Source organism: Nicotiana tabacum, chromosome 20, assembly GCF_000715075.1.
Source record: "Nicotiana tabacum cultivar K326 chromosome 20, ASM71507v2, whole genome shotgun sequence".
In the NCBI taxonomy this organism is placed as follows: Eukaryota; Viridiplantae; Streptophyta; class Magnoliopsida; order Solanales; family Solanaceae; genus Nicotiana; species Nicotiana tabacum.
Genome location: NC_134099.1, coordinates 6194468 through 6266556, shown reverse-complemented (window position 1 = coordinate 6266556; position 72089 = coordinate 6194468). Strand labels below are relative to the sequence as shown.

The 72089-nt window shown below is 37.3% G+C and overlaps 2 protein-coding genes across 7 annotated transcripts; both read left to right on the top strand.

Annotated features, from left to right (window-relative positions):
- The first annotated feature begins 33416 nt into the window (after window positions 1–33416).
- On the top strand, window positions 33417–56850 carry LOC107786082 (mediator of RNA polymerase II transcription subunit 25). 6 transcript variants are annotated; one of them, XM_075241343.1, is made up of 18 exons: window positions 33465–33616; window positions 35081–35180; window positions 35434–36061; window positions 36181–36297; window positions 39172–39202; window positions 39400–39463; window positions 40409–40539; window positions 41090–41296; window positions 41382–41447; window positions 42375–42585; window positions 43556–43611; window positions 43721–44470; window positions 46951–47004; window positions 47205–47233; window positions 53975–54043; window positions 54167–54257; window positions 55867–55953; window positions 56057–56850. In XM_075241343.1, the coding sequence occupies exons 4-18, from the start codon at window positions 36200–36202 to the stop codon at window positions 56465–56467; spliced, it is 2355 nt and encodes a 784-aa protein (XP_075097444.1). In that variant the 5' UTR covers window positions 33465–33616; window positions 35081–35180; window positions 35434–36061; window positions 36181–36199; the 3' UTR covers window positions 56468–56850. The 6 variants fall into 6 exon arrangements, with proteins under 6 accessions (XP_016463001.1, XP_075097442.1, XP_075097445.1 ...); XM_075241342.1 differs by having other exon boundaries at window positions 42375–42591; XM_016607515.2 differs by having other exon boundaries at window positions 33417–36061.
- Window positions 56851–64563: 7713 nt separating this feature from the next.
- LOC107786081 (lysine histidine transporter-like 6) lies at window positions 64564–68999 on the top strand. The gene is made up of 8 exons (XM_016607513.2): window positions 64564–64717; window positions 64821–64960; window positions 65469–65852; window positions 66495–66888; window positions 67008–67113; window positions 67735–67826; window positions 67918–67986; window positions 68611–68999. Exons 1-8 carry the CDS (start codon window positions 64685–64687, stop codon window positions 68707–68709), a joined length of 1317 nt encoding a protein of 438 aa, XP_016462999.1. The 5' UTR covers window positions 64564–64684; the 3' UTR covers window positions 68710–68999.
- The last annotated feature ends 3090 nt before the right edge of the window (window positions 69000–72089 follow it).

Genomic DNA, 72089 nt, shown 5'->3' with positions numbered 1-72089 from the left:
TAAAGTTTTTTCAAAAACTTCCGCAGAAGATGCTGAAGTTATTTAGTTCATTTGTAAAAACTTCAGCACTAAATAAACTGAAGTTTTTTTTGTCCTGGATAAGCTTTTTAAAAAATTTCAGCAGAAGATACTGAAGTTATTTAGTTCATTTGTAAAAATTTCAGCAATATATAAGCTGAAGTTTTTGAAAAAGATTATATAGTTTTTGCCCATACAATCACTATATTGGATCTTCATTTTTTCTTCTTCTTTTTGAAGTTTTTATGGAGCAGATCAGTAATTACATTAGAAAAAGGTGCCTTCAGTGAAAATAAATCAAATAATCATAAAGTTTAAGTGATATAAAGTGAAACTATTACTTTAACCTCACAGATCAATTCATTTGATTCAAAGAAAAAAAAATTACATCAAAAATGCAAAAAAAATAAAATGAAATCGTGCAGCTTATGTTAGTTGATTCATTGTTATTGATAAGTCGTAACAATGAAGACCAGATGCTAACCTGTGTTATCGTACTGAAAATATCTTAAGAAGATGAAGGAGGAGAAGGAGGAGGAGGAGAAATGAGGCTGAAGTTGTTTAAAAAATGAGTACAAATTAAAACTTTTTTAAAAAAATGGGTATATGTTAAATGGATCGACCAAATAGGGCGCCCGATGCGATTTTTACCAATTTCTCATAGGGAAAGGTTAAAGAGTTTAGCTTTTATATACTGATAATGTGTAAATATATATATGTTGGAAACAACATCTCTATCCCGAGGTAGGGGTAAGGTCTGCGTACACACTACCCTCTCTAGACCCCACTAGTGAAATTTCTCGTAATGAAAGGTTTATAAGAAAGAGTTTAGCCTTTATATACTGATAATGTTTAAAAAAATATATACAAAATATGTGACATTTATCTGTTGGTTTACGTAGGTAATCTATTTTATTTTACTATTATAACTTCTGCTTTTTATTAAGGGGTCGTTTGTTTTGAACAAGTTATCATAAAATTGATTGATATTTGAAAGTATTTTTCTGTTGATTGTCCTTAAATAAAAGAATCACGTGAATCAAGCGGGGGTTTTCACTTTTAACCCGCGTCAGAAATTATTTATATTTGGTAGACGAAAAAGCGTACTCCCTCTATTTCAATTTAGATGACATATTTTTACAATTGAAAATAATTTAAATTTAAACTCTATATATATATTCGGCTATTCTATTTAGAGCAACTATATACAGTGTCACTTTCCCAAAAAATAACATTACAATTCGGGGATAACTAATCCCGGGATAAGTCGGGATTAGTTATGCCGCGATTTTATCCCAACCAAACATAAATAAACTCATCTCAAATTTAATCTCAAAATTAATTATTCCTTATCGCTCGTGCCAAACGAGCCCAAAGAGTTACGTTGTAGATATCTTCTCATGACAAGATATTAGTGCAAAAAGTTATATTTCTTGCAAATAATGACTGTTGAAAAGAAAGTTTAGATTCATGTAGCATGATAATAGTAAATGAAGATAATGTAGTTAGGTAAGAATCACAGTCATTGCCTAGAGATTAAAATTATTCCAGATTTTGGAATCCACTTTTTTGCCTCACAATATATGTTTCTTATTAATTACTCTAGCTGTAGTGCAACTGTACCAGCTTAATTGACTAAAAAAGAACGAAACCCTCAACCCTTTCCAACCAAAGAAATACAAAGATAAAATTAATTTAAGAGCCTTGACTTTTGAGCAAATCTTCTACTATTAATTCATATTATAATATAATGTGTCACATAGGTAGAAGATCTCATATTGAAAATTTTGGGAAATTTTATTTGGCGTAGAAGTTACTCTTCTTCTTTGTCTGACTCATCTCTTATCACATGCTTTTCCTCGCGTTTCTTATCATATTGTCGCAAAGCTACATCTCGCAAAATAAATGAACTTTTGATTTATTTATTTTTAGTTTTAGGAGAGGCCAACCGAGGGTCTATCGGAAACAGTTTTTCTATTCTTCTAGGGTAGGCGTAAAGGTGCGTATATCCTACTCTCCCCAAATTCTACTTGTGAAATTACACTGAGTTGTTATTGTTATTGTTGTTGTTGTTGGCTTAAGAAGAGATGGTTTCATTAAAAATAAAGAATTTTCATATGATTATATCTTCAGCGACGAATTCAAAATCTTTGCTAAGGGCGTACAAGATTTAATATGTATGAATAAAAAATAATATTTGACTTATATATGCAATAATAATTTTCGATGAAGAATAATCAACCGACCATCTTTAGTGGTTCTTTTTATAAAAAAGTAATGTTGTTGTTAATCTTTTTATAGAGAAGGTTCAAACAAGGAGGTAAATTAGGATAGCTGATCCACCTCTCTATTGTAACTGTTTTTTTTTTGGATGAATAAAAGGAATGCGCCTCCTATGACGTAGCTTTATTTAAAAAAAAATATGTCATTCCGATAGTAAAAATGATATCATCTGGATCGGAAGAGAGGGTTTGAACCAAATCTTGTAGTGATTTTCTTGAAAAGAATATTTTCCATTTTATTCATTAATTCTTTGATGAATACAATGGTTATATACTAAGGGGTCGTTTGGTATGAGATATAAGGTGTAAGGGTGGTATAAAAATTTAATATCACCTTAATACTATGTTTGGTTAGCAAACCAGGTATAAGTTATCCCGGTGTTAATTTTAACACCGGGATAACTTATACCTTATAGAGGGTGGGGTAATTAGCACAAGTATAACTTATACCTTCTTCTTAATTAGAAATTATGCAATTGTCATTCTTAATACAACATACCAAACAGTGAATAAACAACAATCCCAGCATAACTAATCCAGTATAACTTATACCGGCATACTCTGTATTCCAACCAAACGACCCCTAAGATTGTCCTCATTACTGCCGGCTCTTGCATAAAAGTTCGGAATTCTATCACGATTGATATAATTTACTTGGTTCAAAATTTATTATTTATACTTATTTATTAATTTTTAAACACATATCGAGAATCAAGTCAAAAGTTATTGAGTTCAAATAAATTCGCAGGATCAACTCTCATTCGTCTCTGCTTTCAAATACTCTTTTTTAACTTCAACTTTAAATACTGTTATGCAACATCAACCATATATTATTCAATCACCTACAAAGAAGCCAATTAGCCAAGATAATAATGATGATAAAACCAATTGAAAAACAAAAACCTCCCACCAATTGGTTAGATCCATTTGTTAAAAAGAAAAAGAAAAAGAAATAGATATATAATGAGTGTATAGTGGTGTACGATAACGACGGTTCCTAGCTATTCGAATATTCCTAGGCTTTGGAAGAATATGCATCTAATGGATATTATTATTCTATTTACTGCTAAGTTGGATTTATATTAATTATTTAATTAGGTCTATTATAATTATGTTAATTAATAAGGTCTTGTCCCTCATGCATGTTAGGTATCATTTCTATTTCATTGGTCAAGTATATTCCCTTATTTGTTTAACTTATCTTTAATGTCCAAGAAAAAAGATATTCTGATCCTTGAGAATCTTACCTTGTCCAAGATTCTATTGGCTTTTTTCTCTCTAGCTAGGAGTATTATTTTGGCTATTCATATTTCATACAGTCCAAACATGAGTTTATTGGCTTTTTCTGTCAATCACCACCATTTGCAATTTTGATTAAAATATTTTTTAAATTAATTTGAGTTATATGTATTGATGGTATATATAACTTAAATATTAACTCGACTTCAATAACACAGTCACCTATTTTGATAATTAAAATTTTAAAGTATCGTGACGAGAATTTATATAGCCGACTCTAACTTATTTGAGACTGAGGTATAATACTATTGCTCCCTCCCCCCCCCCCCCCACACACAAATATAATTAATAAGAAGAATTAACCCAAATAGCCGTTCACCCAACTGTTTACACTAACAATGGTCGGTGGATGTATAATACATGTATAATTAGTGTATAGTATATATATAATCGTGTGTAATCAGTGTCTCTTATATGTATGCCAGCTAGGAAAAGTAAACAGTGAATCTAACTAGCTAGTCGTGTAAAGGTCCCATATAATAACGAGAATCTAAAAGACTTTGTACAAAATAATATATATATCTCTAGGTTTAATTTGGCCAAAAATAAGGATTTGATCATATTTTTTGATATTCTCTTTTTATGCTCAACTAACTCTATGTCAAGTTGTCAACATGGTCTTAATCAAATTTTACATATATTGGAGTTCAACAATAAGATTTTAAATGTCAAAGTTATAAGTTAATATTTATGGATCCGACTTTTCATCCACTTCTATTTATAAAAATATAAAATCCTTTTTTCAAATATGAAAATCCTTTTTTTCAAAATGAATAGACAGTCTAGAGTTTCGCTTTTTCTTACCAGTGGTAGTAGCACTAGTCGTATATCTTCCGATTCCTAGTCTCTTGTTTTTATACGGTATGTCATTATTATCAGCATAATCTGCACTACCTGGCTCTCTGTTATTACTCATTGTATTACTTGCTTCATCGTCTTATTACCTTGTTGTTGCTATTGTTTCTCTATTGTGTCATTTTTACTGTTCTTGAGCTGATGGTATTTCAAAAACAATCTTTCTACCTTCATAAGGTAGGGGTAGGGTCTACATACACATTATCCTTCCCAGATCCCACTTGTGAGATTTCACTGAGTTTGTTGTTGTGGAATCGATCCCCTGTTTGCTACTTGATCTTTATTAAACCCTACATTTCTTGTTTTCTAATACAATAAAAGGGTCAACATGGGCAAACAAGGTCGAGCCATATCGGCATGTGATGTTTCCAAATTTTCTAAGACGACCTAGGACTTATAGAACCACAACATATTAAAGTATTTTAATAACCCTAACTATAAATGGACGCAATTCTTTATTCTATGTATGTACACAAAATACTTAGAACTTTGGACAAACCACGACTATCGTGTCATTTATTACCTAGACTAGATTGCACAAAAGATAGACTAAGGAAAATGAGAAAGGTGGGGGCTGCTAAATTATAAATATGGCCTTTCGATAAATGCAAAAGCCAAATGTCCTTTGCCATTCTCTTAGAACAACATATACAATATAATTGTCCTTTTCTAGTATGTTGTGAGAATTCAATTGGCAATATTAGGACATTTCTCGTACTAGGGAACGATAAGACTTTGAGACTGAACACGTGGATTGGTGCGTTGTTTAATTGATCTCGTAAAATATATTATCCTTTCCTTCTTTTTTTTTATTTGTTGTCTCTTTTACTTTTTAATACGATTTTTTATTATCACACGTCTTCTAATCTTAACTTCATATGTGTTGACATAACGTAAAAAAAAGCGAAAGATTAACGAACATTCAATGTAAAAAAGAGATTTGGTGCACAAAGTATCCCGCATTCATGCAAGTTCCGTGGAAGAATCGCTTCTCAAGGGATATGATATAGATAGCTTACCCTAATATAAGTATTAGTGACCGTTTTTACGGTTCAAACTCATGACCTATAAGTCACGTAGAGATAACTAATATCTAAAATATAAAAATTCTTATTACACATTTTAACCAAATATGTCTCGTCTAAGGCACTCTATAAATCTATCTTTACGATTTGTTTCCCTTCAAATTTCTACGGGATGTACATAGGGGCAGTTTGCTACTGCTTAGCATGTCATCACTTGTGATAGGATTTTAGATGCCTTTGATTTGCTTAGCTACACCAGCTGGAGCCTTAAAATTGCTACTACTAATTAAAACTCTAAATAAATGCATAAACCAAATTTCGAATATTTCTTCCTCCCTTTAAGGAAATAGTACAACAAATAGCTAATTCTAAGTTGTGATAATCAACCTGCAGAAATCAGAAATTAATAACTTGTTGGACATCACAGATATTATTTTAGTTTAGGCCCAATTGTTAATACTAGAGTTCTGGATAGTTAGCCTATTTTTACATTTCATTTTAATTGTGGACCCGGCCCAATTGTATATAAGTAGGCAATATAGATATTTTGTATTTGAAACTCATTATTGAATATACAGAATAAAAACTTTCTCTCTTCGTTTATCTTCTCTCATGGTAAACTAGGGTTTTCTCTTGCATTTTGTCTCTTCATTGTTGATCTTCTTCAGTCTAACATGGTATCAGAGCGGCGTAATCGATCCATCTCGTTGTCCGCTATCTTCCGATGATAACCGTTACTGGTGTTTTTCTTGCCGTCCATGCTAGGGTTTCTCATGTGAAGAGAAATTGGGGGATTTCTATCTGATTCTTTCAATTTCGTGGTAAAAAGCCTTACTTCTTCATATCGCAAAGAAGATCGGTACAAATTCTCTGTTCTCAGTACATGATTTCACATGCTAGGGTTTTTATTTGCTCGTTTCATGCTAGTTGAAGTGTTATTTTGAATCCTTTATGTCAGATTCTACTTTAGTATCTATATTTGATATCTTATATTACTCTTATTGTCCTTTACTATAATCATGGGTAGCACTGTAGAAAATCCGATTTTGCATGCAAGTGATTCGACGAGTTCTGATGGTTTTAGTGAATTCACCCTAGATCCATCTCATCCTCTCTATATACATCCTTCCGATAGTCCTGGTATCCAGCTAGTTACAGTTCCTTTCAATGGAACTGGATTTGTCATATGGAGAAGTAGTATGTTAACTTCTCTTTCAGCTAAGAATAAATTAGGCTTAATTACTGAAAAAATAGCTTAACCCTCATCTGATTCTCCATATTTCCCTTTCTGGGAAAGATGCAACGATATGGTAAAGGCTTGGATCACCAACTCATTAACCAGGGAAATTGCCACAAGTGTCATGTGTTTCCATACTGCTAGAAGGGTATAGTTAGACATAAATGACAGATTTGGACTGTCTAATGGGTCCAAATATATTCAACTTCAGAGAGAACTTAGTTCTATCTTTTAAGGGTCCTCTGATATAGCCACAAACTTCACCAAGATGAGAAGTTTGTGGGACGAATTGAACTCTGCATATGTTGGACCATCATGTTCATGTGGTGCTCTACCAAAGTTCATTAAAGACCAGCATCTTTTTCAGTTCCTCAGTGGACTAAATGAGTCAAATACAACTGCTAAAAGTAGTATTATCATGATGTTACCATATCCTTCAATTAGCAAGGCATATTCACTCCTTCAACAAGATGAAAGTCAAAAAAGACCCATCATGTGCCTCCTGGATTCTCGTTGGATTCAGCATCATTTTCTGCACCATCAACTCAATTCCAACCAAATAAACAATTTTCTCAGAGGGTTAATTTTGATTCAAAGAAACCTCAATCCTCTTCATCTGTATCTTGCAAGTACTGTAAGAAGAGTGGTCACACCATAGAGAAATGTTACAGGCTCCATAGATTTCCCCCTAATTTTAAGTTCAGCAAGAACAAGAAATCTGTCTCATGTGTCCAGATGGAGGAACCGTCTCATGTGCCTCATGTGAATTATCCTCCTGCTGCTTTCAGGTCCTATGATCCTCCAGTCCATGGGTTTAGAAAAGAACAATATGGTCTATCAGAGAAACTGAGGCCAACAAAATAATTTTCTGTTTTTATTCCTTTTCTTGTTCAAATGAGTGGACAAAGCAAACAGATTCCCTATAGACTTCCATCAGTATCAGCACGAAAGAAGAAGAAGTGTGTTTCAATGGAAATGCAAAAGAAGCTCGAGTTCTAGTTATACATACTATGGTGGCAGTTCATTTAACGAGGTTATTAAGGAGGACAGTGGTTGTAAGTCTTCTTATCCAGTGAATGATGAAGCTCGTGGTGTGACCATTAAGTATGAGACTAATGCAACCAGATGCTAAGATATGCATCCACGAACTATGTGATTCACATTTTAAACAGCATTCCCAATTTTCTAGCTGCCAATGCAAGCCTTTCGTTTCAGTAGGTTATGCACACAGTGGACAGAAGAATGAAGTGCAACAGCCCTATTCGCAATCTGAAATATGGAAGGAACAAATGATGCACAACTGCTATACAGCTTCTACACAGCAACTGGTCTGCTGAATCCAACTGCGACTGGAGTTTTGCACGTAAGGCATCATAAGAATGCCAACAGGGGTCTTCTGAACTCTCAGACAGAAGGCAGCTCAGGATTTGTGATAAGAAACTCTCAATTCAAGGGAACCAATTTAGTTCATACATTTTCAGAATAGCAACTTGAATTTGAGTCGCTGCTGCCACCATCGACTAAAATGCATTCAGTAACAGTCCCCCAAACATTCGATCACAAGTAAAATCATATCCCCAACAAGCAGTTTATGTTCGAACTCACATTTCAGCTACAATGCATCAGAAAAATCGACACAACTTGAACAGACTTTACCCTAAAATCTCAACTAGTCGCAATTCAATAAGAAGCTAAATTGAACTTACTAATTTAAGAATGAACTAAGCATACAAGTTACTTGGTGCTTAAACTATGGCCAGACCAACAAAATGATCGAACAAGCAGGTTCCAACCCTTAAAACCTCATGACTCTGTTTCAGTGCTCAAATTTTAAAAAAACGAGTAAGACGATGTTACACAACCACAGCCATTACATCATTGTGTGCAATCACTCGTCCGATGTAGAATAACCAAGAATACGAAAAACCTAAACCAAGGCCAAAGGAACTCAACATTCAAAATCAAACAACGAGCACTGACTTTCAAGTAGTCTTAAACAAAATCATAACAAACATGAACACATGAAACAGAACCATGAGTAATGGAAAGACGGAGAAGAGATGGAACTGAAATTGCAAATCTCCTTTATAACAATTACAGACTCGACAATACACCTCTCGACTCCAAATCTTAGCGAGGTTCAGCAGCAAATCAACAAGATGACAGTAGAAAACCAAACGCGAACTTCAATTTTATCTCCTTGGAACTCAAATCCGGATACAGAAAAAAAAAAGATTTGTATGCGTCTTTCTATGAAACTTTGAAAGGATTCTTCAAAGGAGAAAACAAACCGAAAACCATCAGTTTTAGAGCCTTTTTCAACCCTTTTTCAGAAAATTCTTTTTCTTTTTTTTTTGAGTCCCCCTTCATAAAATCGGATAAGGCTTCTTTTGAAGACCAATCCTTGATGAATGTGGGGCTCGGATTGAGTGAAATCAATCCAACGCCTCACACTCATCCAACATCTCGTCTCCAGAGCCTTCCAATCGTGCGATAAAACTCGAATTCGAGCGAGTGAGAGGAGAGGGGAATCTTTGGTATCAGAAACCATTAGAAATGGTGATGAGGAGAGAGGGGGAACGCGTGAGGCGAGATTTGGGATTCACTTGCCCGAATCTGGACTGAATTTGGGGCCTGGTTCGAGCGATTTGGACAAGAAGAACAGTAGGCATCGGTTTGAGACTTTAGGGCTCATCCGCTTGTTTCATTTGGGTTTAACCCATTATTTGGGGAGCGGGTCGGGTTGCAGACGGGTTGGCCGGGCGGGTTTGGCATAATTGGGTTGGGGTGGGGGATTTCAATTTGGGCTTGGACAAGAAAATTGGGGATGAGTCCAATTGGTATTGCTCTTCCTTTTATTTTCATCTATTTCAATTTTTCCAAAAGTTCTCTTTGTTTTTTTTTCAAGATTAAATAAAATTCTAAATTAATTCCTAGAACTTAATTCACCTAACAAACACTAATTAAACCCAAATGATAATTGTCACAATTAAAAAAAACAAATTAAAGGGAAAGCTACTTAAAATCAAAATTTAAAATTAAAAATGCAAATTAAACTATTTTTAAGTAATTTTCCTTTTATAAACAACCTAATTGCTTAATTAGCCCTAAAATATTAAATTAAATCCTGAATGCAAACGCACATATATTTTTGTATTTTTCGTTAATTAAAATGCACAGACAAAACAAAAAATGCAAACAATTAATAGAAATGCTACAAAAATCTACGAAATTTGCAAATAATGAAACAAATTATTTTGTTTTGAATTTGTGGGAGTAATTCATATAGGGCAAAAATCACGTGCTCACAGCTGCCCCTCTTTGCCCGAAAATACGAAGAGTTTTCGTGCAAAGATAAAGTGAGCGGATACGAGCGATTTTTGCCCGTCTGAACACTCTGTGGGAAGCATTTTTGAAAGAGTTGACCGCACCCTGCTTCTGAGGTTGCCTACATATCCTCGGCTAAAAAGGAATCAGGTCAGTGTAGTTCAGGAATGTCTGGTAGCTGGGACTACCATGAAGGTGGGATTTCACTACTGCTGCTTGTTGAACCTCCTTATTACACCATATGAAAATAAAACAAGAAGCTAGACTAGACTATGATCTATGGATTACAAAAATCCTATCTATATCTTCAAACTTGACCTTGTGCTTCTTGTTGCCTTGTTGTTCTCCATTCTTTCGGAGACGTCCGTTTTTTGCCGCCTTGAATTGTAAACTGAGATGCTTTCCCCTTCTTCAGGTGGGCGCCTGACTGCTGCACTTGATGTGTATTCCCTGCTCTCCGGGCGGGCTCCTGACTGCTGACTTGAAATGTATTCCCTGCTCTTCAGGCGGGCTCCTGACTTCAACAAAGCAAAGAATCTGAGAGCTAAACTTAAATGGTACTCCCTTGTTCTCCAGGCGGGTTCCTGACTGCTGCATTTGAAAGTATTCCCTGCTCTTCAGACAGGCTCCTGACTTTAATTTGAAATGTATTCCCTGATCTCCAGGCGGGCTCCTGACTTCAAAATAAACAAAGCAAAGAATTTGAAAGCTAAACTTAAATGATACTCTCTTGTTCTCCAGGCGGGCTCCTGACTTCAAGATAGACAAAACAAAGAATTTGAAAGCTAAAATTTAAATTGTACTCCCTTGTTCTCCAGGCGGGCTCCTGACTGCTGCGCTTGAAAGTATTCCCTGCTCTCCAGGCGGGCTCCTGACTTTAACTTGAAATGTATTTTCTGCTCTCCAGGCGGGCTCCTGATTTGAACATAGACAAAACATAGATTTTTTTTTCTGCCCCAGTTTGGTGGCTGGGCATAGATGTGAGTGTAAAAGTAAATCATATTACCAAGTATTACTAAGAATTTGAAAGCTAGGTCCCATTATCCAGGGGGGTCCTGACAACTCTTAATTAAACGACAGTTTTAAATCTAAGTTATATCTTCTAAAGGTGTGACTTCTGCTAGATCTTGTTATCTAAGAGGGTCTTTAAACTACTCCCCATTATCCATGAGGGTCCTGAAAATCAAAAGTCGAGTTTTATCTTAAGAGTGATAGTTTTTATGGCTAAATTATACTACCTTACAGCAAAATGTTACGCTAGATGTTGCTATCTAATCGAAATTTTACAGCTAAGTCCCATTATTCAGGAGGGTCCTGGAAACTCTTAATTGAATCCTATCTCGAACATACAAACTTCTAAGCCAACTTATATTCTTTTGGAATGCATTTATGCTAGATTATGCTATTTCTGATCTTTAAACTAGGTCCCATTTTCCAGGAGGGTCCTGAAAATCAAAACAAACCTGTTTGGTGACTGCCTTTCTCCATAGAGAGTTTCTCCGAATCCAACGAATTTTCTGCCCCTGTTTCAATCAAAGAAAATTTTGTCAGTTTAAAGTGGTGTTTAGCTGATGGCATTCTTGCTGAAGATCTTTCTACTACAATGTTTGTTCTGACTGGCTTCTCCGAACTGGCCCTGAACCGCTTTGACTTTCTGACTGACTTTCAAATCCCATGACTTTGACGAGCCGAGTGTTCTATACCCCCGCTGTTGTCTTACCTCTGACCCCTTTATCTGAACTTTTGCGTCTCCTATGACATTACCAAACCATTCCACCGATGAAGCTTCCGGTGATTCCTTGTATTCCACTCTTTCGCCGTGTTATCCTTAGTATGTTTTGACCATTCCGTGCTTTGCAATTTTGGAAGTAGGTAGTGAGCTTTGAAATTCTTTTTCACTTGCTTTGAATAAGACCGACATTGAAATATCTTAGACAAATAAACCCAAAAGAAAATAAAATGCAATGACTTTGCGGGTTAAGGATAGGAAGAATCCAAAACCAGATAACTGCTACAAAGGGAAAAAGAAAAAGAAAAAGAAAAAGAGACTTATCTGAGTGGAATAGCTCGTACCAATGATCATGACATGCATTTCGGATTAATCGGCCCAATCTGTCCAACCAATCAACTTCCAATTGTCGTACTTCGTTGCCCTAGAATTTCCATGACCTGATCACTTTACCCAAACCTTGACCTTGTTCATCCTGCGGCGCCTTGAAAGGTTTTCACCACCAGACCTCTTTCATTCGTTCATCTCTCAACTCATTTTCGCCTTACGGTGCCCGCGAGGGTTTTCACCAATAAGACTCTCTCATTTTAATTTCTCTCAACTCCCGTCGCCTTACAATGCCTGTGAAGGTTTTCATCAATAAGACTCTCTCATTTTTATTTTTCCTGCTTGAACCAGAGTGTTGCCCCTGACATGAATTACATTTACCTGCTCGACTTGGCATCTCTCAAAGACTGATCGGAAGGTCTTTATTTGGACCGTAACGTGGACTTTTGGATAGGGTTAAAAAGAAAGGATATCAAAGGCTCAAAACAATTCACATGGGTTTAGAATTACAACTTTCGGAATCATATTTCTTACAACAACCACAACTTCTGCCCCAGTTTCTTAATTGGGGACTTTTGGATTTGATGAGACCGAACCGTGAGGCTGCCTATGTATCCTTAAAAAAGAATCAGGTCGAACGTAGTTCATGACATAGAAATTACTTTGTTGTTGTGTTTTTTCTTTTTTCTTTCTTCTCCCTTTTTCTCTTTTCCCTTTTATTGTTTTTCTTCTTCTTTTCTCTTTTCTTCTTTTTTCTTTCTCTTTTTTTTTCTTTCTTTCTTTCTCTTTCCTTTTCTTTCTCTTTTTCTTTCTTCCTTTTCTTATCTTTCATACTTATGTTTCTGATATTCGCTACTGATTCCGAAAGAGAGGTATGAAAGAAAATAAATAAGGCTCAAAAAGGGTGACAAGGGATAAAGTGTTTAGATAGCAGAACAAAATGCCTTCGTCATTTCAATCTTCAAAATATGCCAAATACAAACAAGTACAATCAAAGCAAGAAATCATACATAGTATCTCTTGATTGCATTGGAATTGATATCCATTTCTACACATTTCCCTTCTACATCTGTCAAATATAACGCGCCATTGGACAACACTCTAGTTACGACAAATGGCCCCTGCCAGTTTGGGCCGAACTTTCCTTTTTGCTTCAGCCTGATGAGGCAAGATACGTCACAACACTAGTTGACCTACTTTGAACTTTCGTGGACGTACCTTCTTGTTATATGCTCTTGCCATTCTCTATTGGTACAATTGGCCATGACATACTACCGCCAATCTCTTTTCATCAATCAGACTTAACTGCTCCAAGCGGGTTTTGACCCATTCAACGTCATCAATTTCTGCCTCAGCAACAATTCGAAGGGATGGGATTTCAATTTCGGCGGGTATTACTGCCTCCGTGCCATACACCAACAAATAAGGAGTAGCCCCTACTGAAGTGCGAACAGTAGTGTGATAACCCAGCAATGCAAACGGCAGCTTTTCATGCCATTGTCTAGAACCTTCCACCATTTTTCGAAGTATCTTCTTTATATTCTTGTTGGCTGCCTCGACTGCTCCATTCGCCTTAGGTCGATATGGGGTGGAATTGCGATGTATAATCTTAAACTGCTGACATGTTTCTGTCATTAGATGACTGTTGAGGTTTGCGCCGTTGTCCGTGATGATTACCTTCGGGATCCCAAACCGACAGATGATATTTGAATGCACAAAATCGACCACTGCTTTCTTGGTCACATATTTGAAAGTTTTCGCTTCGACCCACTTGGTGAAATAATCGATGGCTACCAGAATAAACCTGTGTTCGTTTGATGCTGCTGGTTCGATTGGCCCAATGACATCCATGCCCCAAGCAATAAAAGGCTATGGTGTAGACATTGTATGTAACTTAGATGGTGGAGAATGAATCAAATCTCCATGCACTTGGCACTGATGGCATTTACACACAAAACTGATGCAATTCCTCTCCATAGTGAGCCAGTAATAACCTGCTCGGAGAATTTTCTTTGCCTAGAATGTACCCACTCATATGCGGTCCACAAACTCCGGAATGTACCTCGGTCATGATAGTTGTGGCCTGTCTTGCATCTATGCATCTTAACAATCCCAAATCTGGAGTTCTTTTGTACAATACCCCTCCACTGAAGAAAAATCCACTTGCCAACCGTCAAATTGTTATTTTTTGATCATCTGTGGCCTGTACCAGATATACCCTCATCCGGAGGTATTCTTTGAAATCATGGAACGATGGCTCCCCATCAAGTTCTTCTTCTACCATATTATAGTAAGCATGCTGATCACGGACCTGAATCTGCAAAGGGTCCATATAAGCCTTATTTGGATGATGTAACATTGACGCCAGAGTGGCCAAAGCATCGACGACTTCATTACGTATTCTTGGGATATTCCTGAACTCTATTGACTGAAATCGTTGACAAAGATCATGCAAACATTGTCTGTACGGTATGAGTTTCAAATCCCGTGTTTCCCATTCTTCCTGAATTTGGTGCACCAGGAGGTCCGAGTCACCCAAGACCAAGACTTCCTGGACACCCATCCACAGCTAACCTCAAACCCAAGATACATGCCTCGTACTCAGCCATGTTGTTGGTACAGTAAAAATGAAGCTGAGCCGTAACAGGGTAGTGCAGCCCTGTTTCAGAAATAAGTACTGCTCCTATCCCCACGTCCTTCATATTTGCGGCTCCGTCAAAGAAAAGCTTCCATCCAAGCTTCTCGCCTTGTTCTAACTCATCAATGTGCATCACCTCTTCATCAGGGAAATAAGTTTTCAAAGGTTTATAATCTTCATCAACCGGGTTCTCGGCCAAATGGTCCGCCAAGGCCTGTGCTTTCATTGCAGTTCGGGTCACGTAGACAATGTCAAACTCTGTGAGCAGGATCTGCCACTTTGCAAGACTCCTTATGGGCATAGGCTTCTGAAAGATATACTTCAATGGATCCAAGCGTGATATGAGGTAAGTAGTATAAGATGACAAATAATGTTTCAACTTCTGCGCCACCCAAGTTAGGGCGCAACATGTCCTCTCAAGATGGGTGTACTTAACCTCGTACGGTGTGAATTTTTTGCTGAGATAATATATAGCCTTCTCCTTCCTACCAGTGATATCATGTTGACCCAATACACAGCCGAATGAATTGTCCAATACCATCAAGTATAGAATCAAAGGTCGCCCTGGTTCTGGCGGGACCAATACGGGTGGATTTGACAAGTACCCCTTTATCCTATCAAACGCCTCCTGACATTCATCTGTCCATCTGACCACATCGTCTTTCTTTAACAGCTTGAAGATGGGCTCACAAGTTGTCGTGAGCTGAGCGATGAACCTGCTGATATAATTCAATCTCCCCAACAAACTCATCACCTCGGTCTTGTTCTTCGGAGGTGGCAATTCCTGGATGGCCTTGACTTTTGATGGGTCTAATTCAATACCCCAGCAACTTTCCAGATGGTACCCCAAAAGCACACTTTGCAGGATTAAGCTTGAGATTGTACCTGCGAAGCCTTCGGAAGAACTTCTTCAGATCCCTGACATGGTCAGACTGCTTCCTAGACTTCACGATCACATCATCCACGTACACCTCGATTTCCTGGTGTATCATATCATGGAATATTGTTGTCATTGCCCTCATATAGGTTGCCCCAGCATTTTTCAAACCGAATGGCATGACCCGATAGCAGTACGTTCCCCACGGCATGATGAATGCCATCTTCTCAGCATCTTCCTCGTCCATTAAGATCTGATGATAACCCGCGTAACAATCCACAAAAGAACCAATCTCATGTTTGACGCAATTGTCAATCAAGATATGGATGTTCGGCAACGGGAAATTTTCTTTTGGACTTGACTTGTTGAGATCCCGATAGTCAACACACACCCTGGTCTTGCCATCCTTCTTTGGCACAGGCACAACATTGGCTAACCAGGTGGGATACTGCGTGACCCGAATAACTTTCGCATCGAACTGCTTGGTGACCTCTTCTTTGATCTTTACACTCATATCCGTTTTGAACTTTCTCAGCTTCTGTTTGATAGGAGGGAATGCTGGGTCAGTGGGCAACTTGTGAACCACTAAATCAGTGTTTAGACTCGGCATGTCATCATAGGACCATGCAAAAACGTCTTTGTATTCGAACAGTGCTTTAATTATCTCCTCCCTGAGTTGAGGTTCCAGATGGACACTTATTTTAGTTTCACAAACATTTTCTTGGTCCCCTAGATTAACTGCTTCTGTATCGTTCAAATTAGGTTTGGGATTTTCCTCAGAATGACTTAGTTCCTTACTAATCTCTTCATAGGCCTCATCATCATCAAATTCCAACTCGTCATCACACTCAATTTCTTGCATTATTACTTCAGATTTAGATTGGCTTTTAAAACTGGGCCGAAGATTCCTCATGCATGTCATATCATTGATATCAACATAAAAAGAACTGTACAAAAGAAGAAAACAAAAATAAAATTAGAAGAAATGAAGGAAAAGGAACAATTGCATTTCATTGAATATAAAGATAACAGGGTTTTAACACATCCAACTGGACGGAACATAACATCTGAATTACAGACCCTGGAATAATCCAGACAACTAAAAGAAAATCAAAACCCACTTCCAAGATTCCCTCCGGATAGAAAGAGGAGTAGCTTCCCAGTTGTTGACTTTTGTACGTGGTCCCACAAATTGCACATCTGCCTTTCTCGACCCTTCCCCAGCCTGAACCATATTGACCTCGGCGAATAACCTTTCGAACCCCTTCTCCAAATCTCCATCGGCTCCAATCAATGGTCTAGGGACCCTTGACAACAGCTGCTTTCTGGTACCCGGTCTGACGAATGACCTGGACAAACGCGGGACTGGCTTTGGCAATGCCCATGCTTTCTTTTTCATTTTCCTAACTCTTCTCACGTCTGTAACGGTAGGGTTGAACCTTAGACCAAAAGTATCTAGATTCCTTGGAAGGGAGACTGGCTGCACAATACCTTGCAGAGATGTACCCAAACCCTTGCCCGGTACGAAACCATTTTTCAACATCTCGACAGCTAATATGACTGATGCCGCAGCCATATTTGGAGTTGGCACGCACTTTCCTTCCGAAATTTTCTCTACCGATACTGTGTCGGAAACCTGATAAACCCATGGTCCCTTGCCATCGTCAACCTCTATGAACGGCACAATGGCACTATTGGGCATACACAAATTATCTTCGCCATGTACAACAATTTCCTGTAGATCCCATTCAAACTTGACCATTTGATGTAGAGTAGATGGGGCTGCTTTGGCAGCATGGATCCAAGGTCGTACCAACAACAGATTGTATGAAACAGCCACATCGAGCACCTGGAATTCCATAGAAAATTAAACTGGCCCTATTGTGAGCTCAAGCACTATATCCCCGACTGAATCCTTCCCTCCACCGTCGAATCCCCAGACGCAAATATTGTTCTTGTGAATCCTTTCATCCTCCACTTGCAATTTGTTCAATGTGAAGAGAGGACAAATGTTTGCACTAGATCCATTATCAACCAACACCCGAGTAACCACAGAATCTTCGTATTTCACCGTCAGATAGAGGGCTCTATTGTGCTCGGTACCCTCCACGGGTAACTCATCATCAGAAAAGGTGAATCGATTTACCTCAAATATCTTGTTAGCTATCTTTTCCAAGTGGTTTACTGAGATTTTGTCAGGAACGTGGGCTTCGTTCAAGATCTTCATCAAAGCTCGACGGTGCTCGTCGGAATGGATCAGTAATGACAAGAGCGAGATCTGAGCCGGTGTTTTCCTCAACTGCTCGACAATGTAATAGTCTTGTACTTTAATCTTTTTCAAAAATTCCTCTGCGTCTTCCTCGGACACAACTTTCTTCGCCGACACTGGATTGTCTTTGGAAGTTTTAGCTTTTCTCAACTCTTTGGGGGCAAAGCATCTCCCCGATCGAGTCAAACCATGGGTCTCACACACTTCTTCTCTAACCTCTTTCCCCTCGTAAGTTACTGTCACTCATTCATAATTCACGGGACCGCCTTGCTGCTGATCATTGGAAGCTGAGTTATTGGTTTTAAAATAACAGGCTCTGTGTGAGCACCCTTCACGACCACGACATGTTTACTTGTAACCCCTGGTACCACAACTTTAGCTTTCTCTAGTTTCACTGCAACAGCACTTGACAACCCTTTCTCGGCTACCACAGCTGGCTTGTTGTCTACCTCTTTCCGCTGAACCACTGATTTCCCACTAGTTACCCTTTCCTTTGAATTGGTTTCACTGGAGCGCATCATCATCACCGTCTGTGAGGGTTTCTTAGCCTCCCCTCCCTTGTGTACCAACTCAATCATATGGGTTTCATGGTGAGCTGATAGCGGATTCTGGTTGATGTTTGGTGTTTTTGGGGCTTGAACCTCGATCCGATGAGTATCAATGAGCTCTTGTACGACTATTTTTAGTTTCCAGCATTTCTCTGTGTCGCGGCCCAGGCCCCCTGAACAATACTCACAATTTACCGAGTGATCAAGATTTCTGGGAAGGGGATTCAGCATTTTAGCCTCGATCGGATTCAACATGCCCAACTGTCTCAATCTGTGGAATAGGCTGGTATATGATTCTCCCAATGGAGTGAAAGTCTTCTGCTTTTGCACCCTTTCATTCTTAAAGGCTTGATTGGGTCGAAAACCTATTCCATGGGGGTTTTTTGTAGGCTTTTGGGGGTGGATGGGTATTTTTTGGAGTTTGGTAGGGACTCTGTGGAGCTGGCGCACGCCATTGCGCGTGAGCGGGAGGTTGGGTATAGGTTTGTGCGTGATATACAGAAAAATGGGGATCTGGCGGTGGGTAGTAATATTGTGGTGGGCTATATGGAGTGTGAGGGTATGTTTGGGGATAGGGTCGAGGCTGGTTGTAGAATGGTGGAAAGTTCCTGGCTCCACCCCAAGCTACCGACTCAATCGTTGCAACATCCTCTTTCTTCTTCTTTCCGAGTACACCCCCAGTACCGTTTTGAATGGCCTGGGTGATTGCTTTGATTGCTGAGTAACTCATGATCTTATTGGGCTTGAGTCCCTCCTCAACCATGCCTCCCATTTTCACAACTTCATTAAAGGACTTGCCCACTGCTGACACCAAATGACCAAAATAAGTGGGCTCCAAAGTCTGCAAGAAATAATCAACCATCTCGCTTTCTTTCATCGGGGGGTCAACCCCCGCTGCTTTCTCTCTCCAACGGAACCCTTATTCTCGAAAACTCTCACCGGGCTTCTTCTCAATCTTTGTCAATGACAGACGATCTGGGATGATTTCGAGATGGTACTGAAAATGACGGGCGAAGACTTGGGCCAAATCGTCCCATGTGTACCACCTGCTATGATCTTGTCTGGTGTACCATTCTAGCGCTGACCCAGTCAAACTTTGGCTGAAATACGCCATCAACAATTCATCTCTTCCACCTGCTCCTCCCATCTTGCTACAGAACCCTCTTAAGTGTGCTACCGGGTCTCCATGCCCATCGTATAGATCAAACTTGGGTATTTTGAACCCCGCTGGCAACTGAACATCTAGGAACAAACATAAATCCTTATAGGCCACACTTACTTGGCCTCCCAGCCCCCTCATATCTCGGAACGATTGCTCTAAGCTTTTGACCTTTCTGATCATCTCTTCATGCTCAGGATTCCTAGGCGGTTTCTCGGTCTCTGCCGGGATATCAAGATGAGGAGTGTAAGGATATGGTTCTAGGACTTTGAAGGTGGGTTCTGGGGGATAGTACTGGTTGTCGTGAGTTTGAAACAGAGGTTCACTGGAAGATCTGTGTAATGCAGCAGGTGGGGGTGCCACAAAAACAGGTGTAATTGGCGGGGAAGGGTACCGGACTTGTTTGGGTGGTGGAGCTTGAGAGGTATGAGAAGTGGTGCCTTGGCATTGTTGGTAGAGAGGAAAGGCTGGAGATGAGTTCACAGTGGAAGGTTCCTGAGGTTGGGCTGATGGTGGGATGTAAGCAGGATTGGTGGGATAAACCGGTGGTGGATGCCCCTTCGCCCAAGCTTGGTACATTTCAGCCATTTGCTGTTTCAGCTTATACATTTCCTTCCTCATTGCATTAACATCCATTTCTTCCACCTCTTTCGATGGGTCGATAATACTTGTTTCCGGTTCCTGGTCGACCATATTCAGCCTGTCTTTCGATCGGGTGTTGTAGGAGTGAGTTGCCAGAATGCCAGTCAACTAACCACCTGCCTGGACTGAAATACATCAACCAAACAACCTTGTTAGCGATTAGGCTTTAACAGATTGGCAACCGCACATTGGGCATGAATGCACCTAGACAGTTAACCGTCTCTATTATGTATTTGATCGGTTGCATGCGTCATCCCGACCTTTTCTTTCTTTTAATTGAAAACATCCCCTTTTCTTTTCTTTTCTTTCCTTTCATTCTGGCCTCTGTTCTCTCTTTGTTTTTACTCTCTTTTATTTTCTCTTTTTCTTTCTTGTTTTTCCGCTCTTTCCTTTTCTTTACTCTCTTGTTTTTCCTCTTATTTATTTCCCCTTTTTTTCTTTCTTTTTCTTTCTTTTCTTTCTCTTGGTTATGGTCGAATCCTATGGAGATTGCCTACGTATCATGACCCCGCATGAATCAGACCGAGCGTAGTTCTGGTGGATAAATGTAAAATAAAGTAAAAACATTTGGGATTTTCAATTTTCATATAAAAACGCTATTACAAAGACTGAAACTAACATACTCGAAAGAAACTAATAGACTCGAGATACATACTCAAAAACAAACAAACTGCATGCTCTAATAACAGAAATACAGACTCCAAAACAACTGGCAGACTTTAACGGAAAGAAAACACAGACTCAAGAAATCACGAATACATCAATGCCTCAACTGTCCCTAGGACCCGCGGGGCGGCATTCGGCCTTGCTGTGGGACGACTTGCTAAATCCTCCTTAAGGTGGTAGAGATCTTCCATTACTCGGCGAACAAAAATCATCATAGTGGCGAAGAACATGGATCTCGTCATATCCTCACAGCTACTGCACTTCATTGCGATATAGTTGGCAACCCTTTGACTCGCTCTCTTATGACGCCCTTCTCTTGCAACAAACGCCCTATTTGCTCAGTTCTGGCTTCCAAAGTTCGTTCGGCTACCTGGTTCTGCTCTTGGAGTTGTTGCAAGTCCTTTTCTAGCAGTGCCATTAAGGCGTAACAATGTTCTCTTTCAGCCTTAAAATTTTTGGCTTGTTTAGCCATTTCCCCCTCGAGGTTGGCGATTGCCTTTTCCCAGCCTGTGACCCTTCTTTCATATCTTTCTTTCATCTGTTGAACGAAAGCTGCACACCCCTCGACACTTTTGGCCAACCTTGCCCGTGCTTTTGCTAGTTCAGACTCAGCTTTCTGTAGGTCATCTTCGTAGTCACGTACCTTTTGAGTGAGGTTGTAAATGAGCCTCTCGTCTTTCCTGCTTCGGCCTGGGTTCTCGACTTCAATTTTCAACTGTTGAACCTGAGCTCTGAGGACCTCGTTTTCTCGCACCAATCGTCTCCTTCACCTTCGGCCTCTTTTGACTGCAAATCATTGTTGAAGGTGAAATTTCTCAATTCTTCTCGCAGACCGTGGATAATGGCCTTATATTCTTTCTCCTTATCCCCCAAGCTAACCTCTCTTGAATTTTATCATCAAAGGCTTGAACATGAGGCCTTTTGGCGGGCCTCTCGAGCTTTGTCTTGTTGTTTATATAAGACATTTCCTCAAACCAAGTAGCATAATTTGGATCTACTTCCCCCTTGGCGACGTCTGGTACTTGGGTGCCGTTTTTGAGATACCGACATCTATTCCAATCCTGCTGAACTATAGCCTCAGGAAATGCGGCTTCTGGATGCAACTCTATGACCTGGATGCTTAGATCTTCATCTTCAGGCACAATCTGATACCTCCTCAATTGCCTTAAGACCCTCTGCGATGCATATGGCTGAATACTCCTTACGTCCATTATCCTCAGCTATCCCTTGGTAGCAGTCATATAGATGGCTTCTGTCCTCGGGAGCCATCCGATAATCCACTCAACCTTACCTGCATCAAGAGCTTTCAAATAAGAAACCCATGCTTCAAATCCCTCTGGTGTGTTGTAATCTTTTATCCTCTCCTCGTAACTAATGATGAAGTTGTTTGGGCTCGACCCGTAACTCATGAATATGGGATAATGGCGAAGATGATCGATCAACCACATTTGCAGAATGATACTGCAACCCTAAAAAAACTAAGCCCCTACTTTGCATACAATCAATGCGCGATAGATATCTGCTAGCACCAACGGGGCAAGTGTATGATCTTCCTTGGTAGTAAAGATTTGTGCAATTCTAGCCATACAAATATCCACCGTTTCTTTCTCATTTGGAAAAACCATGATCCCCAAGAATGCCACAATAAATGCGAACCGACGATGAATTTACCAAAGGCCCTTGTTTTGTTTGTTACTCAGGCCCTTTTCATGCGTTTCAAAACCAGAGGAATGCCCGAACCTGAAGTATAAGAAATGGAAAGCACAACACACGTTGCTCACACGTTCCTTATCTGTCTGTTTACTAATATTCAGGAGGTCAAAGAACTTGTGCACCAATGGAGCCCTTGGAAATATGAGTTGTTGCTTCCTCAAGTCCCGTCCAAATTCAATGTACCCGGCTATTTCCTCTAAAGTAGGGGTGATCTCGAAATCTGAGAAACGAAAGACATTGTGGACAGGATCCCAGAACGTTACCAAAGCTTTGATCAGATCTTCCCGTGGTTTGATTTCAAAGATGTCTATAAGAGCACCCAAGGGTTTTTTCACCCATTTCTGACCATCTTCGTCTAGATCATTCCACCACATACACAAGTGTAGCCGAGCCTGTTCCCTGACCACTTCTGGCGGTTCTTGGATGGTACTCATTGTTCCTGTGGAGGATTAAGGTAAGGGTTTGACTCGAGTTAACCCTTTCGTAAATAGTTTTTCGAAGAAGAAAAGAAAAAGAACAAATAAAAGAAGAAAAGAACCATAATCTCTTCCCATGTATGCCAACTTTAGCCAAATGGCTGTTTTCGCAAATGCGGCACCTTCCCAATTTCATGCGAATTTTGAGGCCGGGGGAATTATTTTATGACCCCTCACAAGCTTGTCCATTCTTTTACAAAAATAGCCTTTCGACAACTAAAAAATACTCTGAGGCTTTCGACCACCGACTCTCTTTTCTCGTTTTTCTTTTCTCTTATTTTCAAAAAATAAGGCCGAACCTTATGTAGGTTGCCTACGTATCCCACATCCGGTGGGAATCAGACCTTCATAGTTCGGTCAGTTTTGACACATTTGAAAGAACACAGTGTTTGACTCTTTTAAAAATAACCCCCATTTTTTTTGAAAATTTTTTGGGCAGAGTTTCGGGACGCTTTTCAAATACCGGGATGTTTTAGAACCGGGTCTTATTTCCTTCCCTATATCATTTTAGGTTTTCCTCTCTTCCTTTTTCGCTTTATTTTCCCTAGCCGGTCAGCATGCAAGCCAAAACAAATAAATGTTCACATAGCACATAGGATGCATCAGGATGGTCTGTTATTTCGGGCACACCTGTCCTAGATGGACCCAACCCCTGTGTTGAGTCCCCTAAATCAAATGCACATGATGCAAACAAACGTTCCTACTAGGGATCCGACATGGGGCTGTGTTTTTCTAGGTTTAAATCCTGGGGTTTTGTTCTAGACTTGGGGTACCCGAGCGGACAACTGGGGCCGAGGAGGAGGTGACGTACCGGGAGCACTGAAGTCTACCTGGCCTTGTCGCTTTCCCAACCTCATTCTATTTGGTAGAATTTTTACAGAAAAAGCGGGCTACGCGAACGTATGCACCATGTTCAGAAGACTCAGATGAGTGGCGTAAGAAGATAGTTATATACAATCCAAATAATATTAAAGTGATAAACAGACAACATTTAGCACAAAAGGTTCACATAATACAGTAATATCAACAATAAATAAAGCCAAGTAAAAATCGTGTTAACAAGCTCGAATTCTTGAACCCTGAACCAGAGTTTCTGGGTTCGATCCCCAGCAGAGTCGCCAGAGCTGTCACACCTCATTTTTACCTTACACCCCCGGAAGGGTATAAATATAGGAGTTTTTTCAATTAAAGGACAATCGAAACGGGATTGTTTATTTATTAAAAATCAAAGTCGCCACTTGGAATAATTTATGGTGTCCCAGGTCACCGGTTAAAATCCCGAATCGAGGAAGTTGACTCTTATTTATGGTCCGCGAACATAGAAATCCGGGTAAGGAATTCTGTTAACCCGAGAGAAGGTGTTAGGCATTCCCGAGTTCCGTGGTTCTAGCACGGTCGCTTAGCAATTTATACTTGGCTTAAATTGTTTAAATATTCATTTTTAGGACCCATGTGCATTTATCTATTAACCGCTTTTTAATTAAGAAAATTATCTTGAAACGGGTCACACGACGTGTACCCATTTGTTTGGCGTGTGAAAAATTATGTCACGCGAACGTGTCCACAATTAATAACACTTTATAAAAAAAATAAAGATTTGGCCAAAGCTGCGCGTGTCTAAAGCAAACTACAAACATTTGTCATTTTGTATGATTAAATGGTAGACGGCGCACCTCAGACTATATGAGCTAATTTAATTAATAACCTACGAAAACCCATTTTTATTATTAAGAATGTTTGTTCGAAGTTGCGTGAACGCATACTCCGAATTGGTTTTTAGAATTGTAATCATATCACGCGAACGTGTACACAATCACAATTGTATTTTAACGGCCCTAAAGGTTTTTCTATGAATATTCAACAATTATTCCTAAAATCGAGTTAGGATTGCTAAGGCACGAGTTACGGGCTAACTTCACTGTGAAAAGCAAACGGGCTACCTCAAGGCACATGGATATACAACCCAGAAGTATTAACATGGAAAAGGGCCTGGCGGCTCATTCGCTAGGCCCATATTCTTTTGCTTGAAATTACTATCTTAAATTTGGCCACATGACCAGTTCAAAGATCCTAGACAAAGACAAACAAACACAAGCAATTCTGCAAAATGCATGCTAGGGTCTGCAAAACTCTATGTAGCAATACAGATGAGTAAACAGTATGAAGTCGACGACTGTAACCCCTGTTGTCCCCTCCTAATCACTTAACTTCCTCTAAATTTGGTTGCTTGACTCAACTCGCGTTGTTCTGCATCACAACAGTTCCAGCGCAATAGTGAATATGCAAATGTCCCAAGCAAACATCAATATCTCTGAATAACAGACTTAGTCTATCAGAGAAACTGAGGCCAACAAAATAATTTTCTGTTTTTATTCCTTTTCTTGTTCAAATGAGTGGACAAAGCAAACAGATTCCCTATAAACTTCCATCAGTACCAGCACGAAAGAAGAAGAAGTGTGTTTCAATGGAAATGCAAAAAAAGCTCGAGTTCTAGTTATACATACTATGGTGGCAGTTCATTTAACGAGGTTATTAAGGAGGACAGTGGTTGTAAGTCTTCTTATCCAGTGAATGATGAAGCTCGTGGTGTGACCATTAAGTATGAGACTAATGCAACCAGATGCTAAGATATGCAGCCACGAACTACGTGATTCACATTTTAAACAACATTCCCAATTTTCTAGCTGCCAATGCAAGCCTTTCGTTTCAGTAGGTTATGCACAGAGTGGACAGAAGAATGAAGTGCAACAGCCCTATTCGCAATCTGAAATCTGGAAGGAACAAGTGATGCACAGTTGCTATACAGATTCTACGCAGAAACTGGTCTGCTGAATCCAGGTGCGACTGGAGTTTTGCACGTAAGGCATCATAAGAATGCCAACAAGGGTCTTCTGAACTCTCAGACAAAAAGGCAGCTCAGGATTTGTGATAAGAAACTCTCAATTCAAGGGAACCAATTTAGTTCATACATTTTCAGAATAGCAACTTAAATTTGAGTCGCTGCTGCCACCATCGACTAAAATGCATTCAGTAACAGTCCCCAAAACATTCGATCACAAGTAAAATCATATCCCCAACAAGCAATTTATGTTCAAACTCACATTTCAGCTACAATGCATCAGAAAAATCGACACAACTTGAACAAACTTTACCCTAAAATCTCAACTAGTCGCAATTCAATAAGAAGCTAAATTGAACTTACTAATTTAAGAATGAACTAAGCATACAAGTTACTTGGTGCTTAAACTATGGCCAGACCAACAAAATGATCGAACAAGCAGGTTCCAACCCTTAAAACCTCATGACTCTGTTTCAGTGCTCAAATTTTAAAAAAACGAGTAAGACGATGTTACACAACCACAGCCATTACATCATTGTGTGCAATCACTCGTCCGATGTAGAATAACCAAGAATACGAAAAACCTAAACCAAGGCCAAAGGAACTCAACATTCAAAATCAAACAACGAGCATTGACTTTCAAGTAGTCTTAAACAAAATCATAACAAACATGAACACATGAAACAGAACCATGAGTAATGGAAAGACGGAGAAGAGATGGAACTGAAATTGCAAATCTCCTTTATAACAATTACAGACTTGACAATACACCTCTCGACTCCAAATCTTAGCGAGGTTCAGCAGCAAATCAACAAGACGACAATAGAAAACCAAACTCAAACTTCAATTTTATCTCCGTGGAACTCAAATCCAGATTCAGAAAAAAAAAAGGTTTGTATGCGTCTTTCTCTGAAACTTTGAAAGGATTTTTCAAAGGAGAAAACAAACCGAAAACCATCAGTTTTAGAGCCTTTTTCAACCCTTTTTCAGAAAATTCTTTTTCTTTTTTTTTGAGTCCCCCTTCACAAAATCGGATAAGGCTTCTTTTGAAGACCAATCCTTGATGAATGTGGGGCTCGGATTAAGTGAAATCAATCCAACGCCTCACACTCATCCAACATCTCGTCTCCAGAGCCTTCCAATCGTGCGAGTGAGAGGAGAGGGGAATCTTTGGTGTCAGAAACCATTAGAAATGGTGATGAGGAGAGAGGGGGAATGCGTGAGGCGAGATTTGGGATTCACTTGCCCGAATCTGGACTGAATTTGGGGCCTGGTTCAAGCGATTTGGAGAAGAAGAACAGTAGGCATCGGTTTGGGACTTTAGGGCTCATCCGCTTGTTTCATTTGGGTTTAACCCATTATTTGGGGAGCGGGTCGGGTTGCAGACGGGTTGGCCGGGCGGGTTTGGCGTAATTGGGCTGGGGTGGGGATTTCAATTTGGGCTTGGACAAGAAAATTGGGATGAGTCCAATTGGTATTGCTCTTCCTTTTATTTTCACCTATTTCAATTTTTCCAAAAGTTCTCTTTGTTTTTTTTTAAGATTAAATAAAAATCTAAATTAATTCCTAGAACTTAATTCACCTAACAAACACTAATTAAACCCAAATGATAATTGTCACAACTAAAAAAAACAAATTAAAGGAAAAGCTACTTAAAATCAAAATTTAAAATTTAAAATGCAAATTAAACTATTTTTGTGTAATTTTCCTTTTATAAACAACCTAATTTCTTAATTAGCCCTAAAATATTAAATTAAATCCTGAATGCAAACGCACATATATTTTTATATTTTTCGTTAATTAAAATGCACAGACAAAACAAAAAATGCAAACAATTAACAGAAATGCTACAAAAATCTACGAAATTTGCAAATAATGAAAGAAATTATTTTGTTTTGAATTTGTGGGAGTAATTCATATAGGGCAAAAATCACGTGCTCACACCATCTTTTCAATTCAACCTTCTTTCTGTTCACAAACTCCTAATTCAATTACAATGTATGGCTATATTTACCAGTTTTTCTTGTGTTTTACAGGATCCTTCTTTGAAGAGGCCATTGAAAATTGGTAAAGAGGCTCATGGATTGTATTTCTGTTGCCATATATGCCTTTACTTTCTTGTTCTGTTTCTTCTCATGTTTCTAGTAATGCATGTAATATTTCTGTTGATCCCTTACCCCACAGTCTCTCATGTATTTCATCTTCTTCTGATAATAAAATGGATTTGGTTTGGCATCAAAGGTTAGGAAATATGCCCTACAATAGAATGACATCCATTCCTTTTCTTTCTTGTAAAATTAATTCCAAACAACCTTTCTTATGTTCTATTTGCCCAATGGCTAGACATCAAGATTACATTTTTCTGATAGTTTTATTAAAACTACTGCCCCCTTTCAATTAGTTCATATTGATGTCTGGGGTCCTTACCACACAAAAATATATAATGGTTTCAGTTATTTCCTCACCTTAGTTGATTATTTCACTAGAGTCACTTGGACTCATTTACTTCCATGCAAAGCCAGTGCTTTCTCTATCTTAAAAGCATTCACCATTATGGTTAAGGTCCATTTCCTTTCTTCAATTCAATCTTTCAGATCAGACAATGCTTATTAATTAGGCAGTACTAATGAAGCCAAACAATTCTTTGTTGATCATGGCATTCTACGTCAAACAACTATCATACATACTCCACAATAAAATGGGGTGGTTGAAAGGAAACATAAGCACTTATTAGAAACTTCTAGAGCTCTCCTATTTCAATCTACACTTCCTACCACATATTGGGGTGATTGTGTTTTGACTACCACTTACCTTGTAAATAGATTGCCTTCTTCTGTTTTGGGCAACATGTCTCCTTTTGAGAAGCTGCATGGTACTCCTCCAACTTATAATCATTTGAGGTCTTTTGGTTACCTCTGCTTTTCTACTACTCCCAAACCTGGCAGGGAAAAATTCCAGCCTAGAGCCATTGCCTCTGTCTTTTAAGGGTATCCCTGTGGCAAGAAAGGTTGTAAATTACTCAACCTTTAAAATCATTCTATCTTCTTCTCCAGGGATGTCCAATTCCAGACTCGGTCTTCCCTTATTCCTCTTCTAATTCTTCCTCAATTTTTCCAATTTCCTCATCTGATTCTGCTGTTGATTCAACTTTTTATTATCTGCTCGTTCCTTTCCTCCTAGCTCTACCCTTATTTCCTCATATGCTGCTCCTATCTCTTCCCCTTTCCTCCCTCATTCCTCTACTTCTTCCTCTTCTCTTGTCCCTTCCCCCATCCATGTTCCTTCTACTTCTCCTCCTCCCCTTAGGAGATCCACTAGAGTATATCAACCCCATGTCTATCTAGGGGATTATGTTTGCAATTTTGCTCTTCCCTCTACTTCTTCTCCTGTCCTGTCCAAGATTTCTTTTGATACTGCAGTCATGCATGAGCCTCAGTTCTATCAGCAGGCTGCTTCTCATCCTGTTTGGCAGGAGGCCATGCTACAGGAATTCAAGGCTCTTGAGGCCAACAATACTTGAGATGTTGTTCCTCTTCCTACTAACAAGAAACCCACCCCCTGTAAGTGGGTTTACAAGATTAAGCACAAGTCTGATGGTACCGTGGAAAGGTATAAAGTCAGACTTGTGGGGGACACACAGAAATAGGGCATTGACTACTTTGAGATTTTTTCTCCTGTGGTCAAGTTCACCACCATCAAATGTTTGCTTTCTATTGCCGCCAATAGGGGCTGGATTGTGCATTAACTTGATGTCAATAATGCTTTTCTTCATAGTGACCTTCATGAAGAGGTCTATATGAAGGTTCCACCTGGGCTTTCTGTTTCCTCTCCTTTCTCTTCTACATCATCCTCCCCTTTGGTTTGCAAGCTCAAGAAGTCACTATATGGCCTCAAACAAGCTTCCAGATAATAGTTTTCTAAGTTGTCTGAAGCTTTGTCTTCTAGGGTCTACATTTCAAGCAAGAATGATTATTCTTTATTTACCAAGTCTGTTGGGTCTTCTCTCACAGTTCTAGCCGTCTATATTGATGCTATTTTATTGGCTGGAGATGATGCTTTAGAATTGGATAATCTGAAAATGTTTTTGGATGAATAGTTCAAAATCAAAGATTTGGGTCATGTTCACTATTTTTTGGGTCTAGAGGTTTCTGCTACCCCTGAAGGGTTTCTTATATGCCAGCAGAAGTTCACTTCTGATTTATTGGCAGAGTTCAATTGCCACCACTTTACCCCTGTGGTTACTCCCCTAGATCCTTTAGTGAAGCTGTGCACTGATATGGGTGCTCCTTTTTTTGATCCCAGCACTTATAGGAGACTTGTAGGCAAGTTGAATGTTCTTCAACACACCTGGACTGACATTGCCTTCTCAGTTCAGCATCTTAGTCAGTTCCTTCAACATCCCCAGGTTCCTCATATGTTAGCTGGCATTCATGTCTTGAGATATCTTTTGAATACACCTGGGCAAGGGATTCTTCTTTCCAGCCATTTTGATTTCTCTCTCGTGGCTTTTTCTAATTCTGATTAGGCTGCTTGTGCTCGGTCCAGGAAGTCTGTTATTGGTTATTATGTCACTTTGGGAGGCTCTCCTATTTCTTGGAAGAGCAAGAAGCAACCTACCATCTCCATCTCTTCTGCTGAATTAGAGTATAGGGCTCTCAAGAAGGTTGTTGCTGAGGTTTCTTGGCTAGTGAAACTCTTGGGGGATATGGGCTTCGTACTGTCTTCTCCCATTCCCATCTTTTGTGACAGCCAGACTGCCTGTCACATTGCCAAGAATCCGTTATTTCATGATCGCGCTAAACATATTGAGATTGATTGCCATTATGTTCGTGATTGTTTGGCGTCTAGTTCGATTTCTTTGTACCATATTTAATCTCTTGACAACCTTGCTGACATTTTGACTAAGTCTCTTCCAGGTCCTGCTCATCATCATTTGCTTTGCAAGCTTGGAGTGCTTCACCCTCCAGATTGAGGGGGGTGTTGGACATCATAGATATTGTTTTAGTTTAGGCCCAATTATTAATACTAGAGTTCTGGATAATTATCCCATTTTTACATTTCATTTTAATTATGGATCCGACCCAATTGTATACAAGTAGGCAATATAGATATTTTGTAATTGGAACTCATTGTTGAATATACAGAATAAAAACTTTCTCTCTTCGTCTGTCTTCTCTCATGGTAAACTAGAGTCTCTTGTATTTTGTCTCTCCATTGTTGATCTTCTTCAGTCTAACATATATGTACAAACTTGTAACTCATAACTGACAATCAATCAATTTTACAATGGAGAAATGTGAAAATTACAAAGTGATGTTCCAAAATTCTTGACTCAAATAACACAATTTATCATTATGCATGAATAACTAATTAATTAAATCCATAAGGTATGAACTTTTAGCCGGCATATACAAGTTAAAATACCAAATTTTCAACTAATGGTACAAAATAAAGAAACAAAAAAACGTGGCAAAAGGAGCCAATTAGGGGAAAGAGTCGTTGATTAAGTAAGAATAATACGTAGTAATGATGATATTAATTAAAGAGTGCAACCCACTGGTAAGGGTGACCGAGTTGGTTGAGCAGGAGATCCCTCACATGAATATTGTAGGTTTGAAATATCCTGCATTCTTTCTCGATCGAGCTCGCCTCAGAGGTTTACCTAGTATGGTTCATCGCTCCAGCATAGTTTGTACGCTATTCTATTGAAGGGGGGTTTATCCAGAGCACACCCAAAAGATAGCTACCACAGATTCCCTAGTTTACCAAAAAAGAAAAAGTGGAACCCCGATGAGTTTCTTTAAATTGGATTATTACGATCTGCAAATATACACGTATTAATGTCTTGTTTTGGTTGTTTTAGCTTAAAAACATTTGGTTTAAAATCACTCTTATGATTTATCCAAACACAAAAAAACTAAAAAGTGCTTAAAGCTAAGCTAAACTCAAAATTCCTTTGGCTTATTGGTTATGAATTAACTCAATGAGGAAATAAAAAGTCTTTGATCGGAAGCCATATATCCATATTACTAGATCTATACGGCATTCGCATAAAATTATACTTATATGTATAATAGATTTCTCCAATTATGATTGACGTGTTTAATTAAAATGAACTTTTCCAATTATATTTAGATTAAAATTCAAGTTTTGATGGAAACAATTAACAACACAATCTGGCATTTGTAATACGTAAGAACTAAGAACATGTCATGCATCAAAGGATGGCACAAAATACAATTACATGCATTCTCTAGCCTTTTTCCGTTAATAGTTGATGATGGCATTAGTATAACATGCATTCTTTTTTCGATAGACGATGAATTTTGTGACAAATGTCAGTTTTTTTTGCGGCCAAAAACGATAATTTAATTGCTTGAGAAACATATTATATTAAAAACCACCAACTCCCCTACATTATAATGTTCAATTGATGGGGTACACATTTTGAAATAAAAAAGAAAAAAGAAATCACCGATCTCTACATTATATTATTGTAAGAGGTAAAAAATAAAACATAGCCAGATGAAAAATAAAAATAAAACAACCACCACACAAACTAATATATGAAGATTGCTAAATTTCAACCTCGAACTATAGATTTGCTAATTAAATGGACCCTTGTGGTCTATGAGATCTGGGCTTTACAAAAGCATAGTGAGTGGGCTTACGTGGTTTAATTTGGTGAAAATGATACCAAGTAGCCATTTTTAAGCATGTTGTTTAAAATAAAATATATTCACAATTTATAATGTATTTAAAGATTAACTAATTTACTCAAATTTTAGGGCATCGACGTCCTGAAGTTTAAACCTCAAGGTTCAAACTTCAGGACATCGTGTCCTAAAGTTTAAACCTCAAGGTTCAAATTTCAGGACATCGTGTCCTAAAGTTTGAAAATTATGTCCAAAAATTCGAATCTTATATCCTGAATTTTAAATTAACAGTTCAAAAATTTAGGACACTTAGTCCAGAATTTCAAAATAACGATTCAAAACTTTAGGACACTAAGTTGTGAATTTCGAATTAGTAGCTCAAAAATTGAGGACACACAAATTCAAGATACTTAGACATGAAGTTGAGACGAATTGATTAATCTTTAAATATGTTATAAATTATGAATATATTTTAAATAAGATGCTTACAAGTGACTATTGCTGCACTTCTCCCTTTAATTTGGAGAAGATTTTGTCATAGGAAATGCTATTTTATTTCGTATAATTTTTTTTGTATATGAGTTGAATATGAAAATAAAATATAGAAAACATAGGTAAATAAAATACAGAAAATCTTTAAAAGTTTAATATTTATATTTATTTTAATTGTAACTGGTTACATAAGGATCTTTTTTTTTTTTGCATGCACATTTTGTTTGATTAAATGGTTGTTAATTTCATTTGGGACTATTATGTAACGGCTTCAATTCTCGTTTGGATTTAAAAATATAAATACGCTCTCATATATATAAAATGAAAAAGCTATTACCCGTTAAGCAAAGCAAAAAGGGTAAAAAAGGGAGCGCAATTTGAAAAGCAAACAGCGTAATAAGTTGGAGAAATCAGGCTATGAAGTTAAATAGAACGAACAAGCGAAGAAACTGAGAGAATCTTCGACAAAGCACACATGGCGGTCAAGCAGCTGATCGTTGCCGTTGAAGGCGCTGGCCGCAATTGGACCTTTCTGGCTAACAGTACTCATTCATGCACTGCAATCTCTGTGTGTGTGCGCGCGTGTGTGTGCGTGTGTGTGTGAATAGTGAAATTGATTCGTTATTAATTTTACTCATATCCTTGCAATGCAAAATAGTATACTACTATATACCAGAGGCAGAGCTAGAATTTTAAGTTTTGTGTGTTGGGGATTCTAGTTCATTTATGTTACTGGGTTCTAAATTTACAATATATTCAATGAATTTTTTTAAGACAAATACCCAAAGTTACTGGTTTGGCCGAACCCAAAAACAAATACCCAAAATTACTGGTTCGGCCGAACCCGCAATTCCTATGCTAGCTCCGCCCCTGCTATTTACTATTTGGTGTTTTTTATTGGAACTGAGTTGACAGTCAGTTTTAGTTGAGCATGTGTGAATAAAGAAGTTGATTCGTTATTAACTTTACTAATATCCCTGCAATGCAATATATTAAGTACTATTTATTGTTTGGTGTTTATATTGGAATTGAGTTGTGTTGACAGTCAGTTTTAGTTGTTTTTTCGTATTGTTTGGAATTTAGTTTATATTGGAATGGATTTTTGTGTGTGTGTGTGTGTGCGCGCGTGTGACTAATGAAGTTGATTCGTTATTAACTTTACTAACATCCCTGCAATGCAACATATTACTACTATTTATTGTTTAGTGTTTGGCGATGAGTTGTGTGGATAATCAATTTTAGTTGATTCAGTGTGTGTGTGTGTCAATAATGAAGTTGATTCGATATTAATTTTATTCATATCCATGCAATGCAACATATTACTATTTCCGTTTGGTGTTTTTATTGGAATTAAGTTGTTTTGACTTTTGAGAATCAATATTAGTTGATTTAGTGTGTGTGAATAATGAAGTTGATTCGTTATTAATTTTATTCATATCCATGCAATGTTACATATTCCTATTTCCATTTGGTGTTTTATTGGAATTGAGTTGTTTTGAGAGTCAATTTTAATTGATTGTTATTTAATTTACTTAATTATGTTTCCAATGTATATGATTGTATATTCCACCTTGTGTGATTTGATTTGAGTTGTGTTGACAGTCAATATTAGTTGATTTAGTAATATGCATATGATAGAGTGCTTAATTGTGTGACCATCTGATCCAAAACTTGAAGCTGCCAGAGGGATTACTGTTTAATTTGCTTAATTATGTTTCCGATGTGTAGGATTATGTATTCCACTTTGTGTGATTTGATTCGAGTTGTGTTGACAATCAACTTTTGTTGATTTAGTCATTCATATGGTATAAAGCTAAAATATTTGACCATATCATCCAATGTTAATGCTTAATAATGAAGCTATGGGTTCGGCCGAACCGAGTAGCCTTGACTCAGACCCTATATATGTGTTAAAAAATATATTAAATATTAAATATAGCATCTTGAACCTATATCAAATCCTGAAATTGCCTGTGCTTAAAGATACTTAGTTTGGCTTCTGATAGTGCAACAGGAGAAGAAATATTTCACGTGAAGTTAGTTACAAGACACCGAGGAGAGAAAAAGAAAGAGGAGAGGGGATAAAGACATTCTGAAAAGGGATTGGTTAGACCTGAAAATGGTTTGCTGCCTGGTTTTGAAGTTTTGTTTTTAATCTATATAGAATGCCCTCTTCTTTTCTCATGTGTAATGTGTCCATATCGTGAGGGATGATGTCCTTTATATGACCGTCCAGTTTGCTTAGGTGTCTTTGGATTTGCCAGTTTGGGTGGTCCTTGGCACCTTAATAATTTGTCGTAACCCTCCTGGGGGGCAAGGTGCTCATGCACTCATATTACTTTTGGTGATGGATTGTCAGTTGACATTGATAAGATCATTTGTGGGAAGTGACAATGATGGAATGATCACTAGATGCGCCAATTTAAAGGGCTTTCCAGTCCGATGCCTAGTTGTTGTGCTTTGTACATCCATGCAACAAACTGGGAAAGCTGGCGGTGGATGGTCACTCGCCCTCATTATCTGGGTCTGACTCGTTCCTGTAGTCGCCCATTCTATTGATCATCTCAAGCTGCTCGTTTAGACTGCTCAGCCTCAATCACTTCTCCGATCTGTTGATTTTTCTTGACTAAATTAACCTTTAGCCTTGTGATCCATGGGCTTCCTCTTGGCTTCTACTTCCAAGTTCGATTTTAACTGGATTAAAGAAACCTATACAAAATATATCAACATAATTAATGAGAAAGAGAGAAAACTCAATTGGAGGAATTCGAATTCCTGAGATTAGTGTTTGGATTGTGACCTTTGGCCATTAGCCCCCCTTATGAAATGTACTAAAAGACAAGGTGTAAAAATGCGCTCGAAGCTGAAAAAAGGCTATTAATAAACAAAGAAAAGCAAGTCAGTTGGAGCCGCAATTGGAAATTAGGCAAAAGCGAAAAAGGGGAATTAAAGAGAGTGAAGAATTGAAAAGCGGAAGTGAGAGCGAGGTATATAGCTTCCTTCCATAATTGAACTTTCCTCCATTCTCAATTTCATCTCCCATTCCTTAAGCTGTATGCGACCTGGTAAATAGAACCTCGCGCGGATAACAACAATCAATTTGCAGAATCTTTGGCAAAGCACACATGATGGAAAAACAGCTAATCGTTGCTGTTGAAGGCACTGCCGCGGTGGGACCTTTCTGGCAAACAATCATTTCTGATTACCTCGACAAGATGATACGGTACTCATTCATTCCACAACTCCCTCCGATTACCATCTGATCTACGTTTGCGTGGATCATTTCATCTTGACTGATTAATGAAGTTCATGTCGTCATTAATTTTATTGCTATCAATGCAAAGCAACTTATTTCTGTTTTGGTATGGTATTTTATTGGAATTGAGTTGTGTTAAGGATTGATTTTAGTCAAATTGGTAATGTGCATATTGCGGAAAGGGTTTTGCATGCCATCTTTTGTGACTGTACATTTGATTTAATTCGTCGATATTTAACAATTAGATAGTTACATGCTAGAATGCACCTGTAAGATTTGAATTTCATTTTAAAAAAATGAGACGGATTATTCACAAAAATTATTGGCATATGAGAGAGAAAAATATCATGCTATGATGCAAAATAGAGGACACGTCTCCACGGAGATACACCTCTATTTATGATGATTATGTCTAAAATAGCATTTGAGTTTTTGAGGAATTCCACTAGTTGACATTGATGGTGTTAAAGCCTTAATACCTAGTTGAACTTTGATAAAAGAATGAAAGAAAGAGGCCCTTATAAAAATTTAACCCTGAAAGGGATAGAAGTTTTCAGAGCTCAGGAGTATTCCTAAGGGCAGAGAAGACATTGCTTTTTCAAGGGGGGTTATTAGATGGCAGATCTGCCCTCCACTTTTAGTAAAAAATTGAAGCCTTGGGTAGTTGAGGCAAGGATCCTGACCTGTTTCCTAACCTTTTTTGCTTGCATTTTCAATGGTCTTGGGAAGGTGTGGTATCATGTAGATTGTAGTGAGACAATTCGCACCCATGTAGTGGTGGAGATGGCAGAGTGTGATCTTCATGGAGAAACATGTAATTTCAGTGAACAGATAAGTAGACAGGGTTAATTATTCTATCATTGTATGAGGATATCGATAATTGATGAAATGCGATGTGCTCATGTAAGAGGCTATCCAGCCATATTAGCAGAAATGGTACGTGGCTACCCGTGTTTTCTATTTATTTTTCCTTTGTTGGGTTGAAGGGTGTCAGAAGAAGATAACTATGTTCAAATGCAAAAACAGGTTTATGATTTTTTAACGGTTATCTCAACTATTGATTATAGGTAAAATGCTGTATCATATTCTATTTGCATTTGTCAGGAAGCGATAAAATTTTGGATACCTCCAGTTTCTTAGACTGTCATTTCCCATTATTTGACTTGCCTTGCTGCATTCGACACCTAAGGGAACTGCAAGCTTTGAGAAGTATAATTGCTGATCTTAAATCTGAAAGTTAGATATTAGCTATTTGGGAGTCTTAAATGCACTCCCAAATTTGTCAATTTGGACAGATTTGGATGAAGAAGATTGGACGTTTTAACACCTTTCCTAGTTTTATATGGGAACTTTTGGCATGTTTCCAGATGGGAAATGTTCTGGCCAGAATGATGTGGGTAACTTATCATGAAGGTTGCTTTCTATTTAACCATTTGTTTACAAAGTTGACATATACATCTCATGAGCCATATATTCATTTCCCCTCTCTGAGACCCAGGCTGTCGAGGAGAAAAATATGGTGAACAAACAACTTATTGTAGTTGTAGAAGGGACAGCAGCCTTGGGGTTTTATTGGCCTAAAATTCTTGTAGACTACCTGAAAGATATAATCAGGCCTGTTTCCTTACCTTTATGGCGGTTGTATTTTAGTTGTAGTATCCATTAGCTCCCAATTACATTCTTTCCCTTATTTGAGATGTTTTCCAGAGGATGAAGGTAGCAGAGATGAGGATGCTGAGGTGGATGTGCGGGCACACTAGGATAGACAAGATTAGGAATGAAGATATTAGGAGAAAGGTGGGCGTGGCACCTGTGGATGACAAGATGCGGGAAGCGAGGCTCAGATGGTTCGGGCACGTACGGAGGAGAAGCCTTGATGCTCCGGTGAGGAGGTGTGAGCGGTTGGCCGTGGTGGGTACCGGAAAGAGGTAGAGGGAGGCCTAAGAAGTATTGGGGAGAGGTGATTAGGCAGGACATGGTACGATTGCAGATTTTCGAAGACATGACCCTTGATAGGAAGGTCTGGAGGTTAAGCATTAGGGTTGTAGGTTAGGGGGTAGTAGAGCTTTCCTTACTTCATACCCGGGGTGAGGCGGGGTTGGATTAGGGTTGATCTTAGATGGCTTGCAGTTTATGTTGAGTCCACACTATCCTTGCTGTTTATCTTAGCCCCGGGTCTTGGATATTGGTTACTGCTGTTGCATGTCATTTATCTTTTGGTTGTTATGCTTCTGTTACTATTACGGTTTCTACTGGAATTACTAATGAATTGTCTTTTCTTGTTTTTATTTTCGTCTTTCTGAGCCGAGGGTCTATCGGAAACACCCTCTCTGCCCTATCGGGGTAGGGGTAAGGTCTGCGTACACATTACCTTCCCCAGACCCCACTTTGTGGAATTTTACTAGGTAGTTGTTGTTGTATTTGAGATGTTTTCCCTTATTTGAGATGTTTCTATGTCCTTTTTATGCGTCTTTTTTGTTTTGCGAATGCTCTTGTAAAGGGTGATGTTGGTCACTTAAACTTACATCACTTTATTTCTCGTCATGTATGGAGCAACCCACACATAAGAACATGTTGTTGAGTAGAACGCTGACAATTACCGTCAATCCGGCTCCAGGGTTCTTTTTGTTTCACTTTAGTGATTTTAGCATAGAGCTATTAACTCATTAGCTTTTCAATTTTCATATGCTTATCCCATTAAGAGAATGTGATTGTTCCAATAATATTCATATGATGATTGCAACTATATCTTGATTTAAAGTTTAAACTAGTTTATGACCTGTGTTAGTATTTTTCAAACATTATGTTTACTTGATTAATAGGCTTGGGTAATTTTTTCAGGTCCTTCACTAAATTGGAGCCAATAGAAAAGGTTCGTAAATTTTATATGATTCATCTTGTAAACCCCTTACTCTTCTTTAGTATTGCATGATGGTGATTGTAATGTCCAAGATACCCTATACTTGAATAGGGGAAGATGATATTCCATTCATGAGTTGAAGGCAATTATTAACTTCTCATGTGATTCTTTTAGTTATCTGATTTTACTTTCTTCTGTTGAAATTCCAGAAGCCATCTGCTGGCAATTGGCAGCTCGCAATGGTGGTTTTCACGGTGCATGGATCCCATGGTGGTTTGTGTCCATTTTATTCTCCATTGCCTTATTATGTTGGCTAACCCATTGGCCATTGCAGCTTAAGTATGAACAGTAGTTGTGCCTATAATTGGCCATTCACATTGAACCATGAGACCTGTTTGTCTATAATTTTTTTTTCCTTTTTTCTGAAACTCATCTCCAAATAAATTCAATTTTCAAATACCTTTTTTCAACTTAACTTCAAAAACTTCTTTTTTTTCTTTCAAATCTCACATTGTTTTATGTCCAAACGCCAAACGAATCTGTAGGGACCTTTTATGGGCTGTTTTGTACATCATCATTCCACCGTTATTAGGACCATTTTCTTCTGTGATCCTTGTGTACTCCATAATTTGGTGAAATATTTCAGTACATGATTTCCACATGTCAAAATCTTTATATGCAACCGAAGAACTGTTAAATTCTGTGTGATTCTCATAAGCCATCCATGACTTGAAAGTTGTTCCAGTTCTCTATTGCTCATGAGCCAAATCTTTCTGTTCAAGACATGAAGTAGACAAATACTCTCTTGTAGTTTGTGCAGTAAATCCTAAATTTTACTTAAATACTTTTCAATTTTTCCAGATTGATTTTTTCATTTATATTCCCTCAAATTTAGTAGTAGACTCTTGTTTCTGAAGTAGAAACCTTCAGCTTGTTATGGGTGCAGCATGCTCCATTCTTGTGTAAATCTCTTCGGATCCTGTGACGCTATCTCATGTAGAACTTGCTATTCAGTGAGTCCCCGTGTCCCCTCCAAACCAAAACAAAAGTAAAAGATTGCCCTGAGCAACATTAAAATTTGATGGGGATAATGTGTCCTAATTCAATGTTTTGAGGCTTTCTTTCACCTCTCGCGTGAGAATAAACATCTTTTTCTTTTTCTTTCCGGTTGACATGTCGTTTCTTTTTCATCTTCCATTTTCACCATCTTTAACACAGCTTGCCTGGTTCGACGAAGTGGATGGACAACAGACATAGATATGTTTTTCCAATGGCTATCAGCTATACCTTTCTCAGGTGGTGGTTTCAATGATGCTGCAGTTGCAGAAAGCCTTGCAGAGGCATTGACGGTGTGTTTTACTGTTTAGGATATTTTGAATACGAGTTTGGCTTTTCTGTCTCAAAGTGGTATTGTGAGTGTAGTTTTGTTTTGCTTGGTATTATTTATACATATCGTACTGTTTTACTTTCTATTACACGCTTGGCCATGTGTGCTTCCTTTTCCTTTTTAGAGAGTTCTCTGTGGGTTGATTGTTGAAGAGTAAAGAGGGGTTGGCTTTGGGGCAAAGCCAACAAGTCACAATGCTTCTCATTTTGAAACAGAAACACCATTGTGCTGTTTTCTGTTTTTGAGTTGGTCTAGAATCTGGTTTGTTTGGTCTAAATTTAAAAACCAGACAAGTGGTTGCCAATACTAACAGCCCCGAGTTTCTTATCAACCATGCTGTAGTGTAGGAGGAATTGATTATGTAGTGGACAGAACTTTGGTCTATGTCAGATCACAATGTAAACTGAACTGCTTCTATTCCACATACATAGCCTTTCTCTGCAGAACACAAATGTGTTTCTTCCTCATGCTGCATGTATATAAATATTTCACTCGACTGATGTTTCATGCAGATGTTTTCTTCACTCAATGGAAGCCAAACTCAACAAAATGTGGATGGGCAAAGACATTGCATACTTATTGCTGCAAGTAACCCTTATCCATTGCCTACACCAGTTTATCATCCACATATGCAGAATGTGGAGCAGAGTGGAAACATTGAAGCACATACTGCTAATCGACTATCTGATGCTGAGACAGTTGCAAAGGAATTTCCTCAGGTACTGTCGTACTGATGGTCTTTCCTCTTCAAAACCATGGTGCTTCTCTCATAATCCTCCGCTTATTGTTTTTATTTTCTTGCAGTGCTCTGTTTCCCTCTCAGTTATATGCCCAAAGCAGCTTCCGAAATTAAGAGCAATATATAATGCGGTAATTATACAGTTTTTCATTGAGTTTTTTCACTTGTTTTTAGGGTCACAACCTTGACAGTATGTTGAAGTTTAGCTCGTCTTAGTTTGTGATCCACAGTTATTACTGTTGCATATCCGTTCAAACACCTGTAGGATTAATTGTGTCACCCTCTGTTGAACTGAAAAGCTTCTAAATTTGAGACCCATTTACAATAGTTCTATGTTGAGGATACAGGCAGTAAAGTGATGATACCATATATATATATATATTTTGTTCGATAAGTGCACATAGTTTAAGTTGTACGGAATGCTGTTAGAGGAACTCCCTTTTTAAGTTCTTTCCTTTCTGGGTGCTTAAACCATCAGGAGCATTCCAATAGCTCAAAACTATGGATTCAGATAGAGAATAGCAAATCTGAATTTGATAGTCTACACGACATTATCACTCGTTATTGCTTTGTCTTGAATAAAAAAAGACAACCCATGTGAAATCTCTAGTCCCAGTTATTTCAAACTCATTGTGCTTGTTTATCACATGTAATATTTACCAAGTGCTCCAGAAAGTAGATTCCTGTAAACATTGTTGCCCATTTAAAGCTGTCACCGTTGAGAGAATGAAGCTTCCCTTTAGAATCCCAAAACTGAGAATGTGAAATATCCCATAGGAGTGGAGAAACTTCTAGCTTCATCATGGGGAAGTGTGGCATTGTGGATAAGTTATTGCTTTCTCTTTAGTTATCTTGAGATTCCCCATACTGCTTGATTTACTAAGTCATGGTTTCTGACTTTAGATCCTTTCATCATTCAGAAGAATGAATTATAAATGCTGCTGACTTGGCATGCAATGCTAACCTGGCATAGTTTTACTGCTGGTGATTTGAAATGCGAAACATATTCCCCTTCTCATTTAGTTGACTATACTAAGTGCAAATTTGTATTGATCTAGGGAAAACGTGACCCACAAGCAGCTGACCCGCCCATTGATACATCCAAGAATCCAAACTTTCTTGTCTTAATTTCGGAAAATTTCATCGAGGCTTGTGCTGCTTTCAATCGCACTGGAATGGAAATTTCGGCGCTAAACCAGATCCTGGTCGAAATGGATATGTCTTCTGTAGCTCCAGTTTCTGCGCCAGCAGCAACTTTTGATCCAGCAGGTTCAGGCAAAATCTGGAACTCTCTCTTATATACATGTGTTGTACGAATGCTTGCCCCATATATTGCTACCTTAAATCTATAGATATGCTGATTCATTTTGGATGTCCTTCTCTGTTGAAGAAGAATATTTCGTGAATATAAAGTGAGTAGTAGCCTAAGAGGATAAGTCAATAATTGAATGCATAAAATGAAAGGGCGCAGTTGACCCAAAGTGCTGCACTTCTCTGCAAGTTGGGTTCGAGTGATCTGTGAGATAGATCAACCATTTGACACTGTAGTGAAGTCAGCAATACCACAGTATATCTCACATATCTGGAAGACGTTTACTAGCCTGATATAATTTGAGTTTAACATCTTGAAACTTTTCATTGCTCTTGATTGAATCCAGAAAAAAGAAAAACCAAATGATAGTAATAATAGTATTAAAAGTAGCGTTTATACTTTATAGTAGAAGCAATAACACCAATGATAATGATAGTGATTACGATGACAGTGAACCATCAAAATTCAGGATACATGTGAATTCTTTCACTCTGCTCTCTCCATTTTGTTCTTCCTTATGCTGCTGCTGATTAATTTGTTTCAATAGCTGAGCTAGGCCTGTTGGATAGATGACTGGTGCTTAACTGATCAACTGGATTTTCTCTGTTGCTAATTCGTGCCTACTGTGTGTCCACCCCCCTTGTCAAAATTGTTTGAGGCATAAAAGCAGGCAGGCCTTTTTGCTTCTTACTCATCTATTATTGTCTTTTTCTGAAGTTGGGTTGAGTTGCGTCTGCTTGAATACCGTCTTATATTTCACTTCAAGTTATGGATAGTTAAAAATAATGAGTTCTCTTTCTTACGATATGTAGACTACTTCAATGTTGATAGTCGTTGGCTCATAAATCTCATGGTAGAGCATCCTATAATATATTGGCGATTCACTTTTTGTTGAAAGCTCTGATTTCTTTTCTATGTACCTTTCAGTTATGAGTCAACAACCAATTTCAGCTGGAAGTATTCCCTCTGCAACCGTAAACATGGTAAGATTCAATAACTTGTTTCCTTGCTTGTCCTTTGGATGGAGTATTTGCTTTGCTAAAACACCATAGAGAATTGTGGATGTCATGATCTTATTACATATGTTTTCAGGAGCCCACTACTGTAACCTCCGTTACTGGACCTGCTCTTCCACATATTCCTACTGCTCGTCCTACTTCTCAACTAGTTGCAAGCTTGCAAAGTGCTTCACCTATTTCTGTTTCTGAGGAGGTGGTCCCAAATAATGAGATTGTTAATGAAACAAAACCTATTCTCAGTGGGATGACACAACCCTTACGTTCATTTAGTGGTGCAGCTGCAAATGCCAGAATACTGAATGATGTTGCTCAAGCCCAGGCACTTGTTGGGGGAACTTCAATAGGACTGCAGTCTATGGGTGGGACACCTATTCTATCAAATATGATACCTGGTGGAATATCTTCTTCTATACCTGCTGCTCCAACTGTTTTATCATCTGGGCAACTAGCTGTCACTTCAATGTCTGGGTTAGTGCCATTAGCAGGAACTGGTCAGATAGCTCAAAACTCTGTTTCTGCATCATCCGTTTCGATAGCTCCCAGTATGTCTGGAAATTCAAACCTTTGCGTGTCCCAACTTTTGAGTAATATCCAAGGAGGTGTTAGTGCAGTCATGCACCAGAATGTGCTGAGTGGAACGGGTGCTGGTATGCCTTTTGGAACTGGCACACTGATGTCTACTCCAAGGATGACTCAACCAGGACACCCTGGAATGCAGCCTCTTGGCAGGAATAACAGTACAGAAGCTAACATACCTCTGTCTCAGCGGCAAACATCTGCTACATTGTCATCAGCTCAATCAAACTATGTCAAAGTCTGGGAGGTAAGGCCAACTAATAAGTAGAAAGAGCTGAAGATGGAAGGCAGACTCTATGTTCCATAAGAAAATCTCTATTAAAGTTTTCACAGTCTACACGACAGATAAATAGGATTTTAAATTTGAACAATTTTAAAGAGTTTTTGTGCATGAAGTTTTTGTACTACATTATCAAAAAAAATGTCTTGAAGTTTTTGTGTGTCAGTTGATACCTTGATTTAAGAGTCAAGAAGTGTCTGATCCATAGATTGATTAGCCGCTACTACAATCTCTTCTGACGATTCTACATTGGTTGCTCCTAAAGTACAATCTTGTGGTCATTTTTTCTTCTCGAGGTGATTAGACAAACATATGTATGATAACCACTGAAGGAATCCTTTTAAGGAGCTTTCTGAAATCACTTTGAAGGTTGCAATCGACTGCAAATTTCTTGCTCCATTTTCTAGATACCTGTTGTCAACATATCACATTCGTGTTCGTCCATCAATATCTGGAGAAATTGTGCTTGTAAAGTGTGAATTGATGTTTTAGTGTGAGTCTAAAATCTAGTAAATAAATTAAACTAATTTGAAATGTGTCCGAGTTCAACTAATCCTGGAAACAGCCTCTCTACCCTTCCGGGGCAGGGGTAAGGTCTGCGTACACTCTACCCTCCCTGGACCCCACTAGTGGGATTTTAGTGGGTATGTTGTTGTTGTTGTTCGAGTTCAACTAAATTCAGTAATGTGTTCCAGTTCTTAGTCATTTTGTTGCTTTCTTTGGTGACTCGTGTCATAAGTTTATATTAGAAATATGAACAGTATAACAACAACAACAACAACAACAACAACAAAAAACCCAGTGTGTACGCACACCTTACCCCTACCTCATAGAGATAGAGAGCTTGTTTCTGATAGACCCCCGGTTCAAAGAACAATGAAGATAAAGCAAACCAAGTAGCAAAGCATATTAGCAACAATGTAACATGGTAATGGGCGTGAATGCCACAACATGCATAATAAAGAACCATAAATAAGAAATTACAAAAATAGTCCTAGTACTACTGAATGGCCTAGGAGGAACACACTACTATCTGTCAACCTACAACCCTAATTCTCAACCTCCACACCTTCCTATTGTGGGTCATGTTCTCTATAAGCTGAGCAATGACATGTCCTGCCTAATTAGCTTTCCCCAATACGTCTTAGGCCTACTCCTTCCCCTCCTCGGACCCGCCATGGACAACCTCTCACACCTTCTCACCGGAGCATCTATGTCTCTCCTCTTCACATGCCTGAACCATCTCAGCCTCGATTCCCGCAACTTGTCCTCCACAGATGCCACTCCTACCTTGTCCCTAATAACTTCATTCCTAATCCTGTCTTTCCTAGTATGCCCGCACATCCATCTCAACATTCTCATTTAAGCTACTTTCATCTTTCGGCCATGAGACTTCTTGACGGGCCAACACTCAGCTCCATACTAATATGAACAGAAAACTGAAACTGAGAAATCAGAGGATGGCACACCGAGAAGGAGGGAAGGGGCTTGACATGCAAAATGTGATATTATGCTTCCAAATCCATGGGGTAAAATAATGAACAATATTTAAAGATGAGTATTTGTTATAGCATATACTAGTTACAAGATTAGAATGTTGATTGATGCTTAAGCTTAAATCTACTGGATGACTACTGAATTTTTCTCATAAAATATGAGTATTGAATTTTTCAAATACTTTATAAGATTACACTCAAAACAAAGTAGTTAACATGACGTCTTAAGATGGTAAGGTGTAGCAGGTTGAAGCATTGTGAGCAGAACATGATTAATAGGCTTTTAGCATTCAATCCATATTTTTTCTTTGTTAAACCAGAGATAATGCATTTTGATGAAAAGGGCAATAGTGAGACGTCAACTAGGTGTCTCGCTCTTTCTATTAAAATATAGTGCTTTCTTTGCTCTTCTACTACTAGGGCAGCCCCGTGCACTAAGCTTTCTTTGCTCTTCTATTACTAGGGCAGCCCCGTGCACTAAGCTCCCGCTATGCGCGGGGTTCGGGGAAGGGCCGGACCACAAGGGTCTATCGTACGCAGTCTTACCCTGCATTTCTTTGCTCTTCTACGTTTATTCTAATCTTCCTTGACAATTTGGAAGAGTACTGAGATATGATGTTTCTGCAGCTTTATTTACTTGAACCATAACCAAAGTTTTGTGAATTAACTATTTTGTGAACATCTGAATGTGTTTAGTGTGGTGATTTCCTTACGAATTGCATTCATTCAAGTAATTGACAATGTTGATAAATGGGGTCCTTATTGTCGGTACATACAGTTCTATTTTTCTGTGTATGTTTTTAAAATGAACTTGATTGTTTTGGTAAACCATTTTAGTCATCCACTGTGTTCCATTTTTCCAATCATTTTCCTTAGAGATTAACTACATGCAGCTGCATTTTTAGATTATATTGATGAACCACTGCTAACTTTATGATGAAAATGTTGCAGGGAGACTTATCGGGGCAGAGACAGGGAGAACCTGTACTTATTACCAGACTCCAGGTGTGTGGGAACTTGTTATCAGAAATTAGGTCCTTTTAATAGTTTCATTATCAGGTGACAGTGGCCAAGGGATGGCGCTCCAATTTTCGGAATTTGTCAGTTATCAAAAAAAGATTGTAATTCCTTTTTCATGCTCTAAAATGATATTTGATTCTTTGCTGATTGAGTAAGATCTTGCGGTTTATTCTCTCTTGTGGCAGGGGTTCAGGATTGCTTCAGCTTCTAAATCGTAAGTACATTTTCATTAATGCTTTGATTTAACTGCTCTTTTGCAATTCAAGTTGATCACAGTGGTAGTTACCTCTCTTTGAGTGAAGCTACTAAATTCTTTCTCCGCATGCGTAGGAGAGTACATCATTGTTTCTCAAGGTTAGATGGTTTTAGCACACTACCACTATTTTCAGCGTTCAAGATACTTACACTTTACAACATTCATATCTTAAGCCTAATGAACTGATGTTTAGGACTCAAAAATAATTTCATTTTTGTGATGCACTTAACCTCTCAAGTTCTTGCAACAACAGCAAATTGAAGATCAGTGAAAAGACTAAAGACCTCATTGTTAAGTTTCAAGAACTTGCTACTTGGAGAGAGATGGGTGACCTTAGTCTGGTGATCCTTCATAAAATTCTTTTACTGAAGCTCATCCAGTTTTTTTTTTTTTTTTTGAATTGATAACTTTTTTATATATTAATAACATTAGTACATAGGTTGTACTAAAAACCAGATTTACAAGTAGGTGGTAAGTAGATGTGCTGGTGTGCAACCTAGCAAGATCCTAGTATGTCTACGATTGTCAATGTATCTTCTGTGTAAATCTGTTTACACCAAAAACAAAAAAGAAAAATACAATTGAGTTTAATCTTCTGTACTGGGTTGCTTCTATCTTCAAAACATCTAGCATTCCTTTCCCTCCAAACTGTCCACCAGATACAAGCCGGGACAGTCCTCCATCTATCTCTGTTAGTTGCTTCAGCACCAGCTTCTTCCCAACTATAAAGAACTTCATTAATCCTGCATGGCATTGTCCATGAAATACCCCTAAGACTAATAAAGATTTTTCATAGTTGGTCTGTTATCTTGCAATGTAGAAATAAATGGCTAGCAGTCTCAGCGTTTTCCCCACATAGGAAACATCTTGAACACAGAGAAATTCCTCTTTTTATGAGATTATCCTGGGTTAATACAACCTCCTTTGCTGGTAGCCAAGAGAAACATGCTACCTTATATGGAATCTTGGTCCTCCATATATGCTTCCATGGCCAAGCATCTATCTGAAGATCATTTTGATTCAAAATCTTATATGCATCCTTCACATGATAGACCCCTCTGTTGTGCCTCTGCCACCAAAGTGAATCCACCCCTTCATGTAATCCTTTAAATGCTTCCAGCTCTTTGTAGAGGTTAGCTAATCTTGTTATCTCCCAGTCATTCAACTGTCTTCTAAGAGTGAGTTCCCATCCTTGATAACTCCACATATCAGCAAGTGTCCTATGCTGGTTTTGCGCCAAACCAAATATATCGGGGTATCTTTCCTTTGGGCTTCCATGTCCCAACCAATTATCATTCCAGAATGATGTGTTCCTTCCGTTGTTCACTCTTATGGAAGAGTGAATCTTCATTATAGGCCAAAGTTCTCTGATGGATTTCCACACACTAACTCCATATGATATGCTGACTTTGTTTGACACCCAGTTATTTTCATCACACTTAGCTTTGATCACTTTGCTCTATAAAGTTTGAGGTTCTTGAGAATATTTCCATAGCCATTTCATTCTAAGAGCCTTGCTTTGATTCTTCAAATTTCTTATTCCTAAACCACCTTGTTTTTTGGCCATTGTGAGGAATGGAAGACCTTTTTCTCTTTATTCCCTTGCCAAAGGAAGGATCTTCGGAGTTTGTCCAGTCTCTGTATGATTCCAGCAGGAATTGGGAACAAAGACATCATGTAAGTAGGAAGTGAGTCTAATACTAAGTTGGTTAAAACTAGTCTGCCCCCCATTGATAGGTATTGCGATTTCCATCTTGACAGCTTCTTCTCACACTTTTCAATGACTGAATTCCAGATCTCTTTGGACTTGGATCTTGCACCAAGAGGCATCCCAAGGTATACAGTTGGTAGGGACCCTACTTCTCCTCCCATTATCTGTGTCAGTTGCTCCATGTTATTAACTTCATTAATGAGATAAATATGGCTCTTTCTCCAGTTGATGTGTAGTCCTGAAATTCCCCCAAATAAGACCAAGATGATCCTTAGAAACCTAAGTTGCTCCTCTTCAGCGTCACAGAAGACTAGAGTATCATCAGCATATTAAAGATGTGTGATCTTTAGACTGTTTGCCCCATTCCTCTGAACCTCGAAACCTTTAACCCAACCATTGACTTTGGCTGTTTTAATCATGTTATTCAGTCCTTCCATGACTATAGTGAATAGAAAGGGAGATAAAGGATCACCTTGTCTTAGACCTCTGTGTGCATGGAAGAAATCTTCACGAGATCCATTTATGAGAATGGAGAAATTAACAGTAGATATGCAAAATTTCATCCAACTGATCCATTTCTGCCCAAAACCCATTTGTTCTAACAATTTCAGTAGAAAGCTCCGGTTGACATGATCATAAGCCTTCTCAATATCTAGTTTGCATAGGATTCCGGGTTCTTTCTTTTTGATTCTTGAATCCACAGCTTCATTAGCAATCAACACTGCATCTATTATTTGTCTTCCTTTGATGAAAGCCATTTGTTGAGCATTTACTAGTTTTCCAACCACCCTCTTAAGTCTTTCAGTCAAGACTTTTGAGAGCAGTTTGTAGAAACTACCTATCAGATTGACCTGAAATCTCTCAATTCTTTCGCACCTGTCTTCTTTGGTATCAAGGCTATGTATGTCATTGAAGCTTTTCTCAAACATCTCTTGGGAATGGAAGTTGTTGAAGGCCTCCATGATGTCGTGCTTCAAAATATCCCAGCACTTAATGAAAAAACCCATTGTGTATCCATCTGGACCTGGGGCTTTGTCAGTTGCACACATCTTCAGACAGCTCAGGACTTCTTGTTCCTCAAATTTACTCTGGAAAGACTCCTTCTTTGATTCAGAGATTTTTGGACTGTTTTCGAAATTGACTGTCGGTCTCCACTTTTCAGGTTCTGTGTATAACCCCTTGTAGAATTCAATGATCACATTCTTTATTCTGTCTGGCTCCTCAACTGCTTCATCTTGAATCATTAGTTGATCAATATTGTTGTTTCTCTTGTGTGCATTGGCAGTACGATGGAAAAACTTTGTATTCCTATCCCCTTCTTTGAGCCATAGAGCTCTTGATTTCTGTCTCCATGCACTTTCTTCGTTCTTGAGGTGATCCTCGAACTCCATGAGGGTAGTTGCCTTCCTCACTGATTCCTCCTCTGTCAGAGCTCTTAATTGTTGTGTTGCCTCAAAACCTGCTTGACTCAGCAATTTTGATTTTTGCAATCCCAGATTTCCTTTACAACTTCTGCTCCATTCTTTTAGCTTGCCTTTGAGAGCTTTTAATTTGCAAGCTAAAATATAGTCTGGTCTTCCTGAAAATTCAAAAGATGTCCACTAGTTTCTAATTTTGCCATCAAAACCTTCCACGTTCAACCACCAATTTTCAAGCTTAAAGTATGATTTAGCTTGTTCCCAGGCACCACAGCATAGAGCCACAGGTGAATGGTCAGAAATCAGCCTTTGTTGGAGAGTTTGCTTGATATTTCTGAAGCTTTCATCCCATTCTTCTGAAATGAGAAATCTATCAATTCTAGACGCGGTTGTATGATTATCCCCTTTGAACCAAGTATAGTAGCCTCCTTCGAGTTGAAGATCTATCAACTCCATGTCTTCTATAAAATCCGAGAATTCCACCATCTCTCTGGACCTCCTCGAGCATTCCCGTTTTTCAGAAGGGTACCTTGTGACGTTAAAATCACCACAGACTACCCAAGGGCCTTCCATTAATCCCCTCACTGCACCAATTTCTCTCCATATTGTTCTTCTTTCTATTCTGCAATTTGGAGCATACACTCCTGTTATATGACATCGAAATTCTGTAAAAGAGCCTCGAACTTGCATGTCAAAGTGTATGCACCAGTCTGTAACACCTCCCATTTCCATACTCTGCAATCCCATAGTAACAAAATCCCCCCTCTCGTGCCACTAGCTTTTAAACATGCATACCTCACCCATCTCCCACCCTAAATTTGATTTACTATTTCCTTGATATCCCCCTCCACTTTTGTCTCTTGCATACAGACATTATCTGTCTTTCAATTCAGCACTTGACTTTTTATGATCTCTCTTTTCTTCTTGTCATTTAATCCCCTAACATTCCATGAAATTAAATTGATCTTCATATTGCAATAATAGATAGATCTCTTCCCCTACTTCTTTTCCCATCACTCTTGAATTTGACATCAAAGGAGGTTAATCCTTTTAATTCCAGTGAGCCTTTGAACCTTTGTTTCTTCACCTCTATCTCTGTCTTCACTCTTCTAACTTGTCTGCAACTGTCAATTTGCATTAGTAACTCCAATGCTTCTTCTTCGTGGCCTTCAAAATTTACTCCAAACATTTTCCCCAATTTGATCATATTTTGATGGACCCACAGTGTTGCATCCATCTCTTTATCCATTACTGGATTGTGTTGTTGTACTGATATAGGAGTAACCTTCTCGATTTCCCAATCTTGGATAGAGTTGAAGTGCTTCAGCTATTGTTGGTGCTCCAATGCATTTTCAACTTGATCTTCCCCCATCTTTTTGTTTATGGTATGCTCCCCTGCCTTCTGTCCCAATATTCCTATCTATGCTTCACCTTCTGGCTGATCGCAACTCATATGTGTTGCTTGTGGCATAATTTCAAGGTTTGCAATGGGAATTGGATCCCCCGGATTGGATTCTTTGACTTTCAAGTAAGAGGTGTACCCCAGATCGAGTTTCCTCTTTTAGGAATGAAATGGAGAAAGTTTATATGTCCCTCTGCATATTTATCATGGACAGATTTTAATTTCTATTTCTAACTCAGATCTTTATTGCACCATGCATACATCCTAGCGTATTTTAAAAGCTGAAGACCACAATAGTATCCTCTGGGAAAAATTTGAATCCAAATAAATGAGATAATAACTAATAAGAAACATGGTATTGTGTAGCATGGATAGGAAACGGCATCAAATTGGATAAGTGGTACGAGAAAAAGATACAAAGTTCTTAAAATTATGGGGATAAGGTGCGGTGAGTAGTTCTAATGCGGAGGAAAAATTTCCAAAATCTGAGGGACGCAGCGTGAAGCAACAAACAAGAAAACCTGAACTCAGAAGCACTGCTGTAGACCAATTTGAACCGGGGGATAAAGTAGTGAAGGGGAAGAGGGAGAGAAAGAGGAAGACGAAGAAGAAGAAAACTTGAACCAGTATATGGCAGTAGACAAAACATGGTGTTGACGTATAAGGCACTCATGTCCAAAATGTAGGACGGTGTCTAAAACTCAAAAGATTATGGGAAATAAAAACATGTCAGCTATGCGTTCAATGCATGTTCACTGCATCTCCCCTACAAAAGTCTTGACTCCAATACACAACTTCAACTATTCCAAAAGGTGTGTATCAAGTATGAGAAGATATGATATTGTCAGAAACTTTTAGTAGTGGCCTAATGTATTATAAAATTGTTGGTCAAAGTGAAGGTAGAGCAACAGAGAAAAGGCAAGCAACCGAGAAAAGGGAGTTGCTTGATACACACCCTCCTGGAGATTCTCTTGGGGTTAGATGAAAAGATGAAAGCGAGCACCGATATTTAACTGTCTAAAGAAATATGAATGTGGCAGATATACTAGTTTCTTATCATTTTCTAGCATCATCACTCGCAAAGCTTGTGAACTATTCTTTTTACTGAAAGCTTTAAGCATCTGACTTGTTCCTTTAGCTGAAATCTTTATATTCTCCAACCTGCATTATATTTTCTTTGCAGCTTACTAAGGCGTGAAAGGTCCCTGATACTTTAGTTTTCAGTTAGAGGCTTTATCTGAAACAAATTGTTGAAAATCTTTCAAATAACACGGGGTTCAAGATGATAAACTATTTTCTGTAAAGTTCTATTTTTGCAGCTTAGTTGCATGAAAGACTACTGTTAAGATGATCTCATTATTGCTTCTCTTCTATGTAGCTGTGGTAGATGATGCCAACTATATACACATTAATCCCACACTCTATTGGGGTCGGCTATATGACTATGTCGCTCCATTTAAACTCATCTCAGGCTAATATTTACAAAAATAAAAATAGAAATAAAAAGTAATTGTAGTTCTCTACATTTTCTACTGGTATATAAATCTTTTTCATGACTAAAGGACTCCTAGAAAGCATAGGACCTAAAGTAAACGTACTAATATGACTAATACATATTTCCAACTAATTGATATCGCATATATAGATCTTTTCTTCCGTTGTGCCGTATTTTTGGTCAAGTCTGCATGGATTCTGTGAAGACGTTCCAAACCGGTGGTTTAATGGATGGGTAGTCTCTTTAATATGGCTTGAGAAATCCTCACCTCTTGAGCTAGATTTTGGAGTTGAGTTAGGTCCATTTAACATGATATCAGAGCAGCACCCATTCCAACCCGATGTTGGGCCCCCGTATTAGCCCACGTTCCAGATATCCAGCCCCTGAGGGTGTGTGTGTGTGAAGAAGTCCCACATCAGTGATTTAAGGGATAAGTGGTTTCTATAATATGGCTCGGGTAATCCTCACCTCTTGAGCTAGCTTTTGGGGTTGAGTTAGGCCCAAGGTCCATTTAACAGAATCCGTCATGTCAACTAGATAAGCTTAATTTTCTTGGCTTATAAGGAAATTCAACTTTTTCTTCTTTGTCTATCGCTATGACTTAATTGCACCTTAAATCTTTCAAAGTATTATACTGCATTAACACTTCGAACTGATTTTTTTCTTTGATCAGGCTTGCTGCGGATTGGCCCCAAACAATGCAAATTGTTCGCCTTATTACGCAGGAGCATTTGAATAATGAGTAACTCTTCTGAGCCAAAAATATTTTTGATCTTGCTGGATCTTCTTCATTTGTCAGATATTGATTCCTGTTCTGTCATACAAAGTACAAACAGCTACTGAAATTTTGTGACATTTATGCAAGTGTTAGACGGCTCATCGGAAAGTCAGAAATTGTAGTTTTTTGGGCAATGGACCAGCATGTATTTCTCAGCCAGCTGCAGGAAAAGAAGTTTGTGAGTGTTCTTGAGTCTAAAGATTGCTTTCTTTTCTGCAAGTAGAGAACAATCAGAGTTCAGTTATAATTCACTTTGCTAGAATACTTGTCAGTGCAAAGTTAGTGTTAAGTTTAAGGCTCCTGCTATGAATTGGCATCTCTGTGTAACAGTCATATAAATTGCACTCATACATGGCAAAGGTGTGATATTCTTGTTCATGGTGAATGATCTGAAGGTGGTAGTCTAAGATGCTGTATGGTATAACTTCCAGAAAGCATTATTAGATTATCAAAAAGATGTGGATTTGCATCCGTGTAATCGTGTGCATAAAGTAAACCTATAAACCACTTAAGAGGCTTTTTAGAATTGATTCGAGGTTTTTAGGCCAATTGATGTTTTTATGTAACAGACTAGAATATCTTTATGCACTACCACGTCACGTGAAGTTGTGGTACACTCTCGTACCACACCTATATAGTGTTTCAGGTTTTATCATTGTGTTTTATCTTTATTTTTAGAGTGTCACATATTGGTTGAGGGAATTAATTGTTTTTCCTTATATATTTTGGACAATTCTCACCTCATGAGTTAAATTTTGGGGTTGAGTTAGACCCCAAATTCATTTTCTTTACATGGTGTCAGAGCAGACCCATCTCAATTCTTGGTTTATCCAATGTGGACCCCATGTAATATTGTCTACGCTCTAGCTGTCTAGCCATGAGCGTGCGGTGGGTGTTAAGAGTTTCCCAAATTTGTTGAGAATAAGTTGTCTCCTTATATGGTCTTTGACAATCGTCTACCTCATGAGTGAGCTTTTCGAGGTTGAGTTAGGTTCAAGGTTCAATCATATATATCAGTCCTCCTGTTTAATTTTTTTCTACCTCACAAATGGGTTTAGGGAGGGGGCACAAAGAACGTGTTTATGCAGAAACTGTTGGAATTTGACAGAGTCAGAATAATTATTGATTGGTGATCAAAGGAAACACCTGGTGTTTGACATTACATATACAGAATCCGCAGACAGCTAGAGATGTTAAAAAAAATGAATGGCACATGATTGGTTGCTTTTTTCTTGCTTAACACCTTACCAAGTCTAGCAGTTTAATTTTATATCAGGATATTGCGAATTAATGAGTTAGATCATTAAGACATTCATGTGCGTAGTTAGTTTCTCACTCCTTAAGAAAAACTACCTGGTTCCTGTAGTATTTGTCCTTTTTTCCTGACTAGTAGAATTTGTCTGATGAACTGATCTATTTTCCCCTGTGGCAATTGTACTTTACAAAGTATGCATTTGAATTCACTCGCTCTTGAAATTTTCAAGGTCTAATCGCATTTCTCTGGTATTTTTCGGTGGGAATTTGAACTTAATTTCCCAACATGTGCATTTGCATGCTGTTTTCTGAACTATCTACTGAACATATTGTGCAGCTCTGCTCTTTACCATATTTCTCTTTTATTTCCTTTGATGAGAGGGTAGGCGATCATGGTGGATGTTTCGAGGGACTGGTGTTTTGCGATTCTATATGTATAATATATGCTGTACTTGATAAGGAATTCCTGTGCAGCTTTCTCAATCTAAAAAGGTCTGCTCAGCTGACAATTTTTCTCTCTGTAAACTGGTTAGTGTGCAGTAATTCAACTACCATCACAGGCAATGATTCTCTCTGTTTCTGATAAAACCTGCCGCTTAATTGGAATGCTGTTTCCTGAGGTAAGAAAATCTTTGACATTCTTAGCAACACCTATTATACAATCATTTAGATGCAGCTGTAAATTTTATGATCTCTCAAATGCATAGACATTCGTTTTTTCAGAATACGGTGGTGTTTAAGCCACAGAAACTCAATCAGCAGTTGGAAGCACAACATCCACAGCTAGAGCAACTGCTGCTGCAACAATCGCTTCCCCTATTACAGCAGCAGCGAGCCCTTTCACGGCTACAGCAGCAGCAACCCCTTCAACAGCTGCAGCAACAGCAGCATTTGATGCCACTAAAGCGAAAACGTAACATTCCTCTGCAGCAACAGCCAAAGATTCCCAAATTACATCGACAACAGAGTCCACAAATACAGCAGCAACAGCAGATACCGCAAATGCAGCAAACAGAGCAGCAGCAACCAATAATTGGGACATGTGTGAATCAAGCATCAACCGGAGGTCCTAGACGGGCGCAACTTATGTCTCAGGGACAGGCTTCTTCACGAGGACTGCCAAACGTGCCCTGAGGAGGCTTTATGAATTGAACATGGCAATGAATTAGACAATGAGTCGTTGTAGAAATGCAATCATACTGGAGCAGCCGAAATTCTTACTGCTTGGCTATCGAATTTTGAACTCATTTTTCATGTCGAAGGATACTTACAAAATACAGAGCATTTAAAACTAATTAGCTCCAGTGTGGAAAGTAATTGGCTGCCCAATATGATCATTACTCTTCCTCCCCAAATCCAAACCTTCACCTTGGGGGCTTGCTGTACACTATCCCTGTTGACCCTTTTGGATTTATAGGTTGAAGAAACAAAAATTTCATTTATTGTGTACACCTTTAACTTCAATTTTTTTTTGATATCAATAGGTTTCCCTCCAGATAGCAGAGGGTCTATTTCCAGGCGCCGTGGTTATTTTCAAGACAGTTTCTTTGGTACTGCTCCTTTTTCAGGTGGATATTCTGGTGGCATTGTCTCTTTCCAACAATTCCTGTGTAAATTTTGGTTAGATCTGTAGCATGTTTGGCCAAGCTTCTCCTAGGTGTTTTTCTTCGAAGTTGAAGTGTTTGGCCAAGCTTCTCCTAGGTGTTTTTTTTCCGAAGTTGAAGTGTTTGGCCAAGGTTTTAAGAGAAAAAAAAGTGCTTTTGAGAAGAAGCAGAAACAGTTTTGGAGAAGCAGAAAAAAGTAGCTTCTTTCTAGAAGCACTTTTTTGAGAAGTATTTTTGAGAAAAATACACTTAAAAGTACTTTTTAAAAGTTTGGCCAAATATTAATTGCTGCTTAGAAGTGCTTTTTAAATTAATTAGCCAAACACAAACTGTTTTTCACCAAAAGTACTGAAAAAATCACTTTTGAAAAAAAAACACTTATCAAAATAAGTTGATTTTTCTAGCTTGGCCAAACAGGCTAGAGTGTTGAGAATGATGCATAACGCCGAGATTTCTCAGCAGGCCTTATGAAGCAGGAGTGGATTCACAGTAACGATATTGGGTTCATCCGAACCTGTACTTTCAACGCGAAGCATAAATTTATATATAAAAAATTACTAAAGCTGCAATAAACAGTAGGAATGAACCCATAACTTTAAAAATATAGTGCGTTCAATGTTAAAAATTCTAAAGGTTGAATCCACAGAGTTTAAATTCTAAATCCGCTTACAAAGGCCTAACTTAGGGGTGTTTGTGACATGTTGCTGGAACATGTCACACCGTTTTACTTATTCTAAGGTGTTCTGCTTGTTTTCAAGAGTTTCTACATGCCATGTCTTGCAAACTGCACCAAAATGGATGGCTAGGGTGTATAATCAAAAGAGATTTTTACCTATCTATATCATATATGAAACCTTATTACTAAAAATGTGCATATTTCCATTATTACCCGCCATGTTTATATTTTTTCTACAAAATTTATACCATTCATTAAATACTCAATATTAAGAGCTGATTCCTTCCAAATTAGGCGCCTACAAATCTGGGATAAATATTTGAATAGCTTATTCCTTCCAAATTAGGCGCCTAAAGATTTGGGACTAAATATCTTTTCATATTCACATCATATTTGTTTCCTTATGTGATATAGGAAGGTAAAAATTCCTAAAATAAAAAAAAACTTTAAAGGTAATCCAGTCACTAAAGTCTTAATTCGGTCATTATTCTTCAGTTACGGATGAATAAAATAATATATTGTAAAGGACCAAAATGGAAACTTCATAATGGCCATATAAATGCAGTAACGTATATAACACACAATTGTAGTGACGTGTTATCCTTAATAATTGTATAAAATAGTTCTTTTCAGTACAATTCCTTACCTACAAATTTTTTACAAATAAACTACAAATCAGTTTAAGTATTGTATAAAGTTGTATTGTTTTTAAGGGTATCTATAAAATTACTACATTTATACTACAATTAAACTATAATCTATGTTGAAGAAAAATATTGACTACAAAATTTTCTCTGTATTTTTTGTGAAGAAGAAGGAATGGAGAAGATGAAGTCTGATTTTATGTTAATATCTACAAAATTCCTACATTTATGTACAAATAAACTATAAATTAGTTTAAGTATGTATAAAGCAGTATTGTTTTTAAGGGTATCTATAAAATTACTACATTTATACTACAATTAAACTACGATCTATGTTGACTACAAAATTTCTATTCATCTACAAAATTCCTACAAATCAGTTTTAGTATTGTATAAAGTTGTATTGTTTTTAAGGATATCTACAAAATTACTACATTTATACTACAATTAAACTACAATCTATGTTGAAAAAAAAATATTGACTACAAAATTTTCTCTTCACCTACAAAATTTGTTTAAAAAAAACTACAAAATTTCTTTCAAGAAAACAAGAAATGTAGCTGTGGCCAATTCCAACTTGAAGAACTTTCATGTGTAAATTGTTTCCAGATTGTAGTTATAATGTAGGTTAAATGTAGTTAATTTGTAGTTTTTGTAAAATTTTGCAGACAATTTGCAGATTAATTGTGGATGTCACATTTCTACAATTGGCTCTTCATCTACAAAATTTCTACAAAAAACTACAAATAAAAGCTGCCAAAAAAGCAATTCATATCATTCCAATCAAGAAATATGAGAAGAAGTTTAGAAGTGATTTAGTAATCACGTCTTTTTCCATTAATTGGATCGACACTAACATATCGCCCATGCTGTTTTATGACAAATAAACCAACCTTTTTAGAAGAAGAAAGAATGTAGAAGAGAAAGAAATGGGAGGGGGGAAACGACGCTGGTCAGATCTTACGAATAAATTGTTTCTGTTTTTATATGAACAAACAAAATCAGAAGGGAAAGTTGGAAATCTTCAGATCTCTCTCTATGGATGAACTCAAAGTGAAAACCAGAAGGAGAAAAATCAAAAACCACCCTAGCTCCCAAGATAACAGTCGTTCCCACTTGAAAACAAAAATCAAACGAACCCTTTCTTCTTCGAAAAACAGAGGCGTTTAAGTCAGATTTGAATTCCGTTAAATCCGTTTGAGGTCGTCGAGTCCAGGAGAGAGAGAAACGTGGGAGGTATGGGGGGTGGGAGGAGAGAGAGGCGGGTAAACGAAAATGGGAGAATATACGCTCCTAAATTAACGCCTAATATAAATAAAGCATTAATTATGCCCATAATTTGAATTATGGTATAGAAATGGTAATTTGGTATGCTTAAATGTAATAAACACAAACCTTAAACATTGAGGGTAATAAGGTTTCATATATGGTATAGATAGGTAAAAATCCCTAATCAAAATTACTTGAGTCCATCCAAATGATATTAAATATTAAAACTAGGACAGACCAAGAAGAAGCCCTACTACCTGTGATCCTTTTTATATGTTACTTAAGCCAAATAAAAAATGTTAGCTCGAAAATCAAGAAGGTATTAACGTTACCTCTATTCACTTTTACTTGTCCACAATGGACTTAGCAGGGGCGGATCTAGAGCAAAGGTTACGGGTTCCCATGAACCCAGTAACTTTTGCATAGACCATGTATTTGTACTAAAAAATTCATTAAAAGTATAAGAATATTTAGATTGGAACATAGTTCGTTGGTTTAGTTATCGTGTAGATTAACTTGAGATTGTTATAGGAACCCATTAACTTAAAATTCTGGATCCGCCTCTCACTTAGCATGCCCCTTAAAAATGATAAATGAAGTACATATTTTACCATAACACCAATCATAATGATAGCATTTTAAGAAATCTTGAAAAATAATTGAGAATAAGTAGTTAATGATAAGGGTAAAACAGGAAAAAAATTAATTTTCTTTTGATTTGCTAAAATTGACAAGTAAAAGTGAAAAGTATTTTTTTTAGTATAGTGGACAAGTAAAAGTGAATATTTTTTTTAGTATAGTGGATAAGTAAAAGTGAACGAAGAGAGTATTCTTTTTTAATTAGGTTCTTATTATTCTAAGGGGTCGTTTGGTTGGAATACGATTTATACCGGTATAAGTTATATTAAGATAAGTTATGCTGGGATATGTTGGGATTGTTGTTTATTCATTGTTTGGTATGTTGTATTAAGAATGACATTGCATAATTTCTAAGAAGAGGGTATAAGTTATACTGGTGCTAATTACCCCACCTTCTATAAGGTATAAGCTATTCCACTGTTAAAATTAACATCGGAATAACTTATACCTGGTTTGCTAACCAAACAGAGTATTAAGGTGGTATTAAATTTTTATACAACCCTTATACCTTCTTATACATCATACCATAGATCCCTAAGAAAGTATATAGTAGGAATAGATAAGGGTAATTTGTCAAATACCTCTTATGATTAATACTATCAAATAGTTTTCGAATAAAAGCCAGTATAAGATTAAAAAAAGCTTTAGCTAGAACAACTGAAATAAATTGAGAAATCGATGAGTCACTAGAATTTGAATTTGAAATAGAGAAAGTACTAATGTGAGATAGTAACAACATTGAACATGATGAATGTAAATGCCCCACCTTTCTTATAAAACCAACTCACAAAGTTTACTCCTTTCACATGTTGGATTATTATACACAAAAAGAAATGATTAACTGAAATAAGGAAGGGGGCTTGGAGCAATGGTAAAGTTGTTTCCGTGTTTCTGTATGACCTATAGGTCACGGGTTTGAGCCGTAGAATCAACCATTGATGCTTGCATCAGGATAGGCTGTCTACATCAGGGTAGACTGCCTACATCACACTCTTTGGGGTGCGACCTTTCCCCGGACCCTGCATGAATACGGAATGCTTCGTGTATTTAACTGTCATATTGCAGATTTTTTGGTCAATAATTACATTTCTCTAGACCCAAATTCATTCAATATTCATTAGTATCTTGTTTCACTCTTAATATTGTCTGGAGTTTAGTGTTTAAAACAGTGAGTTGTTATTAGTTAAAGGTTGACCCCTCAAATATCCTGTTTGGTGATGACACATTTCAGTTAGTTTCTGTTGGATGACACTGGCATTAAATGTAATAGGATGTGAGTTAATACTACCAAGTTTCAATACACTGGAGTTTGACACCTCATTGGAACAAGAGCATCATAATAAATCTGTGAGTTATGACAAAGAAAAAAGAGAGAAAAGCTGAAGAAAATTCAGTTGAAGATATTTACTCTTTATCTTCTACTGCAATGGGCTCAACTTCTGCAGAAAACCATCTGCCATTGCCAAAGGTTGTTACTATTATCCTTCTTTCTTTTCTTTTTCTGTTAATAACATTTAGGCCGACTTGCACGCACTTTGGTTATTGTACGAGTACTTGTTACATCCCACCAGTCAGGGAGACGGAGCTAAAGGGAGGCAAGGGGGTTCAATTGAATCACCTCAACGGAAAATCGTACTACACAAATAAGGAAAAATGAATTTTTTGGTTATATATTAGATGTGACATTTTAGTTTTCTTAGAATCTCATTGTATGACTTTGGGCTTCGCCACTACCACCAGCTCGCATAAGAGCAGTCTGGTGTACAAGGCATCATGTGTTCATGCAGGGTTTAGGGACGGGCTGCATCCGAGAAGTATGATGTAGACAGCCTACCTTAATAATGGCTGCTTCCGCCGGCTCGAACCCGTGACCTAATAGGTCACATAAAGACAACTTTACTATTGCTCCAAAACTCCCCTTCTGCCACCAACTAGCATAAGGGTAGCCCGGTGTACAAGACATCCAGCATTCATATAGGGTTCGGAGAAGGCCGCACTCAAGGGGTGTGATATTCACAGCCTACCCTAATACAAGCATTAATGGCTGCTGCCACCAGCTCGAACCCGTGACCTAATAAGTCATGCGGAGACAACTTTACCGTTACTCTAAGGTTCCCTTTCTACCATCAACTTGCATAGTATCAAATAATTTTGCCTATTCGAGCTTAGTGAAACTGGAAAAAATTATCTAGCTTTTTTATTTTCTACCAAAGTTTCTAATTTTCATTCACTTCATTGACCGTTAAGTCACATTTTAAGTGTCTATACCTAAATCTTCTCCTGCCAAATTATATATCTGATTGGTTGTTTCTGCTCCCTCTTTCGTTTCTTTCTTTTCGCATGCGAGCTGTTTTTACTTTACGTGATTGATCTTTTTGGTGGTTTTAGTAGTACTTGTTATGCATGTCTGAAATGTCTTTTAAAATTTGTGAGCAATGGTTTTTTCTTTCTTATAATATCTGTCAATGAATTTTTACATAAGAATCCCTGGCTTTATTCCTTTTCTTTTTGTGTATCTGTTTTATTCTCTTCTAGTTTTATGTCTAAGGATATTGATATGGTGGAGATTAATATATTATTATTATTATTATTATTATTATTATTATTATTATTATTATTATTATTATTATTATTATTATTATTATTATTATTATTATTGTTTCGTAGCCTCTAATAGTGGCAAAATCTTTGCCTTTTCCTTCTTTCTTTCTGCTAGTGTGGCGCTCGTGGTTGAACATATACTTTACATACACTAATAATTTATACTCCCTCCACTTTTACTTTTTTATTTTGGTCTAAAATAAGTGTTCATTTATATAATCAAGAAGAAATTAATTTTATTTTTCCAAAATTTATCCTTATTTACGTATTCCAATGTGTCCAGGTAACAATTAATTAAGGTTAATTTAGTAATTTTTTTCTAGGAGTTCGCATTTTATCAGTGGTAAAATGGTCAGTTTTTGTGAACCAGAGGGAGTAGTCCAATTAACCTCCATGCTAGCAACGGTAAAGTTGTCTTCATGTGACTACATATCACGAGTTCGAGCTATGAAAGCAACCACTAATGCTTGCATTAGGGTAGACTGTTTACATCACGTCCCTATGGATGCGACCCTTCCTCCAACCCTACGTAAATACATGATGCTTTGTGTAACTAGCTACAGTTTTTTCTCAATCGTAATTGTAGATCCCTAGCTAATTGGTAAACTTCCTAAAAAATGCCACATCCTTTAATGAACATACATCTTCTTCTCTTTTATAATTGTGGTAAAGTTGCCTATCAATAAAGCTAACCATTGTAATGATGCCAAGATAGGCACAAACCACCTACCAATTAAAAAATTTCATCATTAGTCAAGTCCTGAAATTTTTGAAATTCCCCACTTTAAGTCTTTACATGAAAATGACCATGTAGCTTTATTAGTTTCTTTTGCATAAAAAATAAATTAAATGGGGTTTAAGAATCTTGACCTTCAATTAATTGAACCACTAATGAAAGAAAGATATGGTCCTTTGATCAACTTATCTATGCATTACCCCACCCCTAAAGAAGGAAAAGAGTGATTTATTGGCTCTCATAGCAGATGCTGTTTGGAAAACATTTTTTCCTCTTTTTTTGTAGTAGTTGGCAGTGTGACTAATATTAGGTACATAAAACTTGAATGTTGTACCATCTCGTGACATTTTCTTTATAAATTTACCTTATATGCACCGATAATATACAGCAACAACAATAAATCTAATGTAATCACATAAAGATAATATATAAAGAATTTTTTATTCTACGTCTAATGTATTATACCAAATAAATTGTTTTATTTTTCAGGTTATTAATTCAATTTTTTTATGAACAATTTAGCTATAGTTTTCTTTTAGGAAATCAAAATATAAAAGAAAAATTTACACTATGAGTACTCTTTTAGTCGTTTGGAAACTGGAATTTTGGAAATAATCCCGATATAAATGTGGTAACCTAAATAACCGCCCACTCAAACGCTAAAATTTAAAATAGTCAACGGATGTATAATATATGTATAATCAATAGATAAACTGTGTATACCGGCTAGAAAAAATAAAACGTGAATCCAACCGGCTATTTGTGTAAAAATTCCATTTTATCCTTTGTCTGGTTGCATGATTATTTTCGGTATAGGTCATTCGGGTATACTTTAATACCAAAATCTTTGAATAATACCACATCCAATGTTGGATCACAATCCACAAAACAAGTTAAATAACAAAATGGCCTTTCTACCAAAGCCATCCTCCAAAGATTATTAAGAAGGCAAAGGTTAAAAATGAAAATAAAAATTTACGTAAATTTATCCATTTTAAAACCAAGCGCATATTTTACACTTTTTGGTCAATTACATATTACTGATAAGAAAAGCAGCCAGTAAAAGTGACTACTTTAACCTTTATTCCACTCAAATATTAGTGGCAAGAACTAGTACAAATACGTGCTCTTGTTGCTCAAGAACTTGCACATTCTTTGCCTGTAATTCTTTGATTTGAAAACATGGTTTCATCTTCTCCTCCACCAGCTCCAAAGGTGAGCTTTGTTATCCCTATACATGCTTGTTTTAAGTAAATAATCTTGAAATTACAAGCTTGTTTCTTGAATGGAATTGTGTTTTTGTTTGATGATTTTGCAGGAAGTTCCTTCAGATGAGAAATGGGCAGAAGATGGTCCTCCTCGCGAAGCCAAATGGTGGTACTCAACTTTTCACACAGTTACTGCAATGGTTGGTGCTGGTGTTCTCAGCCTGCCTTATGCCATGGCCTACTTAGGATGGTATGTAATTATAATGTTCTTGTTGGATTTAAAGGGCAGTCCGGTGCACTAAGCTCCCGCTATGCGTGGCGTCCGGGGAAAGGCCGTACGCAGCCTTACCCTGCATTTCTGCAATAGGCTATTTCCACGGCTGAGCTCATGACCTCCTGGTCACATGGCAGCAAACTTAAGTCGTTATTTATTTGAATAACCTAAAAATGAAACTTAAGTTGGATTTATCCTAAAAAATTGTTCTATTTATTTGAATTGTGTGATCATCTCTTCTAAAAGTTTAAGTCGTTAGAGAGAGCACACTTCTATACTTAATTGTGTCTTCAACATGCTTTCTCACGTGTTGGCTAGATTCTTTTAATTGACAGTTTTGTCTGCTCTGATACCATGTTGAAACTGTGCGATCAACTCATTCTAAAAAACTTAAGCTGTTAGAGGGAGCATACTTTTATTCCCTAATTATGTCTTCAACAGATTTATTTACTGTGGTTGAAGTAAAGTTGTTTTTGTCCATCAGGGGTCCAGGTACGGCGGTTATGATCTTATCATGGTGTATAACCTTACACACAATGTGGCAAATGATACAGCTCCATGAATGTGTGCCTGGAGTTCGTTTCGATCGGTACAAGGATCTTGGAAAACATGCCTTTGGACCAAAACTTGGGGCATGGATAGTACTTCCACAACAGCTAATTGTCCAAGTTGGTTGTGACATTGTGTACATGGTTACTGGAGGAAAGTGTCTGAAGAAGTTCATGGAAATAGCTTGCACTAATTGCACCACAATAAGGCAATCCTATTGGATTTGCATATTTGGTGCAATCCATTTCTTTCTATCACAGCTGCCCAATTTCAATTCTGTTTCTGGTGTTTCATTAGCAGCTGCAGTCATGTCACTGAGGTACTCTTATCATAATACCATCCAAATAATTTTCTTGATTCAGACTTCAAAATTAGCCTTTGTGGTGCATGCGGTCCTTCCCCGGACCCTGCATGAATGCAGGATGCTTTGTGTGACTGCCCTTTTTAGACTTCACAATTAGCCTGAAAAGTTTTAAGCAGAGGTGGATCCAGAATTCAATACACTTTCTGAAATTTTTAGTAACTTTTCACATATATTTATGTTATGTGTCGAAAATACTTAGCTCTGTTGAATGTATTGAGAAAGGCTTCATCTACTTTTTTATTGAAACCACATATAAAAGGTGGCACATGTTGTTGCTTTTTTCTTTAGAAATTTGCTTGTACTCAACTGTAGTGTGTGATAGAAGTTAGATTGGGACAAAGAGAGCTTTTTGAAGAAAAATCAAGAAAATGATACATGCTAATGAGTATTAGAAACTGAACTACTATTAAAACAGTAGTCCTGCACTAACTTTTATGGCATGCTACTTTTATCTACCTTTTGATACAAAAGAAGTTGAAAAATCATGGTATGAGAATATCTTCTGCTTATTATTATGTTTATTATGTATTAGATATAACAAACCTTCATCTCAAAACTGATCCTCACAAATTCAGTTATTGATTATTGTGTGTGCAGCTATTCAACTATAGCATGGGTAGGTTGTATAGGCAAAGGCAGAGTCCCGAACGTGAGCTACGCGTACAAGAAAACAAGTCCAGCTGATTCAATGTTTCGCGTCTTCAACGCGTTAGGTCAAGTTTCCTTTGCTTATGCTGGTCATGCTGTTGTCCTTGAGATACAAGCCACTATTCCATCAACACCTGAGAAGCCCTCCAAAGTTCCAATGTGGAAAGGCGCCGTATGGGCCTATTTTGTCAATGCCCTGTGCTATTTCCCTGTTGCTTTCATCGGGTATTGGGCATTTGGCCAAGACGTCGATGACAATGTGCTCGTGGGACTTGAAAGACCATCTTGGCTTATTGCAGCTGCTAACTTAATGGTGGTTGTTCATGTCATAGGCAGCTATCAGGTATTTAAATTGCATCAAAATCATCAAATACACGAGCCAATGAAGCTTGTTTCGTTATGCATTTTTGCACTAATCGTGTGTTGAGCGTTAGCTAGAAGTAACAAGAATGAGGATTGCAGGTTTATGCTATGCCAGTGTTTGATTTGATGGAGCAAAAGATGGTGAAAACCTGGAATTTCCCACCTGGAGTAATGCTGCGCTTCTTCGTTCGTACTGCATATGTTGGTGAGTATCTTTGTTATTAGGGATCCTCACATAAATAGTCATTGACAACAATAACAACATACTCAATGTAACCCCACGGGTGGGGTCTGGGCCATACAAATAGTCGTCGAATGTATTATTTACTTTTCCTAGCCGGTATACATCGATTATACATTGATTATACAACATATTATACATTGAGTATACAATAGTTTATACATATATTATATATCCGCTGGCTATTCTTATTTTAAGCGGTTGGATGAGCAATTATTTAGGTTAATTCTTCTTTGTTGTTATTCCTCTCCTGTCGTCACAAAATTTCGTATCGTGCATGAAAACCGAATAAGACAATCAAAATAGAATGTATATCGTTATTTAGATGGATTGTAAGCCCTGAAGGGGAATCTTGGAGCAACGGTAAAGTTGTCTCCGTGTGACATAGGTCACGAGTTCGAACCGTGGAACCAACCATTAATATTTGCATTAGAGTAGGCTGTCTACGTCACACTATTGGGATGTAGCCCTTCATCGGACCCTGCGTGAATGCAGGATGCTTTGTGCACCGAACTGATTATTGGCCCTTTGTTTCACTGTACTATGTCATTAGCTGAAAAACCAGTGTCTTTTTTAATGTTGCAGCTTTCACTTTGTTTCTTGGTGTAACATTCCCTTTCTTTGGGGATCTTCTTGGTTTCTTTGGAGGATTTGGTTTTGCTCCTACTTCTTACTTTGTAAGTCAAGATATTCTTTGCTTTTCCTTTTTTTTCCTTTTAAATGAACTATGAAAATCAAACATGTCTTTGTTTCTAACACTTGCTGCAGCTCCCCTGCATAATGTGGCTTAAGATCAAGAAACCAAGGAGATTCAGCATGTCATGGTTGATAAATTGGGTAAGTTCAAAATTTCTCATTTATATGTCAGAGTGAATCAATAAGATTCAACGTTTGTATACTGACAGTGTAAAGAATTTTTATATATTTAGTATCTTTTAACCCGTCGTAGCAGGTAACTAGTCTTCTTTTACAAGTTACTAGTCTCACGCATTACATATTATGGTTGGTTACCGGTAATTATCCTGAGTTTAACTACTAACGTGGACATTGTAAAAGAATTTTTACAGTATCAAGTCTCCTAAAAGATAATTATAGTTGTCGTCCATAAAGGTGGGATTAGTAACTAGGAAAATAAGACAGGTTACATGCTCATAGTGTAAGCATTCTTTTACGGTTATAGTATAAAAATTCATTTAGTTTGTCAGTGTCAGGGGCGAAGCTATGTTGTGTTAAGAGTGGTCAAGTGACCACCCTTCGTCAAAAAATTACATTGTATATATAGGTAAAATATTATGTTTTAGGGGTATATAACATATATTGAACACCTTTTTTGAGTAAATTTTTTCTTTTCTTTCAAGTTTTTGGTTTCGCCACTGGTTATTATTTTCACTCTTTTTCTTCTGATTTTTTTTGTTTCTTCTAGAGTTTTACTTATATGATGTGGTATTTTTATAATTTCAGGCATGCATATTCATTGGAGTTTTCATTATGATAGCTTCCACAGTTGGTGGATTGAGAAATATTGTTGCTGATTCTTCCACCTATGAGTTCTACTCTTAAAGAAATTGCTTCATTAAATAGAGAAAATTACATTTGAGTTTAACATAAATCTATTATGATTATGTACTAAAATAACTAGTGAATTGGAGTACATCTAATCCAGCAAAGCTAGTTAACAATTCAATATTTAGTAATAGGAGTTTGTTAAGATTTCTGATTCAGAATTTTGGCAAATTTCCTTTTTATCCATTATTTCAGTTGGATTCTGGCACTGAGTTGTGTATCAGAAAGCCTAAACATATCCTGTAATGACAGTTCTGTTTATCTATGGAAAAAGTGTTCTTCTGCAATCATTTTTTCTTTTCTTTTTTGGTTGTCTGAAGTAATTTTAACACTGATAATTATATATACAAAAAAAAATGAATAACAAATGATCCTCCAAACTAAAAGAATGATTGAGTTCGAATCAAGCAAGTGAGTGAAAGGTGTGGCAAGAGAGCGAGTTCGACTTGAGAACGATCAACAAGTAAAGCATCCATCCTTCTGCACCAATATTGTCGAGACTGTTATTCGGCAGCTCACGAGCAACATATAGACTAAGGTTGCCCATCACTCCCTTGCTCTTTTTCTTTTTAGGCCCTTAAAGTTCTCTTTTATGTTGCATTAAAGTTTCATTTTTTTTCCTGCTATGAATTTTGAGTAATTGCATGATTCATACAAGTTAGAACAATATAATAAAATTGACTCTAGAAATTGTAACTTAATATTAAAACAAAATTTCATTATCAGTTTGTTTGCTGCAATGCCTAACAACTCGAGAAAGAATGAAGAAAACATGCAATTTGATTTATTCAATGCCCTCCAACACTTGTTTTTATGAGAATAGATAGCTTAAAAGGGAAAAGAATAGAGAACCTAAAATACAAGGTATTTTTATGAGAATGAAAAAGAGAATAAAAATAATTTGGATTATATATGTACATTACCAGAAATGTATATATAGTCACTTTCAATTACATAACAAACAATTCTTTAGATTTTAAATTTTTCATTGAATTATTAAATATTTTTTGAAAAAAAATTAACACATAAGACCTACTTTTAATAATTAGGGGCCTAAAAGATTTGGGGGCCTAAAGCGTCCGCTTCAGTCGCTTGGCCCTTGAACCGGCACTGGTCTCCGTATGACCTTAGGTCGCGGGGTCGAGCCCTGAAAGCAGTTACTAATTCTTGCATTAAAGTAGGTTGTCGACATGAGCTCGAGATGTCTTGTACATCGGCCTGACATTCATCTTCATCTGGCCAACAATCACATTTTTGCTTCTTTTCCTTTATTGAACTTTAATGAGCATCTTGGTAATTAAAGTTGGAAAACTGAAATCATAATCATATTGTTCTTGAATGAGTTGAACAGGTAAACATCCACGATAATCAGCTAATATAACTAGAGGCGGATCTAGGATTTCTATAACATAGGTGCACCACTTAAAAGGGAAGGAAAAAAAGTACTAAGTGAAAATTGATCCCTGGTCCTCCGGGTAAATAACTCAGCACTCAACCAAATGCATCATTTAGCTTCTATGGAGCATGAGTCCTAGCAAATAATATTAAATTAATTTTAGAAAATATTTATATAAATTACCCATTTTGACGGAAAGACCATGAGTTCAGGTGCCCTATGTATTAGGCTACAAATCCGCCCCTGAACATAACCTTGTACAAATTTAGAACAACACTAGTATGGAAAACTTTTTATGCACATCCGTTTATACCGGATTAATAAATAAATAAATAACATATATTTTTTGTACATTTCTATCACTTAAACGTATAAGTTTTACCTTAATATATCTCGTAATCAGAGGTAGAACTTTATATGGGTTCGAGTTTATAATTCTATCACATCTCGTCTAATTCTTTTGGATTTTAGATATGTTATTTGTACTTATTTAATGAGTTTTTTGACAAATAAACATGATTGAGCTGAAGGTTCAAATGAACTCGTAATTTATAAATTAGCTCTGACCTTACTCGTTACCATGACTATTGGCATCAGTAACAACAACGACAACTAGGACTGTATTTGGTAACACTATGTGATAATTAAATAAGTTTATATATATTGAATGAACCCTACTCATATTCATATTTTATCGAAGTTTGTATTATACGCAGAAGGGAAAGAACATGTATTGGGACACTTGAAGTTGATTATCTGTAAAAAGATCGACCTATAGTTTGTCACTTAGTAGAATAAAATCATTGACAAATCTTTTCTTTTTCATCTCTCATTTACACTAAAGATTGTCTTGCTTTATGGACTACAAAAGAATCCCTTTACCAATGCCAAAAGAGGATTAAAAGGGGCATGAAGAATAAAGGATTAAGTACTATATAATATAAAGTCCAGATTCATTAAAAATTATGAAATTGTTCTGGTTCTTAGTCCACTAAAATTTCATGATTGCAAAGTAGAAAATAACACTAGAAACATGCGTGTAACTTTGTAGTGCAAACTCCATGAAAAGAAATGGCACTAATGATAACAAAGTTTTACTATAATATTTAGGTTTGGCTAATACCAGCCTCTAATTCTACAAAAGGGACAATATCAATATTATTTCAAAGTACTACACACCCCTTATGAAATATTAATTAGGAAAGGGATTAAATTATTTTATTCTTATTTATATCTTACGATAAAATCTTTCTTTATTGGATATTTATTCTATTTATGTATTCTATCTTCAAGAACAATTATTATTAAGGGTAAAAAAGGAGAAAAAAATAATTTTGTCTTGAACTTCTAAAATGACAAATAATTTGAGACAACTACTTTTAGTAACCACGACTGTTAATATGAGACGGAAGGAGTATTTATTTGGTTGATTGGCTTTTATTATAACGATGGTGTTCGGTCATTTTGCATGTATTGTGATTACTTTATTGAGTACCTGCTATTTTTCACAAATATATATATATATATATATATATATATATATATATATATATATATATATATATATATCAGTTAAATATAGTCCTAAATATTAAATAGATGAACGTAATTATCTACCTTTATTTTTATTGAAATTTAAACCCTAATAATTTATAATTTTCATTCAATTCATTGATCAATTAAGCGACACGTTGGAGGTGAATCTTTCTAGTTTTTATTTACCAACATTCTTTCTCCTTTCTCTTACCCAAGATAAAAGCTTTACGTGGTCCATTAATAAAATAAAGTGGAACCAAATTTTCCAAAGAAGTACTTTTTAGTTGTTTTCACCTTTATACTAAAGTATATATTTGTTTAAAAAACAAAGAAAACTAAAGGAAAGAAAGTAAAAATACCTAGCTAGTAAAATCACCAGCTGTGCCAAAAAGGGCCTAACGTGTAACTCTTTGCAAAAGCACTAAAAAATTTTGTGTTTAATTGA

Excerpts from the sequence above, each read along its gene's own strand:
- LOC107786082 (XM_075241341.1), top strand. The coding sequence starts at position 36,200 with ATGATGGAAAAACAGCTAATCGTTGCTGTTGAAGGCACTGCCGCGGTG. Across the intron at positions 39,464-40,408 it reads GGTGCATGGATCCCATGGTG|CTTGCCTGGTTCGACGAAGT; the intron begins GTTTGTGTCCAT and ends TCTTTAACACAG. Across the intron at positions 55,954-56,056 it reads TTGGAATGCTGTTTCCTGAG|AATACGGTGGTGTTTAAGCC; the intron begins GTAAGAAAATCT and ends TCGTTTTTTCAG.
- LOC107786081 (XM_016607513.2), top strand. The coding sequence starts at position 64,685 with ATGGTTTCATCTTCTCCTCCACCAGCTCCAAAG. Across the intron at positions 64,718-64,820 it reads CTCCTCCACCAGCTCCAAAG|GAAGTTCCTTCAGATGAGAA; the intron begins GTGAGCTTTGTT and ends ATGATTTTGCAG. Across the intron at positions 67,827-67,917 it reads TTGCTCCTACTTCTTACTTT|CTCCCCTGCATAATGTGGCT; the intron begins GTAAGTCAAGAT and ends CACTTGCTGCAG.